Raw genomic sequence first — 72,089 nt, 5'->3', positions numbered from 1 at the left:
GAAGCTTTGGAAAGGTCCTGATGGCGGAAGATACTTTAACCCGCCAAGAATTTGCTGTTAAGATCATCAGCAAAAGAGCCCTGCTAGCCGGAGGTGATAAGCTGGATGTCATGGTGGAGAGGCGAGTTCTTCAGCTGGCATCTGGAAGTCCCTTCCTCGTCCACGCAGACTTCGCATTCCAGACCAAGGTAGAATTTTGACTACTTGGTGCTAAAAGGTTTTGCCACTTCTTTGATGTTGATGACCTGTTGTTTGAATAGGAGCTGTCCTGCAGTACCAGGAGAAACCACTAAACCTAGTCTGCTCAGTACACTGTTTACATCCTGTTTTTGGCGGAGATGGTAACAGCTGAACAGACCCTCACCAATCTGATATTAATGACCTATTCTAAGGATAGGTACATCATAAGAGTGGAAAACCCCTTTAACAAATGTCACAGCATGCAACCAAGCTTCACTGCTCAATGGACAATACCTCTGCCAGGGACAAACTCTACAGAGGAGATATAGAGGGTACAGAGGAGATATAGAGGGTACAGAGGAGATATAGAGGTATTAATGTACAGAACAAAATGGCTCTATATAGCCTTGAATGTGGTTGAGCTGAAATACAGGCTCATCTCATGGGCTGCAGCACCTTTTTTCTGGAAGAAAAGCAAGTCTTTTTCCTAAACTGAACAACCCCTTTAACCCCATAAAGAAGCAGCATAGGTTGTAAGATGGCAGAAATTTTAATTTTGTTCTTTCTTCTCCGCAATCTAAAAGCTGTAACTTTTGTATTCTTCTGTCACTAGAGCTGGTGGAAGGTCTATATTCAATTTTGCATGGAGTGTTGTATTTTTAAATTGCACCATTTTAGAGTGCACATATTGCATTGGATAACATTTATTCATTTTTTTGAGGCTGGATTGAAAAATATAGCAAGTTTACTAGTATTTTGGGGGGTTTATGGCACTGACATAATATGTTATCTTTATTATCGGGGTCTTTATGATTATGGAAAAGCCAGATTTATATGATTTATATGTTTTGATACATTAGCATACTAAAAAAAAAACAAAAAAAAAATTTTTGTATTGCTGTTTTACAAAACTCATTGCTTTTGTTGTTATTATTAACATAGCTGTTTTTTTCTGCATAGCCTGCACTTTACGTTGATATTATTTCTTATGAGCTCACCGGCTTTTTTTTTTTTTTACTTTGTGGGCAGAGTTTAGTGATTTCAGATGTTTTCACCTGATTCATCAATTGTGATTTTTTTTTAAAAACAGTACACATATGACGCAATCTTGATTCCAATCCCCTGTGGTGTATATTTTGAGTATGCCTGCCAGTTGTTCGGCCAAATGTTTGGGCCAATTTGCAATATGTGTGATTTTTGGGGCCAAAAAGTTGTAAAAACAGTTCACGGCTGAAAAGAGACCATTTTTGACTTAGCACCAAATTCTTGAATTGTGTGTGCCATTGTACCAAAAACCGCAACAAATACCACAAGACCAAAAAGAAAAGTAATTAAAAAAATCCAAATAATGAATCAGGTGATGAATCTGGTGATGAAATGATGAAACCTATGTCTATAATTAAAAGAATAATTACCAAACATCGTCTGAAACAAGATTTTCTAAATTCATTAATATATTATAAATCATTGTTTAGAATTTTAGGGATCACAGCAGTTAAGCCACTTTTTTTTGTTGAGTGCCTACATATCCTAGCAATATGCTTTAACTTTCTTGGATGGTAAACCCCTTTAAGTACTATAATAGTTTGTTTATACTGTATAATAAATGCAAATGTTCCTTGTTACAGATGAATGTTTTTCTTGGTATGGAATACATGAGCTGCGGGGACTTTTACCAACTTCTACACAGGAAGGGCCTGCTTGACATCACCAGTGCCAGGTAATGTGTTAAAGGAGTTGTCCGGTCTCAGAAGAAAAGGCAGCAGTCACTCTACATGACTGCAGACGGCCAAATCGTGAAAGTGTGCATATGGTCACGATTTCCCTGTATTCTCAGTTCAGGTGGGCGATCACGTGTACAATTTCCATACTTGTGGTCACGTGCCGATTAGTCTCACCGGCTTCTCTCAATAGCAGAGAATTGAGAGACGTGCAGGAGTACAGTTGGCATATAATAGCAAGTATGTAATTTGCATACATGCATTTTCGAGACTGCAATATTGACAGTGTGCGATTTTTACACTGTCACGATTCAGCAGTCACATAGAGTGACTGCAGACTTTTCTTCTGAGACCGGATAAAACCCCTTTAAAAAATCTCTAAGCTACATTGTATATAAAATGTAGTTACTGTAGATACTCTAGGTCACAGTGTTACTTCCACTGACATGTCAGGTCCTGAGATTCTCTCTCTTTCTGAATTTATTTTATTTATTTTACTCAGTTATATAGCGCCATTAATTCCACAGCGCTTTACAGACATTACCGGCACTGTCCCCATCAGGGCTCACAATCTACATTCCCTATCAGTATGTCTTTGGAGTGTGGGAGACAACCAGAGAACCGGGAGGAAACCTACGCAAGAATATGGGAAGAACATACAAACTCCTTGCAGATGTTTTACTTGGTGGGATTTGAATCCAGGACCCCAGCGCTGCAAGGCTGCAGTTCTAATCATTGAGCCACCTGAATGTGGAAATACTTTATAAAGCTGGTTTCATACGTCCGGAAATTTCTGGTACCGGAAAAACCCGTACCGGAGATATCAGTGTCTGTGAGTCCGTGTGCACTCTGTGTGCTATTGATGCGGCACATGGGTGGCACACAGGTGCACACGTACTGTCGTTTGGGAATCAGCGGTGCAGTTAGCTCTGTTCCCAAGCGCTGGGAGCTGAACGCTGCCCTCATCATTGTCCTTTGCTCACAATGTGATCAGCTCCAGCAAGGGACAATGCTGGGAGTAGTATTCTGCTCCCGCAGTGTCCACCTGTAAAAATGAGAATAAAATAATGAAACCCTTATACTCACCTGTCCGGAGATGTCCCCCGCTGTAATCCATGTGACCGCTGATGCCGAGGAGTTGGGGAGAATGAGCAGCTCCAGCAAGCAAGTCCTGGAGCTGTGCTGAGCCCATTTTTTCACATGGACACTGCTGGAGCAGACTACTACTCCCAACATTGTCTTTTGCTCGTGCTGATCACAGCGCGAGCAAGGGACAATGATGAGGGCAGCGTTCAGCTTGCTAACAGCTGTAACTGTACACTGATTCCCAGGCCCCAGTACGTGTCACACTGATGACACACGGATGTAATCTGTGTGTGTTCAGCATGAGACATTTTGCGGACCGCGCAGCATGTAAAAAAACGGACATGTCAGCGTGTGGAACACACAGACACATGGTCCGTGGAAACACACTGACATGTGCGCAGACCCATAGATTTGAATGGGTATACGTGGGTCAATGTATCCAGTACATGTGGAAACTGGCACATCATGTACCGGACACACTGAAGTGTGAAAGAGCCCTAGCAGTCTCTTCAGGAGCTCACATTTATTCTGTTGCTTAAAGTACCTGAAATGAAAATGCTTAGAGTAATGATAGAAAAGTGTCCTATGAGCGGAATAATATAGAATAATGCTTCTATTGACCCATACGAATTCCCACTTTTACTATCTATGGGATCTGATACTTACTCATTTTCTCTTTGCCAGATTTTATGCCGCCGAACTGGTGTGCGGGATCCAGTTCCTCCATTCTAAGGGCGTCATCCACAGGTAATTTAGTCAGTGTGAGGCTGGGTCACACCAGTGTATATTCTCTCATCAACAGAATCCGGCTGATTAGGCAAATCACACTTTGATTAAACTCTGAACAGAATTTGATCAGAGTGTGATCCAATTTTTTCAGATAAGGAGATGATGGAAAAGAAATTTCTCCATCTTCTCCATTCTGTCAGTCCATGGAAATTGGACTGCACTCTGGTATCATCCGAGTGCAGTCCGATGTTTTCCATGGACTCATTGACTTGCATGGCCGAGTGTGATCCGATAGCATGCCCAAGTTGGATGCAACTGCGATCGGTCAGAGGAAAAAATCGGACACGTACACGGCCCCATAGAATAACATTGGTCCGATTGCTATCCAATGTTTTGTCAGTTCACATTTTTACCGAAAATATGGTCATGTGCACGAGCCCTTAAAGCTTAGCTGTACTCAGTCCCTCCACCCTGGTGACCCGCAGATTGATGCCCTGTAACTAGTGTCTAGTCATCCTGTCTGGCATCACTGTCAGGAAGCTGCATATGAGTGGCTGTCACATGTAATACAGTGATCCATACAGTGGGACAGTTAGGGCATACAGTAAAGGAGTTCTCAAATAAGGAAAGTACAGCAGTAAGAGAAAATATGTTTATTCACGTATATCATCATTTGACCACAGATATAAGTAGAACACTTACTTTATACTCAAGTTACTTTTATTTTTCTTACAGAGACCTAAAGCCCGAGAACATCCTGGTGACTGATACGGGCCACGTTAAGATCACGGATTACGGTCTTGCACTTGAGAACATGCACGGAGACCGAACAGTCACCGGCTTCGCTGGGACCATGGGTTACATGGCTCCTGAGATGAGAATAGAATGTTTTTATTTTTTGTACATAAAGGGTTTTTCAAGTACCTTCACATTGATTAGCTTTATTTAGGCTAGTTCATCATTATAAAATCATTGGGGATCCAATCACACAGATTAGCTGTTCTTACCTCTGGCGGCAACCTGATGTAAACAGAGCAGAACATCGCACCTCTGTACTGTTTAGTGGTCAGTATGGAGATCTGCAGATCAGCCCCTGTTCATTTCAATAGGTGCTAATCTGTAGTACCAGCAGCCACCCCTAACCAATGAATGGAGCTGTGAAGTCTGTTTATTGGTTATATCCAACCACTTGCGGAGTTGATAACAGCTAATCAGTGGGACTGCCGGGTGTTGACCCCCACCAATCTTATATTGATGATCTGTTCTGGTCATCAGTATGAAAGTACTGGAAACACCCTTTAAAGGATTTTCAATCTATCACCCATCCACAGAACAGGTGATAAATGTGTGACCTCTGGGATCTACACTGCTGTGTACCCCACAATCACCAAATGGGAGGACCAACGTCTCCTATTCCTCCTAGCCCGCATTTCTACATGGATGGTGAACTATGACCGACCAGGTGTAATGTAGAGTTATCCAGACCATAGATGTCCTAAAGTGGCAATAAAATGTGTAATAATGATACAGGAAAATGTAATATTTTATGTTTAATGTCACAGACAGCTCCTTAGCCCCTTCATGACATATGACGTATATGTTGGTCATATGTAGTGTCCCTGCCTTTGATGCGGGGTCACACGCCGAGCCTGCAGCTTTTCCAGCTGATGATGGATGATTTAATCAGCCATCATGGGCTTTAATAGCTGCGAGTGTAACACTGCTCCGCCTGTGGCTGTCAACCTGTTAAGTCTCACTGTCAATCTCTGACAGCGGCATTTAATAAGCGCCAGCGGGGGGGGGGGCATTTTTCCACACGCCCAACGGCACACATATGACATGATCACGGGGCACTGATGGCTTACCATGACAGTCGGGGGGGTGCTGAAGACAGTCGGAGGTCTGCTGAAGACCTCCGTGCTTGTCATGACAGTACTCCTGTGAAAGCCAGAGTTTAGCTGCCATTCATAGGAGATGTGATTTTAGCTATACATAGCAGTGCATCAGCGATCAGACAGTCACAGCTTCAATTCCCGTAAGGGGCCTAATAAATACAATAAAAAGTAAAAAAAAATTGTATAAAAATATGAGGAAAAAAAACAGAAAAAATCAAATCACTCACATTTTGCCCTATTAAAAATAAAACAATAAAAAAATTAAAATACACATGTGTGGTATCGCTGTGTTCGTAAAAGTCAGATCACTACAAATCTAAAATAAATAAATATGATCAGTAAATGGTGTAAAGAGAAAAAAATCAAAACACTAGAATTACGTTTTTTTTGGGCCACCGCAACATTGTAATAAAATGCAATAAGGGGTGATCAAAACATTGTGTCTACTCCAAAAAGTACCAGTAAAAACATGATCTCTGGGCACAAAAAATAAGCCATCATACAGACAGCACAAAACCCTGAAAACTGAAAAAGGTCTCAGAAAATGGTGACACAAGCAAACGTTTTCTTTTCTTTTACAATGTTCCGAATTTTTATTCACCATTTATATAAAAAAAACTATATATGTTTGATATCTGCGTACTTGCACTGACCTGGATAATCATATTCCCAAGTTATAGCGAACATGGCATATAAAAAAAACTAATTGTGAAATTGCACTTTTTTGCAATTTCAACGCGTTTGGATTTCTTTTACCACTTTCCTTTGCATCTCATGATAAAATGAATGATGTCATTCAAAAGTACAACTCGTCCTGCAAAAAACAAGCCCTTCTACGGTTATGTGGATGGAAAAGTAAAAAAGTTAAGGCTCTAGGAAGAAGGGGAGGAAAAAAGAAAACAAAAAAAATGAAAATTGCCAGGGGGTGAAGGGGTTAAAGTCTGAGCTGGTAACACTCTGAGCTGAGTGTTGAGTGCGCAGTCACAATCATATATACTACATTCATTCAGATTTTTAATATCCTTTATTAATTTCATTTATAGAACATAATTATGAAAGACCCTTTTTATCTCTTGATTACGCAGTAAGACTTACTGTCATTTACTATAGTATCACATAACAATATGAGTGACATATAAGTACAGTGACATACAAGAGGGAGCACTTTTAATAATGCTTCTCTATGGCAGATCCTGGACATGGAGGAGTATAACGCCGGAGTAGACTGGTACTCGTTTGGAGTCATCTTAAACGAAATGCTGACCAGTGAGTGTAACTACCATCCCACACTCTTTGATGATTCTTCCTCCGGCGCCAAGGACATCATTGAACAGGTCAGTATGTTCCTGATATAAGATTCTAGTATTAGGGTCATAAAATGTTAAAAGTCGCTGACATGGAGGTTGTAATTGTACTGAACACAGCTTCACATAGACATTTTCTCCCCATCTACAACCTTCTTAGCAACATTTACAATGTCCTGTTTTGGATAAGTGAAGTAGAAATCCATTGCTTGCACCTCCTGATCACGAAATATTGCTAACATATACCATCACAGTAGACAACGCGTTATAAAGAGCAACAATCACAAAAAAGTGATCACTGTGTTATTATCTTTACCGGTCAGATCACAGGGTTCACTTACTAAATTCTGAATACATTTCTCCTTTTCAGCTCCTCCGGGAAGATCCTGTCCAGCGATTAGGAGTCAATGGCAACATTCGTGAACACCCCTTCTTCCAGCGAATTGATTGGGTCTCAGTGGAAGCCCTTAGGATGGCCCCACCATACATCCCTGTAGTAAGTAAATGTACAGAAATGTACATGGATCTGAATAAGATACTCTCCCACAATCTTCTACTCTTTTGGCTTTGTGATACATTATGTTTAATGTTAGGGTTGGAAAATAATTTGGATGGCGTTAATCTTTACATTACTATTATAGACGATCAGGCTGGTTGGACAATTTATTAACAGTGCATGTCTAGTCTATAGTATTGTACTTCTTTCAGACCCTTTTGCAGGGTTGTGATGACACAGCTTCTAATCTTAATCAGCCAGACATCTAGATTTGGTAATCCAAGAGAAATGCACGATGGTGTTTGTGTTGACTTGTAAATATATGTGTATTTCTGTGGCTGGTCAAGCAGGACATATGATTATTTGTATAATCCTGATTGTTGTTTTCTATTGGTCTGTGAAGAATGATGCTTGTTACTATGCTAATTGCATATTATACTAAGCTAGCTAGTTTATTTACAAGAGCCCTCTGCTATAGCAACTATGTAAATTGATTAAATGCACAAACAATGAAACCTGAGCCCTGTGGAATAATATCATCCCTAACCCTTGAGCTGTGGATGTGTACTTAAAAGGACATAAGCTTCTGTAGCAGTCAGATTTGAAACAGAGAACTGAAATAGACTTTACAAGGAGAATCAAACATCAAACTCTCTCAGACCATCAGCTTGGTAGCATGGCTTTACCCAAAGAAACACAGATTTGGATTCTACATGATTCCAGCCTAAGGGTATATGGCCCTGACTGGAAGGATACGGATATGCTCCATTGACCATCAGAATGCAAATTGGATACATTTGAGAAGACCAGGTTGGGACGATGAAGTCATGTGGCCCCATGGATATGTTGTTTGGGGTTGCCAAGAAGGGACCCTCCGGTCGCCTGGAACCCATGGAGACATTCAGAGAAGCCAGATTGGGACCAGCCGGTCATCTGGCCCCATGGAAACTCTCAGAGAGGCCAGGGTGGGACCCTCGGGTCTCCTGGCCTTGTACCTCGATGGACTGTCAGCTTCCTAAGCTTGCCGCTATCTTTTCTCTGTGGGGGCCCGCCAGAAGCAGGGGACCACTGGTTGAGGTAGTTGGCCCTGGAAGTCCCAAAGTCGCAGCTGTTCAATCACAGATGGGCCAGTGGAAGGGTGAAACTGTAAGCTTTATGGTTCAATAAAGTTTGTTTTACCCTCACCCTGTGTTGCTGTGATGTAGTATTATGCCCACGGAAGACCCCATGTCTTCACAACTGTATATGCAAATAATTAACTAGTTATATGTTCTGTCAGGTGCAAGCCATTTAATCTGGCAAAGCATTGCCCAAGCATCTGTAGCTGTAGCTAGAGAAGATGACCCTTGGCTAAAAAAAAATGAAATGAGATCTGCATAAGGACCAGTTTACAACATTTTCATAATTTTTCAGGCAGACCTGGAAGTGAATCTAAAGAACATTAGTTTACAATTTTCAATAATAATTCTCCTTTGTATAGTCTCCACAGCTGATTTTGACCCAAAATAAAATAAAACAAAAAATATGAACCAATTTTGTCATAAAACAGAACTGATGGAACTAGCCCAATTAGAAAAGAGTCTGTTAAAAGGTCAAAGTACAGATTGTACTTCTTTCAAAACAAACTTCTCGTTCTAACCATACTTGAGCTATTGCATGTTACCTGCACATAATTCTGCATCCTATGCATGATGAGACAGAAGTATGATTGGCCATAGAGATGATTAGTGGCACTGCAGCTCATTGAAGTGACCAGACTTTAGCTACAATGTTTGTGGTGCTGGTTTTGTCTCTAAGATATATTTACATTTGAAAATGTTCCTTTAATATTGAGCAATTTTTTTTTTCAATACTTAAAGTCAAGACTGTTTTTATTAGGCACCAAGTTCACCATGACTTTTTTTTTTGCATCTTTTTCTATAGCCAACTAAGCCTAAACCCAGGTTCCGTGCTTTTAAGCTTGACAAGATCCAAGCGGCAGAGGCTTCGTTATTTATAACACCAAAGGACCAGGCCGTGTTCAGAGGGTTTTCATTTGTCAACTAGAAAACCCTCAACAAGACACCAGCTGAATAATATCAGAGCAAGCTGTGTACCTGAGCTTCCAGAAGACCATGCAGGGAAGACCAGAAGATCGGATGTCCAACATCATCAGGGACCTCCACATGCATAACTATAAGTGATAAGTATAGGTAAATGTTGGTAAGAAAGGATAAGTATATTTAACATTCAAGAAAAAAATTAAAAAAAGGATAAGTATTGGTAAGAAAGAATAAGTATACAGTATGTAAGTATAGATAAGAAGGGATGAATATAGTTAAAAAGGATAAATATAGGTAAAAAAGTACAAGTATTGGTAATTATAAGTAAGAAAAGATAAGTACAGGTAAGTAAGGATAAGTGTAGGTACCAGAGGATAAGTATAGGAAGAAATGACAAGTATAGGTAATTATAAGTAAGAAAGGATAAGTATAGGTAAGGATAAGTGTAGGTACAAGAGGATAAGTGTAGGAAAAAAATATAAGTATAGGTAAAAAAGAATAACTATAGGTATGTATTGCTAAGAAAGTATAGGTAAATAAAGATGACAAAGGATAAGTATAGGTATATAAGGATAAGTCGAGGTAAAAGAGGATAAGTATAGGTAAGAAAGAATAAGTATAAGTAAGAAAGTATAAGAATAGGTAAAAATAAAGGATAAGTATAGGTAACAAAGAATAAGTATAGGTTAGAAAGGAAAGGTAAATATGGGTAAGAAAAGATAAGTTTAGGTAAGAAAGGATAAGTATAGGTAAAAAAGGATAAGTATAGGTATAGTATAGGTAAATATAGGTAAGAAAGGATAAGTACAGATAAAAAAGAATAAGTGTAGGTAAGATAAGAATAGGTAAGAAAGAATAAGTATATTTAAAATTCAACAAAATAAAAAAAGATACGATTAGATAAAAAAAGATAAGTATAGGGTGGGAAGGATAAGTATACGTAAGAACATATAAGAATAGGTAAAAAAAAAGAATAAGCACTGGTAAAAAAGGATTAGTATATTTCACATTCAATCAATAAAAAAAGATAAGAAATGGTAAATAAGAAAAGTATAAGTAAAAAAAGGATAAGTATAAGTCAAAAATTATACTTATAGGTAAGCTGTGTATATATACACACAGTGCTCTGCATAAATGAGTACACCCCCTTAAAAAGTTAGATTTTATTCAATGTCTCACTGAATACAAGAATAATTTCAAAAAATTTGACAAGACTGAGGAATATTTTTAACCCATAGCATGAAAGTAAGATTAATAATATAACTGTAATTACAAAATCTTCAGTTTTACTCAAATTAGTTGTTGCAAAAATGAATACATCCCACATCAAAACCTACAACATCTAGTAGTTTGTATGACCTCCATGATTTTTAAGAATCGCACCGACTCTTCTAGACATGGAATGAACAAGATGGTGACATATTCCAACATGTATCTTTTTTCATTCTTCAACGACTTCTTTTAGGGTCTGGATGCTGGTTGGAGAGTGATGCTCAACTTATCTCTTCAGAATTCCCAATAGGTCTTTGGTTAGGTTCAGATCAGTAGATATACTTGGCCACTGAATCATTTTCACACAGTCATCTTCAGAAATGCAACAATGCAGATATGTATTTTGGATCATTATCATGTTGGAAAAGTGCATGCCTACCAAGGGCACGGGGTGATGGTAGCATCTTCTCTATCAATACAGAGCAGTACATCTGTAAATGTATAATACCCTCAATGAAATGTAGCTCCCCGACACCAGCAGCACTCATGTAGCCCCACATAAGGACACTGCTACCACTAGGTTTCACTGTAGGTGCCATGCATTTAGAAAAATGAATTTAGAAAAATGCATGGAGCCTACAGTGAAACATGGTGATGGCACTGACCTTATGTGAGGTAACATGAGTCCTGCTGGTGTAGAGGAATTACAGTTCATGGAGGGTATTATAAATTCACAGATGTACTGCCACTATACACTATAGATGTACTGCTCTATATTGATAGAAATATGCTACCATTACTCCGTGTCCTTGTAGACGTGGACTTTTCCAACATGAAAATGATCCAAAACACTCATATGTTGCATTTCTGAAGAACAGAGTGAACGTGAATCGGTGGCCAATTATGTCTCCTGATCTGAACCCAATCAAACACTTATGGGGAATTCTGAAGAGACAAGTTGAACATCACTCTGCATCCAGCATCTGGACTGTAAAAGAGGTCATTTTTGAAGAATGGAAAAAGAAAGATGTTGCAATATGTCGCCAGCTTGTTATTTTCATTCCATGAAGACTTGGTGTTCTTCTTAAAAATCATAGAAGTCATACAAAATAATAGATGTAGTATTTTGTGATATGGGGTGTATTTATTTTTGCATCAACTAATTTGAATAAAACTGAAGATTGCATAATGAAAGTTATATTATTTACTTTACTTTCATGTTATGGGTTAATAAAATGTTCTATGAAACTCAGTCTTGTCAAATTTGGAGATTTGTTCTTGTATTCAGTGAGACATTGATTAAAATATTACTATTCAAAGGGGGTGTACTCATTTATACTGAGCATTGTGTGTATATAAATATATACACCTATATGTTTCATATTCATGTAAATATATATATGTCTGTTTGTATCAATCTATGTTAATTTGTGTAAATGAGTCATGTGTGTATATGTGCTACACAGTCCACATGTATGTATATTTTGTGGGTGTGATTAAATGTATATGTTTGTATGAATTTTTATTATGTATGTGGTTCAGTGTGTATAGTAAGTGAATGTATGTTTATGAGTGTCGCCATGTATATCTGCAAATGTATGTATTTATACGTGTATGTGTCACAGCGTGCATATGTGTGTGAATGTATGTGTAACTGTGTGTCACATTGTATAAATGTATACATATACGTGTATGTGTCACAGCATGCATATGTTTGTGAATATATGTGTAAATTAGTGTCACATTGTATAAAGGTATGCACTTATGTGAGTGCAAATATATGTATATTCAGTATATGTGTGTATGGATGTGAGTGTATATATGTGTGAATATTAGTTAGTTTGTGCTTGTGTATATATGCATGTACATGTCAATGTGTATTCACAGGTTCTTAGCTACTCTATACGCCCTCTCCCTGCACCTTTCCAAATACAGACACATAATTAGAGCATATAGATGGGATAACAAAAACGGTGTCGTTACACATCAGATATTTTTACCATTTCTACCGAATCAGACTGATATCAGTCTCAGGGTACGGTCCCACGGTGCAGCTGCAGACCACATACACAAGAGGAGCAGAATGAATGCGTAATTATTAAGCAACCGACCTTTTGTTTGTTCATTGGGTGATCGCCTGCCTGTTTATACTGCACAATTATCGGAAAATGACGGTTCCTAAGAACGTCCATTCCTAATAATCAACCAGTGTAAGTCCCCCTTAGTTAGACATAAGCTTTATATAGTCTGGATATAAAGATAAGATAGAAATATATATATATATATATATATATATATATATATATATATATATAAATATTCCATCTAAAGGTGTGACAGGGCCCATCCAGTGCTGACGCTGCAGTGAACCAGGGATTAGCCAATCGCCAGTACTTGGGGTCAGGAAGAAATTTTTCCCCACACATGGGGTTGTTTTGCCTTCCTCTGGTTCACATCCATTTAATGCAGTAAATCCTATAAATGGCACTGGATGATTGATTAAGTGAAACTAATATGATAATAAATAAGAATAAAAATGAATAAACTCTATTCATTGTGTCTGTGTCTTCCTTATATTCTGTTCATTCTGCTGTGATTAATATTTTAATTTTGAACTGCTGTAGTGAATATTACAAATGGCAAGGAATTAAGAGTTAATCCCTTTTTTGCGGGAAGTTGGGTCGTGTGATCTTGTTGCCCATTCTTTCTGATGTTATGGCCATCTGTCATATGGCTTTCCGAGACTAATGTCACCGCCCCAGTATGCACCACATCATCAATCACATGTTGTTACATCATCAGCTACTACTCTGTAACCCGAGTGTAGTCTCCTCCACTAAAGTCCCTGCATGCCACAGATCATGTAAAGGACGGTGATGTTTCATAGTCACTGTACTTACCCTACAGTAGCTCCAAACTGTGCACCATTTCAGTGGCCTCCAACTCATCACATGGAAAGGAGGACCTGGTGCAAGGGGATGTAATGGGAATAGAATATATTAGTGCAGCAAAAGATGTATTCAGTGGATATAGATGGAAAAGGAGGTGTCGTTGGCCTTACAGAACAAGGAGGTGGCAGAATAAAGATGGTGGGAACAGGATGCCACAATGTAGAGTTATAATTGTAGTAAGCTGAACTGGCAACATGGCGACAAGCCTGAAAGCAAATGAGTGGCATGCACCCAGGATAATGATTACAGGAAAAAAAACATCAAAGCAAGAGAAAATGCACTGAAATAATTTTCAACACAAAAACTTCTTGACTCATATAAAACCCCATTAAACATTAAACAGTCTAATAAAAGGGTATTTCCACCATAAATAGTTATTGGCTATCCACAGGATATGTCATCACTGTCTGATAGATGCACTCCAATTTCCAATGAACAGAGAGATGCCCGTGCATATTCGTGGTCCTCTTCATTGATTTCCATGGGAGTTGCGGAAAAAGACGTAAAAGTAGGATAGGGAACACCCATTATGAAGAAATGTGTGGAGTACAAATATGAAAACGGCATTTGTCAGACATTTATGGCACTATGGACACAAGTGTCTAAGATGGGAATACACCTTAAAAGTGGATCGATCTGTTAGCAGCTTTCACATAACGCACTGCAAAACCCATTAATTATGTCTCCTAAATCTGAAAAGACAGGTGTACTTACGATGAAAATCAATATCAAAATTATCGTCTAATTCTCAAATTGAAAAGAGCATTTTATGAGTTCAGCTAAACCTAGACTCATAAAAAAATAATTTTCAAATTAGGCAAGAAAACTTTCATATAGGATCATATAGCCTTTCTTAAAGGGATTTTCAGAGTTTAAGATAATGTATCTTGAAATTTGGTGACAGATCCACCTAAAATTCTTTTATTTACTCCATTTCCAAATATATACTACTCAAAAAAATAAAGGGAACGCTTAAACACAATGTAACTCCAAGTCATTCACAGTTCTGTGACATCAACCTGTTCAGTTATGAAGCAACACTGATTGTGAATCCATTTCTCATGCTGTTGTGCAAATGGGACAGACAACCGGTAGAAATGATAGGCAATTAGTAAGACACCCCCTATGAAGGAGTGGTTCTGCAGGTGGTGACCACAGACCATTTCTCTATTCTCATCTTTTTTGGCTGTTGTTTTGGTCACTTTTGCATTTTGTCATTGCTCTCACCCCTAGAGGTACAGTAGCATGAGGCGGTATCTACTGTACAACCCACAGAAGTTGCTCATGTATTGCAGCTCATCCGGGTTAGCACATCAATGCGAGCTGTAGCACGAAGGGTAGCTGTGTCTGTCAGCAGAGTGTCCTGAGCATAGAGCAGATACCAGGGGACAGGCCAGTACCCCAGGAGATATGTAGGGGGCCTTAGGAGGGCAACAACCCAGCAGCAGGACCTCTACCTTCTCCTTTGTGCAAGGAGGAACAAGAGCACTGCCAGAGCCCTGCAAAATGACCTCCAACAGGCCACTAACATCCATTTGTCTGCTCAAACTCTCAGAAACAAACTCTATGAGAGTGGTATGAGGGCCCGACATCCACAATTGGGTGTTGGGCTTATAGCCCAACACCGTGCAGGGCGATTGGCATTTGCCAGAGAACATCAAGATTGGCAAATTCCACATTGGTGCCCAGTGCTCTTCACAGATAAGAGCAAGTTGACACTGAACACATGTGACAGAGTCTGGAGACACCATAGAGAACGTTCTGCTGCCTGCAACATCTCCCAGAATGACCGGTTTGGCGGTGGGTCAGTAAGGGCGTGGGGAGTCATTTTTTGGAGGGCCATGCAGCCCTCCATGTGCTAGCCAAGAGGTACCCTGACTGCCATTAGGTACCAGGATGAGATCCTCAGACTCACTGTGAGACCATATACAGGTACAATGGGCCCTGGGTTCATTCTGATACATGATAATGTAAGGCCTCATGTGGCTGAAGTGTGTCAGTAGTTCCTGCATGATGAAGGCATTGATGCTTTGGACTGGCCTGCCCGTTCCCCAAACCCGAATCTAATCGAGAACATTTGGGACATCATGTCTCGTTCCATACACCAGTGCCATGTTGCACCACAGTCTGTCCAGGAGTTTGCTGCTTTAATCCAGGTCTATGAGGAGATCCTTCAGGAGAACATCAGCCACCTCAACAATAGCATGCCCAGGCGTTGTAGGGAGGTCATACAGGCATGTGGAGGCTACACACACTATTGAGCATCATTTCCTTGTCTAGAGGCATTTCCATTGAAGTGGGATCAACCTGTAATTTGATTTTCCACTTTGTTTTTGAGCATCATTCCAAATCCAGACCTTTATGGGATATTAATTTTTATCTACATTGATCATTTTTATGTTTTATTGTTCTCAACGCATTCCACTATGTAATGAATAAAGATTTGCAACTGAACATTTCATTCAGTGATATCTAGAATCTGGAATTTGTTTGTTTGGTCCATGGTGGGTGGTAGATATATGATGGGAACATAGAAGAAATGTTAGAAATGTCTTATGTAAATATGCACAGATCATTTGTAAAATAAAAAAAAAGTTAACAAAATTACACTACTCAACATTGAAATTGCTACACCAATAAGGCAAAGTCATGGAATTTTGGAAATCACGAGATGGATAGAAGCAAAATTTCAAAACATTTTGATTTATTCAGTATCAAGTATGAGCTCCAAGTGCAGAAATCTCCATACTTACACACCTTGGCTGCTTTCAATCAGGTTATTAATGGTTGTCTGAGAAACTTTCTGCCACACTGAATGCATTTGGGCAAATCATCAACATCCACTGCTGGCAGATCCCTGTGCAGTTGTCGACCAATGGCGTTCCAGATGTGCTTGATGGGAGACAAGTCCGGAGGCGCTGCAGAAGGTCTATGTGAGACTGAAACGTCATATCTTTGCTGTGGATTGCAGTTAAATCACTTTTTTTTATTTATCACATGAGTCACAAGTTCTTTTTATATCATATTATGTGTTGGGCCCCTATTTGAGCACCAAACCAATCAGGAGTGCCGTGCTCTTTTTCTACTAGCTCAATAATGTAATCACAGTAAGAAAATACGTACCTGCACCTCCAAAAGACCATGAGAAGATTAGGAGATTAGGTATACAACATCACCGGGAACCAGAACATGGATGAAGACCTTCTACTCTGAAGACACCTGATTGGGATGAAAGCACCAGGAGGAGAACAACAAGAAGAAAACCCAGCAGAGCCATCCAATAACTGGTAATAACTGCTATAACACCTGCGCTACAAGTCATAGACATGTGTAACACATTTTTTACTTAACAGTAAGTGGATTTCCCTGTGCTCATGATTAGAGATGAGCGTTGTTCTACTCGAACTGTTCGCCAATCTCAAATTCGAGCTGTTTTGGGCGGTGTTCGAGCCGTTCGGCGAACACGAACAATTTGAGAAAAATTCGGCTGTTCGAGGTTATGTTCGATAACTGTTCGTGCACCAAAATCATAACTGGATTTTTTCTCAGTAATGATGAAAATTAATGTTAATACGCAGTTTGAGTGTACAGCGGGGTGGGGGGAGGGGCAGGGGATGGATCTCTGCAGGAACAATGAAGATCTCCATTTTTTTTTCTCTTTCCCGCATTTACAGTGGGGAGGTGCAATCTGTCAGCCTATCAGCAGCGCACACACGGAGCGAAGTGCTTTTTTTCACACAAGCAAGGGCATGTGTCATTGGCAGTGTATGTCACATGTCCTTGCCCTATAAGACCAAGCCATTTTCCCCGTCGCCACCATTTTCTCACTGCTGCAGCTGCGTGTTAGACGGCACCGCTGTTGCTGTGTGCGCTATACCTTGTTAATTTCAAGCCAATTTTTGCACAAATATACAGATAGCTTGGGAGTAGGGAATAGTTGTGATTGCAGTCCTTTTAAGGACTAGGTTACAGCATTTCCTACGACTTTTATCAGGGAGGTCTGTGCTCTTAAATAGATAGGTTGTGGGAGTAAAGACTAATTGTAATTGGAGTCCTTTTCAGGACTAGGTTACATGAGTTCCTATCAGTTTTTGCCAGCCAGGTCTGTGCCAGTGCTGTGCAAGTTTTTTTCACAGCATTTGGCTGAATCTAGCAAAGCTAATCCTTTTTGGCCTATTGCAGAGTGTGTTAGTCAGTGGAGTAGCCTATCTGTGTTGCAAGATATACCACCTGTGTATAGAATACCAATTTTTTTACTGCACCTAGTGAAGTAAAATCTTTTGGGCATAGCATCATTCTATTAGTCCATCTATACTGACCTCCCTCAGGTTGCAAATTAAAACTAATTTTTATCTGCATCTACAGTACTTCTGAAAAAATATTTGGGCTTCTAGCAGTGTGTGGGACTTGTTCTATTAGTCCATCTATACTGACCTCCATCAGGTTCAAAACTCAATATATTTTTTTCTGCATCTACCTCTGAAAAAATATTGGGCTTCTAGCTGTGTGTGGGTCTTGTTCTATTAATCCATCTATACTGACCTCCATCAGGTTGCAAACTGAATATAATTTTTTTCTGCATCTAGCTCTGAAAAAATATTTGGCCTTCTAGTAGTGTGTCGGACTTTCTCTATTAGTCCATCTATACTGACCTCCATCAGGTTGCAAATTAAAACTAATTTTTATCTGCATCTACAGTACCTCTGAAAAAATATTTGGGCTTCTAGCTGTGTGTGGGACTTGTTGTATTAGTCCATCTATACTGACCTCCATCAGGTTGCAAACTGAATATATTTTTTTCTGCATCTACCTCTGAAAAAATATTTGGCCTTCTAGTAGTGTGTCGGACTTTCTCTATTAGTCCATCTATACTGACCTCCATCAGGTTGCAAATTAAAAATAATTTTTATCTGCATCTACAGTACCTCTGAAAAAATATTTGGGCTTCTAGCTGTGTGCGGGACTTGTTGTATTAGTCCATCTATACTGACCTCCATCAGGTTGCAAACTGAATATATTTTTTTCTGCATCTACCTCTGAAAAAATATTTGGCCTTCTAGTAGTGTGTCGGACTTTCTCTATTAGTCCATCTATACTGACCTCCATCAGGTTGCAAATTAAAACTAATTTTTCTCTGCATCTACAGTACCTCTGAAAAAATATTTGGGCTTCTAGCAGTGTGTGGGACTTGTTCTATTAGTCCATCTATACTGACCTCCATCAGGTTGCAAACTGAATATATTTTTTTCTGCATCTACCTCTGAAAAAATATTGGGCTTCTAGCTGTGTGTGGGTCTTCTTCTATTAATCCATCTATACTGACCTCCATCAGGTTGCAAACTGAATATATTTTTTTCTGCATCTACCTCTGAAAAAATATTTGGCCTTCTAGTAGTGTGTCGGACTTTCTCTATTAGTCCATCTATACTGACCTCCATCAGGTTGCAAACTGAATATAATTTTTTTCTGCATCTAGCTCTGAAAAAATATTTGGCCTTCTAGTAGTGTGTCGGACTTTCTCTATTAGTCCATCTATACTGACCTCCATCAGGTTGCAAATTAAAAATAATTTTTATCTGCATCTACAGTACCTCTGAAAAAATATTTGGGCTTCTAGCAGTGTGTGGGACTTGTTCTATTAGTCCATCTATACTGACCTCCATCAGGTTGCAAACTGAATATATTTTTTTCTGCATCTACCTCTGAAAAAATATTGGGCTTCTAGCTGTGTGTGGGTCTTGTTCTATTAATCCATCTATACTGACCTCCATCAGGTTGCAAACTGAATATAATTTTTTTCTGCATCTACCTCTGAAAAAATATTTGGCCTTCTAGTAGTGTGTCGGACTTTCTCTATTAGTCCATCTATACTGACCTCCATCAGGTTGCAAATTAAAACTAATTTTTATCTGCATCTACAGTACCTCTGAAAAAATATTTGGGCTTCTAGCTGTGTGTGGGACTTGTTGTATTAGTCCATCTATACTGACCTCCATCAGGTTGCAAACTGAATATATTTTTTTCTGCATCTACCTCTGAAAAAATATTTGGCCTTCTAGTAGTGTGTCGGACTTTCTCTATTAGTCCATCTATACTGACCTCCATCAGGTTGCAAATTAAAAATAATTTTTATCTGCATCTACAGTACCTCTGAAAAAATATTTGGGCTTCTAGCTGTGTGTGGGACTTGTTGTATTAGTCCATCTATACTGACCTCCATCAGGTTGCAAACTGAATATATTTTTTTCTGCATCTACCTCTGAAAAAATATTTGGCCTTCTAGTAGTGTGTCGGACTTTCTCTATTAGTCCATCTATACTGACCTCCATCAGGTTGCAAATTCAAAATAATTTTTTTCTGCATCTAACCCAGCCAATAGTTTTGGCCTAATACCACAGTTTGGCCACTCAGCTCTGCTCGGTTACCATCCATTGTTTTTTTGTGCAAACAACTCCAGAGTTGTGAATTAGTTAACCACCAAAATGAGTGGAAAAAGGCCTGCTGCTGGTGGAAAGGGGAATAGGCGTGTTGGGAAGGGGAAAAAAGGTTGTGTCCGTGGGGTAGGTGTTAAAGCAACAGTAACATCTGCAGAAGAAAGACCATCTTCCAGCCAAACTAAAATGTCTACTTCTTTTAGCGGACAATGTGATAAGATCCCTTTCTTACGGCCACGCCAATCGCTACAAATTCCAGATGAGGCACAAAAACAGCAGGTGCTTCAACGGATATCAAGTGCTCCTTTAAGTGGGCTCTCCTCCACATCAACTTCAACATCACAAATACTCCAGTCCTCAAAGGTGTCACCCAAATCGCACTTGCTTCCTCACAGCTCCCAAATCTCCAGCTGCCCGTCTGAGTATGAGGTAGAACAGATGGTTGAGTCTGCAGAGCTGTTTACTCATACTATAGCCTGGGAATCAGAGGTCGACTCCAGCGCTTCTGTGAATCCAGACGAGGAAATGATCTGCACTGATGCCCAGAATCTTTATGAGTCGGATCCAGGACCAGACGCAGAAGGTTCTGACCATAATGTAGACCCTCATTCCCAAACTGTAACTCCTGTTGGTGGAGACAATGAGGAAGACGATGATAAGACTCAAATACCTGATTGGAGCGACAACTTTAGTTTTTTGTCAGGGTAGGAACAGGTTGGCTCTGAGGACGACGGGTGTGATAACGCACAGGGTGATGATGATGAGGTCGGAGATCCCACTTACTGTCAACCCACAGTCAGCCAAGAGATGAGGTCAGCAGAGGAGGTGGAGGAAGATGCTAGTGACGACGAGGTCAGGTTGCGCCTTCCTGGACAGAGACGTAGTACTGGAAGCACGTCAACAACTGCATCCTCAAACACAACTCTGCCTCTCACCACAAGTCATGGTGGCTCTTCAGGTCGCATGGGTGCTAAGCCTTGCATAGCCTGGGCATTTTTTCAGATCGATAAAGATGACCCAACTCGTGTTATCTGTAACATTTGTCAGCAAAAGCTAAGTAGAGGCCAAAAAATACATAGTTTGAGTACTTCATGCATGAACCGGCACATGGACATGAAGCATAAGTTGCAGTGGGAAGCTCAGTGTGCTACAATGCGGCCTAGCCGGCCGGGCCAACCACCGTCTGCCATATCTTGTGCATCCGCGGCCTCTTCATCCTCTGTGACTGGGGGGACAGCAGTCACACCTGTTTTGGGGCGCAGACCTGCCACCTCTTTACCCGCAACAGCCAGCGTGATTGGCAGGTCATCATTTTCTTTGGAGGTGGTAACACCAGCTGGTGTTGAGCGCTGTCCGACATCGATAGCACCACCTTTGGATGAAGGCAACCTAACATGTCCGCCTGCATCTTCCTCACAGACCGGCAGTTTGCCGGGGACCCCCTTATCAACCCCGTCTAAGCACAATAGCCAGCCCTCGGTCCCTCAGATGTGGACAAGTAAAAGACCATTTCCTCCTAGCCATGAGAAAGCTAAGAGGTTGAATTTCACCATCTGCAAGCTCTTGGCTACAGAAATGCTGCCTTTCCGCCTGGTGGACACAGAGGATTTTCGAGACCTTATGTCCGTCGCAGTGCCCCAGTACCAGATGCCCAGTCGGCACTACTTCTCAAAGAAAGGTGTGCCTGCGCTCCACCAGCATGTCGCACACAACATCACCGCTTCTTTGAGAAACTCTGTGTGTGACAGGGTGCATTTCACCACAGACACTTGGACGAGTAGGCATGGACAGGGGCGTTACATGTCGCTGACTGGGCACTGGGTAACTATGGTGACAGCAGGACAAGGGGCTGCTGTCCAAGTCTTGCCGTCCCCACGAGTTGTGCGTCAATCCTCTTTATGTCAAAGTTCCTCCACTGCTTCTGCCTCCTCAACCTCCTCTCGGTCTTCCACCTGCACCCAAAGCCTGTCTGGTCATGCCACAAGCTTTCTAACTGCGCAGAAGGGATCCTGCACACCTCCTTACTATGCTGGCAGTAGGGCTCAACGTCATCAGGCGGTTTTTACATTGAAATGTCTGGGAAATGTGAGTCACACAGCTGAGGAGTTGTGGTCAGCTCTGGAGAACCAATTTCATGAATGGTTGTCTCCACTGGACCTGAAACCAGGGAAGGCCGTGTGCGACAATGCTGCAAACCTGGGAGCGGCCCTTCGCCGGGGCAATGTCACACACGTGCCTTGTATGGCTCACGTGTTGAACCTGGTTGTCCAGCAATTTTTAGCCCACTATCCCAGACTAGATGGCCTTCTGCAGAGGGCACGGTCGCTGTGTGCTCACTTCCGCCGTTCGCATCCCGCAGCTCAGCGACTTACATCTCTACAGAAGTCGTTGGGCCTGCCACTTCACCGGCTAAAATGCGATGTGCCTACCTGGTGGAATTCAACTCTGCACATGTTGCAGCGACTGTGGCAGCACCGACAAGCCCTGGTGCAATACGTTCTGACGTATAGCCTGGGCCAACGAGATTCAGAGGTGGGGCAAATCACGCTGGAGGAGTGGTCTCAGATCAGGGACCTATGCACCCTTCTGCACAGTTTTGAAATGGCGACGAAGATGTTTAGTGCTGACGATGCCATTATCAGCATGACTATTCCGGTGATTTACATGCTGGAGCACATGTTAAACAGAATTCGGAGTCAGGTGGTGGCACAAGAGGAGGTGGAGGAAGTAGAGGAGGAGGAGTTGTATGCGGAAGGGCTAACATCTGCAAGGTCCAGAAGGTCGGCAGCACCAAGGCGGCAGGCATGTGAGGGTGGGGGAGATGGTTTTACCAGGGCGCATGGTAGCAGCCAAACTAGTGAGGAAGGTGCAGGAGCCCAGGAAGAAGTGGAGGACGAACTGATGGAAGACTCATCAGATGAGGGAGACCTTGATCACATTTCTGTTGTGCGAGGTTGGGGGGAGAGGACAGAGGAAGGAAGCATGATTGTTACCTCGCCACCAACACAACAGGGACTTGGTGCTCCTGGATGCGCAACACACATGAGTGCCTTCTTGCTGCACTACCTGCAACATGACCCTCGAATTGTGAGAATTAGAAATAATCCTGACTACTGGGTTGCCACACTGTTAGATCCCCGGTACAAAAGTAAATTTGCAGAAATTATTCCTGCCATAGAAAGGGATGCACGCATGCAGGAGTATCAGCAGAGACTGTTGCAGAATCTTACATGTGCTTTTCCACAAAATACCAGTGGTGCACGTAGTGAATCTCACAGTTCCAACTTGCCAACCGTGGGACCGTCAAGTGTTCAGCACTCAAACCGTAACAGAACCACAGTATCTGCTGGTAACATCAATTTTGCGGAATCATTTCACCACTTTTTTAGCCCATCCTTTGCAAGGCCACAGGAGACAAGAAGTCTGACACATAGTCAACGCCTAGAGACGATGGTACAGGAGTATCTCCAAGTAAACATTGAAGCCACGACTGTGTCACTGGACCCTTGCTCTTTTTGGGCTTCCAATCTGGATAAATGGCCGGAGCTAGCCACTTACGCCTTGGAGATCTTGTCATGCCCCGCAGCCAGCGTTCTGTCTGAACGTGTGTTCAGCGCTGCTGGTGGTGTGCTGACAGATAAGCGCACGCGGCTCTCCACTGATAATGTAGACAGACTCACGTTCATAAAGATGAACAAATCATGGATCTGAAACGACTTTTCTACCCCTGTGTCATCCTGGGGAGAGTAAAAGCTTGATGATTGGTTAAAATCACCCTACCAAACGTTTTAAGCTTTCAAATTACTAATCATGTTTATCTGTATCTTGACTGGAAAATAATTTGGGCTTTGTAGCAGTGTGCAGCACTGATCCTATTAGGCCATCTATAATAAGCTCCACCAGATTTAAAATTAAAAATAATTTTTAGCTGCATCTAGCCCGGAAAATAATTTTGGGGCTCCGAGATGCGCAAGACACATAAGTGCCTTCTTGCTGCACTACCTGCAGCATGACCCTCATATTGTCAGAATTCGAAGTAATCATGACTACTGGGTTGCCACACTCTTAGATCCCCCAAACTTTTCGATCAACCTTTTCATTTTAATAAAGACCAAAAAAATGGTCATTTTTGAAATTATAAGCATTAGCAGGTTGTTAGAAACTGAAATCAAACAGTTTTCAACTCAAAACTTTATTCTAGGTGATGTTACATTTTCACATAGGACCCCTTGTTCGAAAGGAGCTTCTGAACTCTCTCGTCCATTGAATTTGTCAGGTTTTGGATGGTTTCTGCTTCAATTGTTTTGCATGAGGACAGAATACCCTCCCAGAGCTGTTGCTTAGATGTGAACTGCCTCCCGCCATCATAGACACTCCTTTTAATGATGCTCCAAAGGTTCTGAATGGGGTAGAGGTCAGGGGAGCATGGGGGTCACACCATAAGTTTGTCCCCTTTTATGCCCATATCAGCCAGAGATGCAGATGTTTTATGTGCAGCATGAGATGGTGCATTATCATGCAGAAAAATGATCTTGCTGTGAAATACACCGTTCTTCTTCTTGAACCATGGCAGGAAGTGCTGTTTGAGAAAATCCACATACATTATGGAGTTCATCTTTAGCGCCTTCAGGGATCCTAAAGGGGCCGACAATCTCTCTCCCCATGATTCCAGCCCAAAACATTACTCCACCTCCTCCTTGTTGGCGCTGTAGCCGTGTTTGCGTGGGGTGTCCATCAACCAGCCATCCTCCACTCCATCCATCTGGACCATCGAGCGCTGCACGGCACTCATCCGTGAACAAAACAGTTTTGAAATCAGTCTTCATGTAATGTTTGGCCCACTGGAGCCGTTTCTGCTTGTGTGAAGTGGATAGAGGAGGTTGACAGGATGGCGTATGCACAGCTGCAAACCTCTGAAGGACCCTGCATCTTGTTGTTCGGGGGACGTTGGAGGCACAAGCAGCTTCAAAAACTTGTCTGCTGCTATGACAAGGCTTTTTTGCCGCTGCTCTTTCAACCTGACGTAATTGCCTGTAGGAAAGAGTCCTCAATTTGCCCTTATCAGCACGCACACGTGTGTACTGTGAATCAGCTACATACTTCTTGATTGCCAAGACACTTCATCCTGATCATCGCACAATGTTGATTGTAGTCATGCCTTGACCTAAACACTCCACAATTTGTTGCTTCTCAGCAGCCGACACATCCTTTTTCTTTCCCATTTTGGCAGAAAATGTAGGCTGCTTAATAATGTGAGAGAGCCTTCTTAAGTAGTCTTGCCTTTCATTGGACACACCTGCCAAACTAATTAGCACAGGTGTCTGCAATTGCTTACAGTGATATAAAGAGCCCTGACACACATCACCATCAATGAGTTTAACTGACAAACAAACAAATTCTTCCCTTATCACTCCTAAACACTTTTTGCATAATAATTTGGAACGCGGTGTACATGTGCTTTTCCACAAAACACCAGCGGTTCACGTAGTGAATCTTACAGTTCTAACTTGCCAACCGTGGTCTGTATGGAATTGTTCAATAAAGGGCCCAAAATTAAGATAATATAGATGGGAGAGGTCTATATGAATAGGAATTCCTAAGTATTTGATACCCTGTGAGGGCCAGGCAAAGGGAAAGTTGGACTGGATGGAAACCTATATGGATTTAGGGAGGGAGACATCGAGGGCCTCAGACTTCGCTGCATTGATTTTAAAATTTTACCATGTAACAAAGTGATCTATTTCAGCCATAACAGCATGGATGGATATATGTGATTGAGTGATATATACTAGGACATCATCAGCAAATAGAGAGCACTTGTACTCGGTGCCTCCCACCTCAATCCACCTAATATTGGGGTTATGGCGAATTGATGAGAGCAGGTGCTCCGTCACTAGGATGTATAAGAGAGGGGACAGAGGACATCCCTGCCTTGTCCCATTGGTGATTGTGAAAGGTGATGAAAATGTTCTGACGCACCCCCTGGGCCTTGGGACACCCGGAGCCGGACCCTTTTTGGTGGATGCTGGTGGTTGTAGTCTTCGTGGCAGCGACCCGGTTCCGTGGCTCAGGGCGGTCAAACCAGTGGCGGAACTATTTATGTGGTTTTGATGTTTAAATGTCCGACTACGCCACCCGTGGATTGCGGTCAGAGTGAACCGCCGCTACAGGGCAGACCGCTGAGGCTGGTGTTGTGGGTGCAGCAGAGCGTAGCATAACTCCCCACGGGAGGAGTATAGCCTCAGGGCAGTGTATGCGGAGGATGGGGGTGATGGTGCAGGGCAGCAGCAGTAACGACACGGAGTCAGTGATGCAGTCCAGGGCCTTTACTCACAGTTCTTATTATCCAGACCACGTCTGCAGGTAACGGCTGCCCACGTCGTACTGTGCTCACCAGGTGAGGGGCTCAGACAACTCCCAGATAACTTTGGAGCACTTCACAGGACCCCCTTTGTGTGTCCTTTGTCTGGCCTTTCTTACCAACACTTCTGTCCGGCTGCCTCGGGCCTCCTCTTGGTAAACTTGGCGCCAGTTTCCCTGACCCTATGTGGTGCCTTCCTAGCGGGTGTAGCGAGGGGCTGTGCCACATAAAATGTCAGAGCCTCCGGTTTCTAGCTGAGGGTCGTTTCCTGCCTCCACTAGTTCGGGGACCGGTCTCCCCCTTTGGCCTGACCCCTCCACGCAGGTGGATTCGGGCGTGCGGTGGCGACTCGCCCGTCCGCACCCCTGGGATCCCTTCATTCCTCGTTCCTGGAGCCTTCTCCGCTCCTCTTCCTTCCTTCTCCCTCTTCCAGGCCTGGGCCTCTGTTACTAGGCCCGCCTCCGGAGCAGAGCTCATGCAGAGCCCCTGCTCCCTGCCACTTCTGCTCAGACTTCTCTGCACTGAACTAAGATGGTGCCCACCTTTTATACTCCCTTCTCAATGCACCCAGGAACTGCTTCCTCCCTGCTCCTGCACTACAGGGTTCCCCTTCCTCAGTGTTCCCTCCCCCCACTCCAGCCAGGGACAGGGACTGTCGTGCCCATCTCAGGGGCATATTGGTCGCCCTGCCCCACGGCAATGTGGTGTAATGCATGCAGGTGTCGGGTCCTGATCCACACTCCATCCTTACCTGAGAGTGAGATATCACACCTCTGGGTGAGGTGCAATACGTCTGTAGCAACCGAGCCCTCAGGGTGCTACAGTTCCATTTATCTTCAGCCTAGGTGACGTATTGCGATACAGGGCCGTGATTTTGGCTATAAAAGGGTCCCCTAGACCCCTACCCCAAGCTTTTTAAGAGAATCATATATGGCGTGCCAGGAGACTCTATGGAATGCTTTCTCAGCATCCAACGAGAGTATCTAATTACAAATTTTTAACTGCATCTAGCCCAGGAAATACTTTGTGCCTAGTAGCAGTGTCTGCTAGTCAGCGGATTATCCCGGCTGTTAAGCAAGCTACACCACCTGTAGTTTAGACACTTAATTTTTTCAAAGGAAATGCTTCGGGACCATGGGATACTCAGTGAAGAGCATCAGCAGGCACCCCAAGGCATAGGGGCTGGGACTGGCAGTAGGATGCCTTGCGGTGGACAGCCGAGTTCGATCCTTATAAAAGCTTTTTAACTGCAGCAGCTTTAGTGGACGCTACTGGAGCTGGAATTACGCGGCTGCTGGCATGAGACTTGCCCTCCAATAGATCCTTGTAAATGGATTTAAAGTGTATTCATTCAAATTAGAGAGACAATTTAAATTAAAAAGCTTAGAGCTGCCTCCACCACAGGGGGGCTCGCTCGACCCACCAGCGGACAGGCACCAGTATTGGGAGAGGGGGGCTGGCCATCAGGGTTCACCGCGGCTCTGGCACAAACCCGGCGACACGGAGGTGGCACGGGCAGGAGCGGACTGGCCGTGTCGGCTTCTCACTTTTTGGATTTTAGAAGGGCATGACATGCCTATATCTGTGTCTCCCCCTCCTTTTACTCCTCCACCTCTTTTATTTTCGCATGACTATATGTACTTGTCACTTTTCCATGTGTTAGTTGAGTCTTCTGAGCAGTTTGTCAGCTTTTGGACACCTTTGAAGGTGTTTTCTATGTGTTTCTATGTGTTTTTGTTTGCCTGCCATTGGTTTTAACGGTGTTCGAAGGTGTTCGACGAACAGTTCGGCGAACACACGGGTGTTCGACGAACCGAACCGAACTCGAACACTACGGGGGTGGCTCAACACTACTCATGATAGCACCAGCTTCTAGTGTTGTCTTGGGCAAAGGGTAAATACGAAGATGTGTGGTAGCCTGCTATTAAGGGGAGAGGAAGCTGGCCTTTTTTTTAATATTAACATCTAAACACATGCATATGATAGTTTTACATTTACTGGTAATTTAATTTCCTTATCCCTATGACAGATTTATCAAGGGTGATAAGGCAAGAGGTGTGTGATGGCCGGCTATTAAGGAGTGGAGAAAGACAGATTTTTTTTTAATCCGTTCTGGACCAGTCCTTTTTTTCCTATTCCTGACCAACCAACAGTGGTGTTGCTAGCATCAAAGCTCTGAGGCTCCGGCCCCGATCTTCTTGGCCAGAGCCCCGGATCTCCTGTGCTTGCCACATTGAACTGAGTCGTTTTCAACATGACACCGAAATAGTTTCATTCTGTGATAGAGCAGCAAGCCATAAGTTCCCTTCTCTATCACTATCCGTCTCCTAAGCCGCAGACCGCTATATATCTGCAGTTTATGAGACATCAGCATGCCAACGCAGGCATCACAATGATGTCATTGCATTGAGCCCCCTCTGCAACTCAGCTATAAAAGAGGAGATGGAGGCTGTGGTGTCGGGACTTAGGATAAGGTGAGAATAATCTTTATTGGGTTTTTTTATTTTCCAGTCATGGAGTCCATCGTATTATAAATAAGTAAAAGTGGGGGCCATAATAATATAAGTAGCTGTGGGGGCCATAATAAAGTATATAGGAGGCTGTGGGAGACATAATACAGGATATAGGGAGCTGTGGGGGTCATCATACTAATGGGCTGTGAGGGTTATAATACAGGATATAGGGAGCTTGTGGGGTCAACATACAGTATATAATGGGCTGTGGGTGCCATCATACAGGATATAGGGAGCGTGTGGGGTCATCACATTGTATATAATGGGCTGTGGGTGCCATCATACAGGATACAGGGAGCTGTATGGTCATCATACTGTATATAATAGGCTGTGGGGGATATAATACAGGATATAGGGAGCTGTGGGGTGTCGAGCATTTTTATTGGTACATTGTTAATTTTATTAACGTATTTAGCTGAAAACTATTTTTTTAATGGGATCGGAGTGTGGGCATGCACAGTGCTATGTTAATTTTTTAGTACAATACTTCAATGAATTGCCACCTGAGTCAGCGCGTGCACATACCACGCTATCCGGCACCTTTTTTTTTTTTTAAGAGACACGGTCTGCAAATTCACATATCCAGGGTCTTCAATGAAATGGCGCCGGAGATCTCAGTATGTGCACACACTGACTCAGGCGCTATTTTATTGACGCAATGTAGTACAACGTCAACATTGCAGTGCGCACACGTCGGGCATGGGGTTAATGGCGATGGACGTCGCATGCGCATTGCTATGTTGACGATGTAGTAGAATTCTTCAATAAAATGTTGCCGGAGTCACCATGTGTACATCCTGCAATATCTGTCGCCAGTTTGTTGAAGACAGTGTGTCTGCGAATTTGCATACACAGTGCCATCAATAAAATGGCGCCGTAGTGCAGCATGCACACGCGCGGACCCCGGTGCCACACTGCGCAGACGCTGCCCATCTCGGCTTCGGACAGAAGGACACATCCTGCATTACATATAAGATTGGCTGTGGGTGACATCATACAGGATATAGGGAGCTGTGGGGGTCATCATACTATATATAATGAGCTGTGGGGCCCATAATACAGAACATAGGGAGCTGTGGGAGCCGCCATACTATATAATGAGATGTGGGGACCAAAATAAAGGGTATAATGAGCTGTTAGGGTCATCATACTATATATAAGGAGTTATGGGTACCATCATACTACATATAGGGGGCCATAACATAGTACAAGGGTCAGTCAATAAGTAATGCCTCCTATTTTTTTTCTCCTTTTAATTGGCAAGAAATTCAAATGCAATTACATAGGTTGAAAACCACAACATTAACGATTAATTTGTCACTTTTCAATATAATCTCCATCCATCTCTACAGTCTTGGTCCACCGTTTAACAAGGGCATGTATTCCAGCATGGTAAAAAGCATTCTTGGGACCCACCGTGCACAAACTTTTCTGTATCCCAGTTGTCCAATAATTTTCATCACACTGCCTTTACTGAGGCAGATAATGCCACACAATTCATCTGCAGTCACCCGACGGTCACCACGAATGATGTCATCGACTCACTGAATGTTGCTTGGAGTCACTGCGGTTACTGGCCTGCCACTCCGCATTTTGTCAGCCAACGGTGATGGCCCTTCAGCTGTGTTACAGCGACGAACCCATCGTCTAACAGTACTGACATCCACTGTTGCATCACCGTACACATTTTTCAGTCTTTCATGAATTCGAATGGGCGTTTCACCTTCTGCATGCAAGAATTCAATCACAGAACGTTATCTAATACGAACATTGATGTCAGCCATTTTGAAAACGGATAAAGTCCTGCCACCTGTTGGTGCAGGAAGTTGCAATTGCTGTGGATTGGAAAAGAAGGATTGAGGAATTGTGCCAAATTCGAATATTTAACATAACTACCTTAATTTTTTATTTTAATATCTATTTTCTTTCTATTATTCATTTGAGTCCTTATATTTATTCTTATGTTTCTTCATTTATTTATATTTTTTCTTCTCTTATTTTTGCTATCTATATGTAGTTGTTTCGCCAGCTGATTTGTCCGCCTCCCAGCCATTTTCTTCAGACAGCTGATGACATCAGGATTCCATGATACTCCTTCCATATCACTGCCCTGCACTTACGAATACGCCATGGTGTTTGACCTTCATCCATATATTTCTGTATATATATCTGTTTCTATATGTGTTTTCCCTGATATTGTGGTATTTTGCTATACATGTAAGCCGGGTTATTTCATTGATCTCCATATATTCATGTAGCAGATGGACTTAACCTTTAATTTATTTATTTTCCTACATTTTATGGTGTCTGTTGTTTTAATTCAGGATGGTAATGTATTTGCCAACTGTAATTTATTTCACTATGGGATTAAATATTCTTGTGGCACTTATATGTATTTTCACATTCTTCCACACCAAATCTTCATGACTATTTCTCTTCACCTTCTCACATTACGTCTTGTTCAAATCTCACATGCACTCACTTGTATCATTACACACCCCTTTATATCCTCTTTCACTTCCCCCCTCCGTTCCACCGCTCAATATGATCTTCCATCTGCTTCTCCCTGCGTCTCACACGGTGGAACGCACACCTCAGCATACTTCCTGTGCCTCCGGCACCACGTCACTTCCGGTTTGTGCGTTCCACCGGTTCAATGACACGCACGCCGGCACCCGATTTCCCCAGCTGATCTGCGCTCCTGTGAGTCGCACATCGGCAGGGGGAAAGGCTATACGGCCATACGATATGGCGCCATATCAGTAACGCAGCACATGTGTAAACAGTACTTCTTCATCATTTCCTGTTCCCCCATTGGCTGGACTTTTTATAAATACCCTTCTATCCTTCATCTCACTATATCCTTGTGAAAGCTCCGGTGAAACGCGCGTTGGATCCAGGTCTCACGGGTCAGTACCAGCCTAAATATGTAACACATGCCCGATCCTTGCACACCATTCTCACCTTGTTCTGTTACTTTTATATACATCCAATATTGTGGGAAGTATACTAGCACATTGCACTTTACCACTGTTTCACTTTATTATCTGCACATATAACATTTTAACACTTCATGTGGAGAATTGGTTGATATATTCATTTCGTGCATGTTTATCCTAGTATTGCTGATACTTACCTCTGTGGCCTTTCTTTTTTGTGACTCCTTTCCCCATCTTTTATTTTTATTATGTACTTTTAAATTATCATTAATAAATGTTATATTTTATACTGCATTTAGTTTATGTGTCATACATATAGGTTCTAAGTTGCAATTGCTGTGGATTGGAAAAGAAGGATTGAGGAATTGTGCCAAATTCGAATATTTAACATAACTACCTTATTTAAGGAGAAAAAAAATAGGAGGCATTACTTATTGACTGACCCTCGTATATACAGTGGCATGTAAAGTTTGTGCACCCCTGGTCAAAATTACTGTTATTTTGAACAGTTAAGCAAGTTGAAGATGAAACGATCTCTAAAAGCCCTAAAGTTAAAGGTGACACATTCCCTTTCTATTTTAGGCAAAAAAAAAAAATATATAAATATATACATATATATATATATATATATATATATATATATATATATATATATATATATATATATATTTTAACCCCTTTACAACCCAAGGTGGTTTGCATGTTAATTACCAGGCCAATTTTTACAATTCTGACCACTGTCACTTTATGAGGTAATTACTCTGGAACGCTTCAACGGATCCCCCTGATTCTGAGATTGTTATTTTGTGACATATTGTACTTCATGATAGTGGTAAAATTTCTTCGATATCACTTGCGTTTATTTGTGAAAAAAATGGAAATTTGGCAAAAATTTAGAAAATTTTGCAGTTTTCAAAATTTGAATTTTTATGCCCTTAAATCAGAGAGATATGTCACACAAAAGAGTTAATAAATAACATTTCCCACATATCTACTTTACATCAGCACAATTTTGGAACCAAAATTTTTTTTTATTGGGGAGCTATAAGGGTTAAAAGTTGACCAGCGATTTCTCATTTTTCCAACAAAATTTACAAAAACATTTTTTTAGGGACCACATCATATTTAAAGTCACTTTGAGGGGTCTTAATGACAGAAAATACCCAAAAGTGACACCATTCTAAAAACTGCACCCCTCAAGGTACTCAAAACCACATTCAAGAACTTTATTAACCCTTCAGGTGCTTCACAGGAATTTTTGGAACGTGGAAGAAAAAAATTTACATTTAACTTTTTTCACAAAAATGTTACTTTAGACCCAATTTTTTTTATTTTCGCAGAGGTAACAGGAAAAATTGGACCCCAAAATTTGTTGTGCAGTTTCTCCTGAGTAAGCAGATACCCCATATGTGGGGGAAAACCACTGTTTGGGCGCACGGCAGGGTTCGGAAGGGAAGGAGCGCCATTTGACTTTTTGAATGTAAAATTAGCTTGAATAATTAGCGGACGCCATGTTGCATTTGGGGAGCCCCTGATGTGCCTAAACAGTGGAAACCCCACACAATTGACACCATTTAGGAAACTAGACCCCTCAGGGAACTTATCTAGATGTGTGGTGAGCACCTTGAACCGCCAGGTGCTTCACAGAAGTTTATAACATGGAGCCGCAAAAATAAAATTTTCACATTTTTCCCACAAAAATGTTTTTCAGCCCCCACTTTTGCATTTTCATAAGGGTAACAGGAGAAATTGCACCATGCAGTTTGTTGTGCAATTTCTCCTGAGTTAGAAGATACCTCATATGTGGGGGAAAACCACTGTTTGGGCACGCGGCAGGATTCGGAAGGGAAGGAGCGCCATTTGACTTTTTGATTGTAAAATTTGCTTGAATAATTAGAGGATGTGCCCCTGATGTGCCTAAACATTGAAAACCCCCACAAGTGACACCATTTTGGAAACTAGACGCCTCAGGGAACCTATCTAGATGTGTGGTGAGCACCTTGAACCCCCAAGTCCTTTACAGAAGTTTAAAACATTGGAGCCGTGAAAATAAAAAAATCAAGCTTTTTCCACAAACATGATGTTTTAGCCCCAATTTTTTTATTTTCACAAGGGTAAGAGGAGAAAATGGACCCCAACAACTTTTGTGCAATTTCTCCTGAGTACACCAATATCCCATATGTGGGGAAAATACAGTGTTTGGGCGCACGGCAGAGTTCAGAAGGGAAGGAGCACTGTGTGACTTTTTGAACGCAAAATCGGCTGGAATCGAGAGCTGACCCAATGTCACGTTTGGAGAGCCCTTGATGTGCCTAAATAGTTGAAACCCCCCACAAGTGACCCCATTTTGGAAACTACACCCCTCAAGGAATTTATCAAGGGGTATAGTGAACATTTTGATCCCAGAGGTATGACACAGAATTTGATGACATTAGGTCATCATATTGTATAAGTTGTCATTAGTCTTGAGCGCAAGTGCTCGCTACTTGAGTTTGCATCGGGTACTCAGGTATGCACCATGTATCATGGGTGCTCAAGTGACATGCTCGAGTCCCTGTCCGCATGTTTCACGGTTATTAGACACCCCAAAAAAAACATGCGGGGATCGCTCGTGTATGGCAGGCAATCCCTGCGAGTTTTTTTTGGCCGCGAAGCATATGGGGTGGAGACTCGAGCACCCGCGATACTCAATGCATACCCGAGCATCCGATGCAAACTCAAGTAGCGAGCACTTGCTTTCAACACTAGTTGCCATATCGTTATCTTGAGAAAAAAAAAAAAAACCTAACCCCAACCCTAACATTAGCACAACCCTAACCCCAACCCCAGCGTTTAATTTTTATGCCGTTCCTCGTGTGGTATAAGTGATTAGACTACCTTATTCTTCGGGTCGGTGTGACTACAGAGATACCAGAATCATATTGAGTTTTTATGATTGACAGCTGTCACACACTAAAAGACACATATTTTGTAAAATCTAGTTTTTGCATCGCCATATTTTGAGAGCTATAATTTTTCCATATTTTGGCCGAAAGAGTCATGTGACGGCTTGTTTTTTGCAGGATGAGTTGACGTTTTTATTGGTGCCATTTTCAGGCACGTGACATTTTTTGATCGCTTTCTATTCCAGCTTTTGGGAGGCAGAATAAACAAAAACCAACAATTCAGGAATTTTTTTTTTCAAACAATTTTTATTCTACTCCGCGTGTGGTAAAATTGATAAGGTAGCTTTATTCTTCGCGTTAGTACGTTTACAGCTGTACCACATTTATATAGTTTTTCTATGTTTTGGCGCTTTTACACAATAAAAGCTATTTTATAGAAAAAAAATGTTTGCATCACTTTATTCTGAGAGCTATAACTTTTTGATTTTTCGGATGATGGAGCTCTATGGCGACTTGTTTTTTGCGGGACAAGATGACGTTTTCAGCGGTACCATTTTTATTTATATTCGTCTTTTCAATCGCGTATTATTCCATTTATTGTTTGGCGGTATGATGATAAAGCATTGTTTTTTGCTTCGTTTTTTATTTTATTTTTTTACCGAGTTCACTGAAGGTGTTAACTAGTGGGACAGTTTTATAGGTCAGGTCGTTACGGACGCGGCGATACCAAATATGTGTACTTTTATTGTTTGTTTTTTTTCATAATAATATTTATTGATGGGTACATTATATTTTTATTTTTGGTGGATTATTTTTTTTATTTTTATTTTAAATATTTTTACAATTTTTTTTTTATTTATTTTTTTTACTTTCTGAAAGTTTTTTTACTTTTTTACTTTGTCCCACTCTGGGACTTTCACTTTTTTTTTTCTGATCGCCTGCATAGCATAGGGATGGAGCACCATCCCTGTGCCATGCAGGCAGTCAGCGCTGCACAGTGAGAAGATTGTTTGGTCATGCACTGCACATGACCAAACAATCTTCCTGCTGTCTGGTGACCCGGATGTTGTCATGACGACATCGGGTCATCATGGCAACACCCGGTAAGCCGCGGCAGACAGCGCAGGAGGCCAGAAGAGGAGGTGAGTATTGCGATCACCTCCCCTTAGCCACGGCAATGCTGCGATCGACTTCGATCGCAGCATTGCAGAGGTTAATGTGCTGGGAGTGGTGCGGGACCGCTCCCTGCACATAGTACCGGGTGTCAGCTGTGACAATCAGCCTGTGTGCGCGCGCGATAGCATCGCGATGACATACTAATATGGGTCAGGCTCTTAAGTCCCAGGGCACAGACGCGTATTAGTAAGTCATGGGCTTTAAAGGGGTTAATCTTTTAGATTTTAAATGGGCAGATGCAAAAGTTTGGGCACCAGCATGGTTAGTACCTAGTAGCACCCAATTTTTAAAATATCACAGCTTGTAAACGCTTTTTGTAGCCACTCAAGAGTCTTTCAATTCTTGTTTGAGGAATTTTCATTGATTCTCCATTGGAAAATTCTTACAGTTCTGAGATTCCTGGGTCGTCTTGCATGCACTGCTATTTTGAAGTCTAGCCACAGATTTTCAATGATGTTCAAATCAGGGGATCGAGGACCACTGTAAAACCTTCAGCTTGCGCCTTTTGAGGTTGTCTATTGTGGATTTTGCCGTGTGTTTAGGATCATTATCCAATTGTAGAAGCCATCCTCTTTTCAACTTGAGCTTTTTTTACAGATGGTGTTATCTTTACATCAAAAATTTGTTGAAATTTCATTGAATCCATTTTTCCCTCTATCCGTGAAATGTTCCCCGTGCCATTGGCTGCAACACAACCCCAAAGCATGATTAATCCACCCCATGCTTAACCCCTTTCCGACGTCAGTAATAGTACGTAGCTGTGCCCTGGGACTTATGGACTAGCTACGTACTATTACGCGTGCGGCGATCGCGCCCGCACACAAGCGGTGCAGAGCGATCGCCGCCGGGTGTCAGCTGATTGTCACAGCTGACACCCGGTGCTATGTGCAGGGCGCGGTCCCGCAACGCTCCCTGCACATTAACCCCCACAATGCTGCAATTGAAGTCGATTGCAGCATTGTGGTGGTAAGGGGGGAGGTGATCGTTATACTCACCTCTCCTGCCGGCATCCAGCGGTGTCTGCGGCTGCTTCCGGATGTTGTCATGACGACCCGTTGTCATCATGACAACATCCGGGTCATTAGGAGGCAGGACATTACTTTGGTCATGCGCAGTGCATGACCAAAGTAATGTCTCCCCTGTGTGCAGCGCAGACAGGCTGCATTACATAGGGAGCTGCTGCTCTCTATGCCATGCAGCTGATCAGGCTGCAAACAGTGAAAGTCCCATAGTGGGACATAGTGTAAAAGTTAAAAAAAAAAAAAGTAGAAAAGTGAAAAAAAAAATTAAAAAAATAATCCCCAAAAAATAAAAATATATTGAACCCATATTTATTTATTATGAAAAAAAAAAAAATCGAAGCAAAAAACAATGCTTTATGATCATACCGCCAAACAATAAAAGGAATAACACGCGATCAAAAAGACGAACGTAAATAAAAATGGTACTGCTGAAAACGTCATCTTGTCCCACAAAAAACAAGCTGCCATACAGCTCCATCATCCGAAAAATAAAAAAGTTATAGCTCTCAGAATAAAGCGATACAAAAAATTATTTTTTTCTAGAAAATAGTTTTCATTGTGTAAAAGCTCCAAAACATAAAAAAACTATATAAATGCGGTACCGCTGTAAATGTACTGACCCAAAGCATAATACTGCCTTATCAATTTTACCACACGCGGAGCGGCATAAAAAATAACATAAAAACAATTCCGGAATTGCTGTTTTTTTGTTTATTCTGCCTCCCAAAAATCGGAATAGAAAGATAAAAAAAAGTCACATGCCCGAAAATGGTACCAATAAAACATCAATTTGTTCCACAAAAAAAAAACCGTCACATGACTCTGTCGGCCAAAATATGGAAAAATTATACCTCTCAAAACATGGTGATGCAAAAACTAGTCTTTGCAAAAAAAGCACCTTTTAGTGTGTGACAGCTGTCAATCATAAAAACCCGATATGAATCTGGCATCGCTGTAATCGCACCGACCCAAAGAATGAAGTTGTCTGATCACTTATACCACATGAGGAACGGTGTAAAAAAATAAACTTTTGGGTTAGGGTTGTATTAGGGTTGGGGTTAGGGTTGTGCTAGGGTTAGGGTTGGGGTTGGGCTAGGGTTGGGATTAGGGTAGGGTTAAGGTTGGGGATGGGGTTAGGGTACGGATGAGGATGGGGTTAGGGTTGGGCTAGGGTTAGGGTTGGGATTTTTTCAAAAGTAAAGAAGAAAAAATGATGACGATATGGCGACCAGCGTTGAGTGCAAGTGCTCGCTACTTGAGTTAGCATCGGGTGCTCGTGTATGCACTGAGTATCGTGGGTGTTCGAGTGACATGCTCGAGTCTCTGCCCCATATGCTTCACGGCCAAAAAAAACGTTGCTGGGATTGCCTGCCATGCACGAGCAATCCCCGCATGGTTTTTTTTGGGTGTCTAACAACCGTGAAACATGCGGGGTAGGGACTCGAGCTCCCGTGATACATGGTGCATACCCGAGTACCCGATGCAAACTTAAGTAGAGAGCACTTGCGCTCAAGATTAATGACAACTTATTCAATATGATGACCTAATGTTATCAAATTATGTCGTACTGGGTTCAAAATGTACACTATACCCCTTGATAAAATCCTTGAGGGGTCTAGTTTCCAAAATGGTGTCAATTGTGGGGGGTTTCCACTGTTTAGGCACAAACAAGTTGCATGGTGCAATTTCTCCTGTTACCCTTATGAAAATGCAAAACTGGGGGCTGAAAAACGTTTTTGTGGGAAAAATGTGAAAATGTTATTTTCACGGCTCCATGTTATAAACTTCTGTGAAGCAGCTGGGGGTTCAAGGGGCTCACCATACATCTAGATAAGTTCCCTGAGGGGTCTAGTTTCCAAAATGGTGTCACTTGTGCGGGGTTTCCACTATTTAGGCACATCAGGGGCTCTCCAAATGCAACATGGCGTCCGCTAATTATTCAAGAAAATTTTACATTCAAAAAGTCAAATGGCACTCCTTCCCTTCCAAACCCTGCCGTGCGCCGAAGCAATGGTTTTCCCCCACATATGGGGTATCGGCTTACTCAGGAGAGATTGCACAACAAGTTGCATGGTGCAATTTCTCCTGTTACCCTTATGAACATGCAAAACTGGGGGCTGAAGAACATGTTATAAACTTCTGTAAAGGGCTTGGGGGTTCAAGGTGCTCACCACACATCTAGATAAGTTCCCTGAGGGGTCTAGTTTCCAAAATGGTGCCACTTGTGGGGGGTTTCCACTGTTTAGGCACATCAGGGGCACATCCGCTAATTATTCAAGCAAATTTTACATTCAAAAAGTCAAAAGGCGCTCCTTCCCTTCTGAGCCCTGCCGTGCACCCAAACAATGTTTTTTCTCAACATATGGGGTATCTGCGTGCTCAAGAGAATTTGCACAACAAATTTTGGGGTCCATTTTTTCCTGTTACCCCTGCAAAAATAAAAAAATTGGGATCTAAAGTAACATTTTTGTGAAAAAAGTTAAATGTTCATTTTTTTCTTCCCCATTCCAAAAATTCCTGTGAAGCACGTGAAGGGTTAATAAGCTTCTTGAATGTGGTTTTGAGCACCTTAAGGGGTGCAGTTTTTAGAATGGTGTCACTTTTGGGTATTTTCTGTCATAAAGGCCCCTCAAAGTCACTTCAAATGTGATGTGGTCCCTAAAAAAATGGTTTTGCAAATTTTGTTGTAAAAATGAGAAATCGCTGGTCGACTTTTAACCCTTATAGCTCCCTAATAAAAAAAAATGTTGGTTCCAAAATTGTGCCGATGTAAAATAGACATGTGGGAAATGTTATTTACTTATTAACTATTTTGTGTGATATATCTCTCTGATTTAAGGGCATAAAAATTAAAATTTTGAAAATTACAAAACTTTCAAAATTTTTGCCAAATTTCCAATTTTTTCACAAATAAACGCAAGTGATATCGAAGAAATCTTATCACTATCATGAAGTACAATATGTCACGAAAAAACAATCTCAGAATTAGCGGGATCTGTTGAAGCGTTCCAGAGGTATTACCTCATAAAGTGACAGTGGTCAGATTTGTAAAAGTTGGCCCGGTCATTAACGTGCAAACCACCCACGGCGGTAAAGGGGTTAATGGTTGGCGAGATGTTCTGTTCCTGAAATTCTGTGCCCTATTTTCTCCACACATACCTTTAAACATTGCGGCCAAAGAGTTCTATTTTTAACCTCATCAGTCTACAGGACTTGTTTCTGAAATGGGTCAGCTGGTTTAGATGTTCATTTGCATACTATGCTGAATTTTATGATGATGATGATGATGATGCAGGTTTTCTTCTGAGGACTCTTCCATGAAGGCCATATTTGTGCAGGTGTCTCTGAACAGTATAACAGATGTACCACAACTCCAGAGTTTAAATCTTTTGCAGTCAAGCAGGGGTTCTGATTAGCTTCCCTAGCAATCCTACGAGCAGCTCTCTCTGAAATGTTGCTTGGTATTCCAGACCTTTTCTTGACCTCCACTATTAACTGCCATTTCTTAATTATTTCGAACATAGGAAAGGGCAACTTGAAAACGCTTTGCTATCTTCTTATAGCCTTCTCCTGTTTTGTGAGCCTCCACCATTTTCAGAGTGCTAGGCATCTGCTCGGAAGAACCCATGGCTGCTGTTTTTTGGCACAAGGTTAGAGGAGGCTGGGTTTTTATAAAGCTAGGAAAATTACATTATCTGCATTATCTGGCCATTACTAACGATGATAGTGAACAAGCCATAACCCTAACAGGCTAATTAAGGTCTGGAACCTTGGTCAAAGTTGTCTGAGTACACAAATCTCCAAGGGTGCCCAAACTTTAGCATCAGCCTATTCTCCTTTTTATTTTTAAAATGTAAAAAAATGACATTTTTTTTGCCTAAAATACAAAGGAAATGTGTCATCTTTAACTTTAGGCCTTTTCGAGATCATGTAATCTTCAACTTGCTTAACTACTCACAATAACAGTAATTTTGACCAGGGGTGCCAAAACTTTTATATGTACATTTGTAATGCATTACAGACTTGACGTTTTAGCTTCAGATGATATGGCATTGGGTAAGCAAGACCTCTACTATGGGGCACACAGTTATGTATATATTTACTTTTCTATACCCTGTATGCCCATAGTAGAGGTCTGATATCGCCCAGGGGGTGACAGATTCCCTTTAATTGAGTTCTCTTCCAATGAAAGTCTTCAAACAGAGGCAAGACAGACATCTGTCTGAGAAGGTTTAGTGAATCCTGCATTGAGCAGGAGGTTTGACACGATGACTCTGGAAGTCCCTTCCAAGACTAACATGCTATCATTCTAATGTTATAGACCTGAGCTAATCATTTTTTTCTTGCTCGTTGTTAAAGTGTGCTGTCATGGTGTGCTAGAGAAGACTGGTGAAAGGAGGCATTAGGTTAAATTCCCACAAAGAGTATTTACAGATTTTTTGATGTCGCAAAATTACTTGCGAATTGTCAGCATGTAATGCAATTTTATGAGGAAAATCCACACATAAAACTCTGCGTACTCGCAAGAGAAATTTATATTTCGTGATTTTTAAAACACACACCGCAGATCAGTTTACGCTGAGTAAAATAAAATTACAGTGGACATAAGATTTCTATGAATCCCATCCACTTTTCTAGAACTGTATGACGCATAAAAATGCAGTGCCAAAAACTCATTGTGGGAACGTAGCCTTAGACTCACAAGTAATCCAGTTCCCTGACAGTCTCCATAACAGCACAGATATATTCCATCTTATTTTTTATTGTCCGATATTTATGGACTTATTTAGATTGGCCTTCCGATGTTGTGTTATAACCCACTGGAGTGGAAGAATGAGTGGGCTTTAACTCACTCAGCAGGGGGAAAAAAATAACAAAATCAATCAATCTCAGGTATGCTGTCATGGAGACTTCCAGGAACCCAGGTTACTGGCGAGACCAATACTTCTTCTTTTTTATATTTAAATAAGCACTCCCATTAAGATTTTTTTTTTTTTCTTTTTTAAAAACCGTATTGTACAGTGTATCTGTTAATACTCACTTACCTTCATTTTACCTGCCATCCAGCGTGTGTGTGACCCACAAGTGGCTTTTACAATATAAGGCTATTGAGCCTCAAAACAAGAGTTCAAAAAATCTTTTTTTTCCATTTTGGAAAGAAAATGTTTTAAGTAGTGGAAATGTCCTATGTCAGATGTCAATATGTGATTGCTGCAGTTTCCGTTCCACAGATTGTTCATTTGCATTAATGCATATGTAAGTGTACCCTCCTTGCTGTTAAAAATTAAAAACATCAATAATATTGGATTATACGTCCGCCACGCTGACACGATACATCCATCAGAACACAGATTCTGAATTTAATCACTCAAAAGCAAATGATGCGGGATAGAGCAGGTTATATTATACTTCCGAATCGATAAGTGTCCAAGTCAGCAGAGGACAAGTATATGGATTTACCTGTTCTGAATCGTGCTGTATGGAAATAATATGAGCGACAGAGGGCATGATCCCTAGACAACCAATGCTTATAACTACAGAATACTGCTGAAGTACACCCTTGTCTCTCTGCTAATCTATGCACGCGGACTAATATTTAGTGTTACATTTTCATTACCGTATTACCTGCATATTATTTTTCATTATTATTGTATTAAAAAATATATTACACTACGCTGGTAGAGTTTATTTGAAACAGATTAACCAGAATAAGTAGAGAGGAAATGAAGATTTACAACAACACTGAGTGGTCAGGAGCGCTAGTTATCAGGGAAAGCCTTAGGTGTATCATCAATAAGGGTCTTGTCCAAAGTCTCAAACTGATACCATGGACCATCTCCGATCTGTCTCATAGAGCGGCGTGCTGCAGTTTCATATAGTCTACAAAAAAAATCAAATCAGAATTGGGTTATGGTTATTAAAAGATTACAAACAGTCAGACATCACACGATCAGTGGACACTGCAGGCACCACAACACTATGTGAGAAACTAAACCCAGAGGATTGCAACAGATACACAGAGATGGCCGGACACGGAGCGCTGTGATCACAGCCAAAACTCAGATCCCATCATGTGTAAAGAGGAAAGCCTCTCAACCCAAACAGAGACCAAGTCCAAAGATGTAATTGTCATCTCTAAATCCTCTTTCATTTCCCCCCAGTAAGTTGGCAAATGGCCCCTGCTTTGCATTGTAATGCATTCCCAAAATCTTAAAGGGAAACTATCACTAAGAAAAAACAAATGATATTTATCTACAGGTAAATACATTCTAAACATGTTCATAGGTCTGCTGTGCGCACTCTGATCACTCTCCTAACGCTCTAAGATCCTGCACTGCACACACACTGCGAGCAAATGTCATATAGTCAGCAGGGGGAGTGAGCGATTACAGCGTGCCCCCTGTATAGAGAGTAGGGACTGCTCACTGCTGCCAGTGCCCGACTGCTCGCCGCCGCCGCCCACTTGACTTGAAGCAAGCGGCTGTAGGGAAAATGTAACTTCATTTTCTGATGCAGTCGGACAGACAAATGTATAGAATGTATTTCCCTGCAGATTACGACTATGGCTACTGTTAAATACTGTTTGGATTTTTTTTTAATCACAGCTTCCATTTTTACCCTTCTGATAAATGTGTATGTACAAACAGAAACAATACTGAAAACATTGCAAGCAACAAACCTGAGCATACGTTTCTCGCTTTCAACATGAAGGACACACATATGTTGTTCATATTTTGGTTGATAATCTGGATATACATGGTGGGCAAGAAAACGGGTGATTGGATGCTGAAAGAGAAACGTGACAAGTCTCATGAGCTGTTCTCAAAGCAACAGATAATGGCTCACACAGGTAATTACACTTCTGGCATGTGTTGTTGATCTGCCTTAGAACTGTGACCTAACCACAGTGAAACCAGTAACAGTAGCGGCCAGTGCTTGTTCCTATGGAAGGAACGCAAATAGCTGAAAGAGTGCCCTTAAATGCTAGCACTATTATGATCGTTCTAGTAACCTATAAGTGGACTATCCCCTAAGGAAAAATATCAGTTCTAAAGAAATAACCATTACCGTTTCCCATAGAAGTAGTGTTTTGTTATCTCTAAACCTTAACGCACACTGCCTCCATGCACATAGCATATACAGTTATATGAAAAAGTTTGGGCACCTCTATTAATCTTAAGCTTAATGTTTTATAAAAAATTGGTGTTTTTGCAACAGCTATTTCAGTTTGATATATGTAATAACTGTTGGACACAGTAATGTTTCTGCCTTGAAATGAGGTTTATTGTACTAACAGAAAATGTGCAATCTGCATTCAAACAAAATTTGACAGGTGCATAAGTATGGGCACCCTTATTTTCTTGTTTTAAATACTCCTACCTACTTTTTACTGACTTACTAAAGCTCTTTTTTTGGTTTTGTAACCTCATTGAGCTTTGAACTTCATAGCCAGGTGTATGCAATCATGAGAAAAGCTACTTAAAGTGGCCACTTGCAAGTTGTTCTCCTGTTTGAATCTCCTCTGAAGAGTGGCATCATGGGCTCCTCAAAACAACTGTCAAATGATCTGAAAACAAAGATTATTCAACATAGTTGTTCAGGGGAAGGATTCAAAAAGCTGTCTCAGAGATTTAACCTGTCAGTTTCCACTGTGAGGAACATAGTAAGGAAATGGAAGAACACAGGGACAGTTCTTGTTAAGGCCAGAAGTGGCAGGCCAAGAAAAACATCAGAAAGGCAGAGAAGAAGAATGGTGAGATCAGTCAAGGACAATCCTCAGACCACCTCCAGAGAGCTGCAGCATCAACTTGCTGCAGATGGAGTCACTGTGCATCGGTCAACTATACAACGCACTTTGCACAAGGAGAAGCTGTATGGGAGAGTGATGCGAAAGAGGCCGTTTCTGCAAGCACGCCACAAACAGAGTCGGCTGAGGTATGCAAAAGCACATTTGGAGAAGCCAATTTCTTTTTGGAAGAAGGTCCTGTGGACTGATGAAACCAAGATTGAGTTGTTTGGTCATACAAAAAGGCGTTATGCATGGCGGCAAAAAAACACAGCATGCCAAGAAAAACACTTGCTACCCACAGTAAAATTTGGTGGAGGTTCCATCATGCTTTGGGGCTGTGTGGCCAATGCCGGCACCGGGAATCTTGTTAAAGTTGAGGGACACATGGATTCCACTCAGTATCAGCAGATTCTTGACAATAATGTTCAAGAATCAGTGACAAAGTTGAAGTTACGCAGGGGATGGATCTTTCAGCAAGACAATGATCCAAAACACCACTCCAAATCTACTCAGGCATTCATGCAGAGGAACAATTACAATGTTCTGGAATGGCCAACCCAGTCCCCAGACCTGAATATCATTGAACATCTGTGGGATCATTTGAAGAGGGCTGTCCATGCTCGGCGACCATCAAACTTAACTGAACTGGAATTGTTTTGTAAAGAGCAATGGTCAAAAATACCTTCATCCAGGATCCAGGAACTCATTAAAAGCTACAGGAAGCGACTAGAGGCTGTTATTTTTGCAAAAGGAGGATCTACTAAATATTAATGTCACTTTTCTGGTGAGGTGCCCATACTTATGCACCTGTCAAATTTTGTTTGAATGCAGATTGCACATTTTCTGTTAGTACAATAAATCTCATTTCAAGGCAGAAACATCACTGTGTCCAACAGTTATTACATATATCAAACTGAAATAGCTGTTGAAAAAAACACCAATTTTTATAAAACATTAAGCTTAAAATTAATAGGGGTGCCCAAACTTTTTCATATAACTGTAGGCCAAGAGAAATACACTATAGTGTTTGTGTTGACTTCTGAATGTATGTGTTTCTTTGGCTGGTCAAGAAGGGCAGCAACTCAGTGTTGGGGAACAATGATGTTTGTTACTATGCTAATTGCATATTGTACTAAGCCAGCTAGTTGTTGATGTACAAGAGCTGATGGAGATCAACTATGTAAATTGATTAAATGCTCAAACAATGAGACATGATCCCTGCACCTTTCCTCCTAACCTGTGACTGATATATTTACATATATGTAAATATAAAAAGGGTTTTCTATCCTGCTGCAAGGAGAATCAAAGTTCAGACAGACTCTTAAGGACAGCAGTTGGCAGCATGGCTCCATCCAGAGAGACACAGTTTTAGATTATACAGGATTCCAGCCGAAGAGTACACAGCCAGAGGTGGATTAAGAGTAGCAAGGGCCCCGGGCAGTTTAGAAGGCACGGGCCCCCCACCCCACACACAAACACCTGATGTATCACGTGACATGTCACATGATCCCCTGTGATAGATCATGTGATAGTTCACGTGAAATTAATTTGGCACAATATTAATTCTAATAATTTTTTTTAGGCTGTGTGCCCACTACGTGTTTTTTAAGTGTTTCCGCAGTGGCAATTCCGCTGCAGAAACGCTTAAAAAACGCTTGGTAGAAGGTCTGCCATGTTCCCCAATGATAATCCGCATGTGCTGTGCACATGCTGCGGAAATTTCCGCTGCGGATTATCATTGCGGAGAAATCCGCAGCACTAACAATTATTTTGCGGAAGCGCGGCGTTTTCGCCGCCATTGACTTGCATTGGAACGCATGTAATCCGCATCACTGCATCTGTACATGCAGAATCCATGCGTTTCAATGTGCGGATGGTACCCGGGTTTGGAGAAGAGGAGACTCTCCTCCGGACCCGGGTACCATAGAACCTGTAAAAAAAAGAATTAAATAAATATTATACTTACCTTCTGATGGCCCCCAGTGTCTTTATCCGATGCGTCCTGGCTTGCAGGCAGCTCACGATGGTCTAAAAAGGACCTGCCATGACGTCATTTAGTCATGTGACGGGTCACGCAACCGCTGACGTCGGCAGGCCATCAGAAGGTGGTTGCATGGATTTATATAGTGTGACTAAGTTGTCAAGCACTTTCCAAGTGATGCTAAAATCGCTTGGAAAGCGCTTGTCAACCCGCATGCGGAAACGCATGTGAAGAACGCTTCACATCCGCATGTCCCTGGCAGGAAAAACGCATGTAAAATCCGCATGCGTTTTTTCTGCCAGGGAGATGCAGAAACTCTCAAAAAAAATCCAGAGCATTTCTGCATCGTGGGCACATAGCCTTACATTAATTGTATGACTCAATATTGAGCACACGTAGCCATCTATACACAGCAGGGAGCCGCACGGAGCCATCTAGACACAGCAGGGAGGCCGCACGGAGCCATCTAGACACAGCGGGAGGCCGCACGGAGCCATCTAGACACAGCGGGAGGCCGCACGGAGCCATCTAGACACAGCGGGAGGCCGCACGGAGCCATCTAGACACAGCGGGAGGCCGCACGGAGCCATCTAGACACAGCGGGAGGCTGCACGGCCCCCCCTCCAGAGACAGCAGGAGGTCGCACGGCGCCATCTATACTCAGCAGGAAGCCGCACGCAGTCAGGCACACAAACATATACATACACGCATAAACACATTTGAAACACAAAAATACATATAAAACAGACATCACACAATGATATCTGCCTATACATACATACACATACACACACACACACTCACCATCCCCCGGCTCCAGTCCTCCTGGCTCCTGCTAGTCTCCGGTGGTAAGTAGCAGTGCAGGCCGGGCGCGCACGGCGTGACGTCACAGCTAGGAGACACGGCCGCGCACAGGGCCGTGTCTCCTAGCAGTGACGCGGCCGGGCCAGCACAGAGAAGTTAACTGCTGCAGTGCTGGCCCGGCCGAAGAAGAAGTAGCGGCCGTGCACCGCTGCTGGGGGAGCGGTCCGGGTCCCCCCCCCCCGCCACTGTGTGCCGGAATGTGCCGCGCGGCCACACATATAATGAGGGCAATCCAGCCATAGCCCCCCCGGAGCCCCGGGCCCCCTGGAGACCCGAGGCTCCGGGCGGTAGCCCGGATTGCCCTCATTATAATCCGCCTATGTACACAGCGCTAACTGGAAGGATACAGATCTGCTCCATTGACCATCAGGGAACTAATGGATACATTTTGGGAAACCAGGTTGGGACAATGAGGTCACCTGGTCCCATGCATTTGTTGTTTGGGGTTGCCAGGTGGGACACTCCGGTAGCCGGGAACCCATGAAGACATTCGGAGAAGCCAGTTTGGGACCAGCCAGTCATCTGGCCCCATGGAAACTCTCGGAGAAGCCAGGGTGAGACCCTCGTGTCTCTTGGTCTTGTACCTCAATGGACTGTCAGGTTCCAAAGCTTGCCGCTACCTCCTCTCTGTGGGGGTCTGCCAAAAGCAGGGGGCCAATGGTTGAGGTAGTTGGCCCTGGAAGTCACAAAGTCGCAGCGGATCTATTCCCAGCGGAAGGGTGAAATTCTGTAATTTTGCACCATCTTGGGTATTTCTTGTGACTGTTCTATATGTTTATTGTCATTTGGTGGTTCAAAAAAACATTGCCACACTGTTTTACCCTCACCCTGTGTTGTCTGAGTAGTATTATGCCCACAGAAGACCCCGGGTCTTCACAGTCTGCATACAGTTTATTTACCGGTGTAGGAAAAAGCAGACTGTGCTTACCTGTACAGACAGCCATCATAAAAAAGTTAATTTTTGTTGCAATGGGCCCTATTGCTGGATAGATGACTGTTTGCTGTTTAATGTATGGTTCAAGGGCAAGTATGATCCACAGCAGCACGAAACACAGTATGCATTCATCCTTAGTGACCATTTTGGACAGTCCATTCATTTTCCAGAACATACCTGGTAGTATTCCCATGGCTCAGGAACATAATCCTCTGGAATTTCTACTAATTCTCCAGGTCCTAATAATAATAAATAATAATCATCATTACTACTTATTTTTTAGCAGCAATGATCATGCGGGCGGTACATATTACAGAATATAGGTTTTCAATAAAAATGATTTAAGATATCTAATTCAATAGATATCCTGAGTATATAGTGTTTCTATACACATGACAACTCCATGGAAAAGGCTGTTTTTTATAGCCACCAATTTCTCGCGGCTGGGTTAACCCCATGCTTGTACACACACAGCATGATGTTACATCAGTCACATATACGGTTTATCAGATATCTCCAAGGGAGTTCTCATTTTCATTAACCCCTTTATCCCCGAGGATGGTTTCCACGTTAAAGACCAGGCCAATTTTTACAATTCTGACCACTGTCACTTTATGAGGTAATTACTCTGGAACGCTTCAACGGATCCCCCCCGATTCTGAGCATTGTTTTTTCGTGACATATTGTACTTCATGATAGTGGTAACATTTCTGCGATATCACTTGCGTTTATTTGTGAGAAAAAAAATGGAAATTTGGCGAAAATTTTGAAAATTTAAAAATGTTATGCCCTTAAATCAGAGAGATATGTCACACAAAATAGTTAATAAATAACATTTCCCACATGTCTACTTTACATCAGCACAATTTTGGAACCAAAATTTTTTTTTTGTTAGGAAGCTATAAGGGTTAAAAGTTGACCAGCGATTTCTCATTTTTCCAAAAAAACTTACAAAACCATTTTTTTTAGGGACCACATCACATTTGAAGTCACTTTGAGGGGCCTTTATGACAGAAAATACCCAAAAGTGACACCATTCTAAAAACTGCACCCCTCAAGGTGCTCAAAACCACATTCAAGAAGTTTATTAACCCTTCAGGTGAGTCACAGGAATTTTTGGAATGTGGAAGAAATAAAATGAACATTTAACTTTTTCACAAAAATGTTACTTTAGATGCCAATTTTTCTATTTTCACAAGGGTAACAGGAAAAAATGGACCCCAAAATTTGTTGCGCAATTCATCCTGAGCAAACCGATACCCCATATGTGGGGGAAAACCACTGTTTGCGTGCACGACAGGGTTAAGAAAGGAAGGAGCGCCATTTGACTTTTTGAATGTAAAGTTTGCCTGAATAATTAGCGGACGCCATGTTGCGTTTGGGGAGCCCCTGATGTGCCTAAATAGTGGAAACCCCCCACAAGTGACCCCATTCTGGAAACTAGACCCCTCAAGGATTTTATCAAGGGGTATAGTGAACATTTTGAACCCAGAGGTACGACACAGAATTTGCTAACATTAGGTCATCATATTGAATAAGTTCTCATTAGTCTTGAGTGCAAGTGCTCGCTACTTGAGTTTGCATCGGGTACTCAGGTATGCACCAAGTATCGCAGGTGCTCGAGTGACATGCTCGACTCCTCGCCTGCATGTTTCACCGTTATTAGACACCCAAAAAAAAATGCAGGCATTGCTCGTGCATGGCATGCAATCCCTGCGAGGTTTTTTTGGCTGTATAACAGCTGCAAAACATTTGGGGCGGAGACTTGAGCATGTCCCTTGAGCCCCCGCTATACTCTGTGCATACCCGAGCACCCGATGCAAACTTAAGTAGCGAGCACTTGAGCTCAACATTAGTTGCCATTTTTTTTTCTTTACTTTTGAAAAAATCCCAACCCCAACACAACCCTAACCCTAGAGTTTATTTTTTACACCATTCCTCGAGCGGTATAATTGATTAGACAACTTTATTCTTCGGGTCGGTGCAATTACAGCAATACCAGATTCATATCGTTTTTTATGATTGACAGCTGTCACACACTAAAAGACGCTTTTTTTTTTTGCAAAGACTAGTCTTTGCATCACCATATTTTTAGAGCTATAATTTTTCCATATTTCGGCTGACAGTCATGTGACGGCTTGTTTTTTTGCGAGACAAGCTGACGTTTTTATTGGTACCATTTTTGGGCAAATGACATTTTTTGATTGCTTTCTATTCCGATTTTTGGGAGGCAGAATAAACAAAAAGCAACAATTCCAGAATTGTTTTTTTTATGCTGTTCCGCGTGTGGTAAAATTGATAAGGCAGCGTTATTCTTCGGGTCAGTATGTTTATAGCAGTACCACATTTATATAGTTTTATGTTTTGGCGCTTTTCCATAAATACTATTTTATAGAAAAAATTATTTTTTTGTATCGCTTTATTCTGAGAGCTATAACTTCTTTTTTGGCTGATGGAGCTGTATGGAGGCTTGTTTTTTTGCGGGAGAAGATGACGTTTTCAGTGGTGCTATTTTTATTTGCATTCGTCTTTTTGATCACGTTTTATTGCAATTTTTTTGTTTGGCAGTATGATAAAGCATCGTTTTTTGCTTTTTTTTTTTTTACCATGTTCACTAAAGCGGTTAACTAGTGGAACAGTTTTATAGGTCAGGTCGTTCCGGACGCGGCGATACCACATATGTATACTTCTATTGTTTTTTTTAATAATATTTATTTATGGGCACAGTATATTTTTGGATTTTTTTTTTTTTTTTTTATATATTTTTACAATTTTTTTTTTTTTTTTTTTTACTTTGAGACTTTTGGTACTTTTACACATTGTCTCATCATTGTCGCATCGCTAGTAGCCTCTTTGTTTTAGAGTCTGCAAGCGGTGCTCTGCAGCTGGCCCCCTCGCTGAATCCAGCCAACTTCAGTGCCCCTGCCCCGGTAAAAACAAAAATAAACAAAGAACACATTTGTTATCTCCACATCTGAAATGACCAGACTTATAAAATTGTCACATTAAGCAACCCCTTAAAAAAATAAAAAAAAAAATAAAAAAAAAAGTGGCAAAAATAAAATAGTCATCTTGTCCAGCAAAAATCAAGCCACCACAGAGCTCCATCAGTGGAAAAATAATATGTATAGCTCTCAGAATAAAGCGATGCAAAAAATATATTTTCTTTTTTATAAAATTGTTTTTAGTGCGTTAAAGCGCCAAAACATAAAAAAAAAAAACAATTCCTGAATTGCTGGTTTTTGTTTATTCTGCCTTCCAAAAATCAGAATAGAAAGCGATCAAAAATGTCATGTGCCCAAAAATGGTACCAATAAAAACCATCAACTCGTGCCGCAAAAAAAAAAAAGCCCCAACATGGCAGAAATATAGAAAAATTATAGCTCAAAATATGGCGATCCAAAAACTTTATTTGGCAATAAAAAGCGTCTTTTAAAGTGTGACAGCAGCCAAACATAAAAACCAATATAATTTTGGTATCGCTGTAATCGCAACGACCCGAAGAATAAACTTGTCCAATCAATTATATCACACGAGGAATGGTGTAAAAAAATAAATAAAACCAGTTCATCTGCTGTTGATTTGTTCATTTGAATCCCAAAAAAAACATTAAGGCTCGGTACACATTTATCCTGCACTCTGCTCTGAGCTCTTACACCGGGGTTTCCGTGTAAATCTCAAATACGCGATTCAGACAGAACCCCCGGCAGAAGATTCCCTATAATGAGGCAGATGGAGACACTATGGACACTGTCTGACCTGTGATTCGGCGGTGTCTGTCTTTTTAGGTGTGCCTAAAAACGTGGTCAACCACAGTTTTGTGCACCTCTGAAAAAAAGGACACCGCTGAACAGAGGCCAGATGGAGACCAGAGTAACTCTGCTGCCTCATTATAGTAAATGGATCCCTCAGTGGTTTCATCTGAATCACCTCATTCAGAGATTTAGATGGAAACCCTGAAGTAAATGCTCAGTGTAGAGCGCCGGATAAATGTGATACAAAACATTATGTAAAATGTTCCCAAAAGTCCAGGAAGAGACCAGCACTCGCTTCATCCATAAAAAAGGTTTATTTCAGGAAAGATAAAATCAGCAACAGTTCACACAGCAGTACTCCATGAGGCATAGAGATAAATTATGAAATGATAAGGCAACATGTTTCTGACCTTTCTGGTCCTTAATCACTGCCTAAATGTTCACCCGAGTTCACGTGACTATATGTAACCTCAGTTTAGCTGATTGATTAGCCTGCACATGTGTATGAATAGTAATGTTCCCAAAAGAAACCAACTCTATCCACAAAAAAAGCAAGTCCCCACTCAGGTCCGTCATCTGTTATAGGAAATATAGGGGGGCTTCCTCATTACTGGTAGTACAAAGGCTCTGGAAAAGCTAAATGGCTCCTCACCCCCCAAAAGAAATTTAGTGAATTCTATGCTCCCAAATACAAATACACCCTCCCTTCTGAGACCCACAGTGTGCCTAAACCACATTTAGTGTCCTCATGACATAATCCACTTAATTTACAGGGTGTGTCTCCCCAGAAGCACAAGCTGGGCACTACAAATGTACGGCCACTACAAATGTACGGCCACTACAATGGCAGATTTGCCAATTTCACTCTGCAAAAATCACTGCTGCTTGTTTCTGGAAAACACCCATGGAGTCAAAATTGTCACTACACCTGTAGATACATTCCCAGAGTGGTGTAATTTCCAAAATGGGGTCAGTTGAGGGGAGATTCTGCTCTTCTAGCCCTTGAGGCTATGTATATGTAATCCGCAATCTATTTTATGATCGTTTATTCTCCAAATAACGCTCCTTCCCTCCTGAGTCTCGCCGTGTGGCTAAGCAGTACAGTACAACCACATATGAGGTATTGCTATATTGAGCAGAAACTGTGTGACAAATTTTGGTGCCATTTTTTACTCATTTCCCCATGTGAAAATGTAAACTCCGTGGCTCAATCTAACTTTTTGTGTTAATAATGTAATTATTCTCTCTTCACCGCCCAATGGTATAAAATTCTATGACACACATGGTCTCAAGTTCTCTGGACCCCTAGATGAATTCATTGAAAGGTGTAGTTTGTAAAATGGGGCCATTAAAGGGGGTTTCTGCTGTTATGTCACATTGGCAGAGCCGCTGAGGTGCCAGGTCACCCTCAAACCATTCAGCAAAATCTGAACTCAAATATAGCGCTTCTTCCCTTCTGAGCTTTCCACTGTGCCTCACAACTAATTTTTGACCACATATGGGACATTGGAGCACTGAAGAGAAATTGAGCAACAAATTGTTCATTTTCTCCCATTAACCCTTTTGAAAATTAAACTTGGGGTTACAGCAACATTTTACTGGGAAAAAAATGGTAATTTTCCATTACCTCAGCCTAATGTTATACAATTCAGTGAACTGCCTGAGGGTTAAAATGCTCACTACACACCTAGATTAATTCCTCAAGAGGTGTAGTTTCCAAAATGGGGTCACTTATGGGGTTTCTGCTGTTTTGGCATGTCAGGGGCTCTTCAAATTTAATATGGCATCCACAATCTATTCCAGACAAATCAGCACTCGAGAATTAAATTTGCTCTCTTTCCCTTCCGAGCCCTGCCGTGAACCAAACAATAGTTTTCCACCACATATGGGGTATTGGTGTACTCAGCAGAAATTGCACAACAAACTGTATGGTCCAATTTCTCCTGTTACCCTTGTGAAAATTCAAAGTTTGAGGCTGAAGCAACATTTTTGAGGGAAAAATTTATTTTTTCATTTTCACAGCTCAATGTTATAAAATTCTGAGAAGCACTTGTGGGTTTAATGTGCTCCCAACACCTCTAGATAAGTTCTTTGAGAGGCTGTAGTTTCCAAACTGGGGTGTCACTTGTGGGGCAGTTTCCACTGTTTAGGCACATCAGGGGCTCTGCAAAAGGGACACTGCGTCCGCTATTTATTTCAGCCAATTTTGCGCTCCAATGGCGCTCCTTCCCTGCCAAGCCCTGCGCCTAAACAGTAGTTTTCACCACAAATAGGGTATAGGCGTGCTCAGGAGAAATTGCACAACAAATTATATGGTCCAGGGTCTCCTATTATCCTTATGAAAATTAAAAATTTGTGGCTAAAGGAACATTTTTGTGTGAAAAATTAAAATGTTCATTTTTTTTTCCTTCCACAATGCTTTAAAATTCATGTGAAGCACCTAAAGGGTTAATAAACTTCTTGAATGTTGTTTTGAACACTTTAAGGGTTACAGTTTTTAAAATGGTGTTACTTTTGGGTATTTCCTGTCATAAAGGTCCCTCAAAGTCACTTCAAATATGATCTGATCCCTAAAAAAATAGGTTTTGTAAATGTTGATGGAAAATGAGAAAAACTGCTGATAAACTTTTAACCTAACAAAAAAAAATAAGATGGTTCAACACGATGATGATGTAAAGTAGACGTGGTAAATGTTAAATTCACCACCAACATGAAGTACAACATGTCAGAAAAAACCTACATCTCAGAAGCACTGGGATCCGTTGAAGCATTCCAGGGTTATTACAACAAAGTGACAGTGGTCAGAATTGTACAATTTGGCATGGTCAGGAAGGTGAAAAAAAGGCTTCAGGGTTAATGCATATGACAAATCTGCATCCCATAATATATTAGTGTCTTACCAACAAAAATGTTGATGAGCGCAATGGCTATTCCAGCAGGTATGGCTGTCAGCAACGTATAAAATTTCTGTTAATAAAAGATAAATTAGCTTAGTTCTTGTTGGCCATCAGTTGGTATATTGCACATTTACAGAGCACATAACTATACAGCAATAGAGCCATTGTGGTGTGGAGATTCTGAAAACATTCTACTTTAGAGTTGAGCAAAAAAAAAAAGAAATAGAGCTGCTTTGTCCAGCATCCAATCATCAGTGGCAGCTGATTATATTATATAATATTTATCTGCAAAGGTTACAGACATCTGTGGAAAAATGCTGCTAAGTAATTTTATCAAAATGCAAACTGAAGGAACAGAAGAAAAATCTAAATATTTGGTGCGATCTCCCTTTACCTACAAAACGGCATCATTTCTTCTAGGTACACTTGCACATAGTTTTTGAAGGAGCAGGGCATGTAGGCTGTTATCTAGGGAGAACCAGCCACATCTTGGGAGAACTTGCGTAAATCCTTTTGTCTCTTCATGTAACCCCAGACAGACTTGATGTTGTGATCAGGGCTCTGTGGGGTCATATCATCGCTTTCATGTTCTTCTTTATGCTTAAGATAGTTTGTGATGACATTGCCTGTATGTCTGGGGCCATTGTCCTGCTGTAGAATAAATTTGGAGCCAGACACCTCCTAGATGGTATTTCATGATGGATAATTATCTGCCTGCTTTTCTCAGCAATGAGGACACAAATAATCTTGACCAAATCTCAACTCCATTTGCGGAAATGCAGCCCCAAACTTGCAAAGTTCTCAGTGCTTCACTGCTGCCTGCAGACACTCATTAATGTATTGCTCTCCAGCCCTTAGGAGAACAAGCAGTCTTCTGTTACACCCAAATATTTCACATTTTTTGTCTCAACAGTCCAGAGCACCTGCTGCCATTTTTCTGTACCCCAGTTCTTGTGTTTAGTCGCTTGTTCTTGTTTCCATGTGAAAGATCTAGCTTTTTTGCCGCAATTCTTCAATGAAGACCAATTCTGGACAAACGACTACGAACAGTAGATAGGTGTAGTTTGGTCCCACTGGTTGCTGTCAGTTCTGAGCTGATGGCACTGCTGGACATCTTCGGACTTCAACGTTATTAAGAATTATGTGTCTGTTCTGCTGCAGTAAGTTTCTTTAGGCGACCACTGTCTTTAGGGTCATCAACGTTGCCCCTTTCTTCGTGCTTCTTATAGGAGCTTGAACAGCAAATCTTTGCCTGGGAGAGAACTTGCTGATGCAGTGCAACTACCTTGTGTCTGCTGCTGTACTCATAATTTATGACTAGTGACATGCCAATGCCTTCCACAAGCTCACCTTTGTAGTACAGATTGGCTGTTCCTCACCCAGTTTTAAGTTTCCTAAACAGCAGTTTCTGTTTTAGTTAATGACTATGTTTCAACCTACATATGAAAATGATGATCATAATCACCTGGCAGGTGTATGAGTAACCAATTATGCCAAACTATAATCCTACAAAATACTCGACTTTTTGCAAGTGTGCCTAGAAGTATTGATGCTTTCATGCTGTTGTGAAGGCAAAGGGTGGTCACACCAAATATTAATTTTAATTACCGTATTTTTTGGACTATAAGACTTACTTTTTTTTCCTCCCCAAATACTGGAGGAAAATAGGGGTGAGTCTCATAGTCCTAATGTAGCTTATCAGGGGAGGAGGGTGTGGCGGCAATGGTGACAGGAGGCAGGGTCGCTGAAGCAGGAAGCCGGGGAAGGAGTGGGGTGATGCTGTGGGCACTGGGCTGAGAGGAGGGGGTGTCTCGGGGGTGTTCGGCTGTGGGCCCTAGATTTCAAGAAAATGTCGGCAGTGAGGTAGGAGCGGAGTCCCAGCTCTGTACATAGATTTTCCGGCAGTGGGCTTCACTGAAATGGCAGCTGGAAGTGGCGCATGCGCAGATTTAGATTAAAAAAAATATTTTCCTCCCCAAAATTTAGGGTGTATCTTCTAGTCTGGAAATTCTGGTAGATTTTTTCTCTTTTGTTCATTCACTTTGCATTTGTTAATTGAGAAAAATAAACTATTAACACTTTTGTTTTTGAAAGCATCTTGCTATGAAACATTTTCTCCAGTGTACTGTACTGTGAGGCAGTGACCGGGATCGTATACGAGGGACGTTATATATCCCCCAGAATGTGTAGAGACCTATTAAATCCACTGGAGTGCATTGCAGTCACAAACTCACCTGGGGCTTCAATGCAGGAATGAAGGTGAGCATTGACCTGGTCAGGCTATCTGGCCAAGGCAGATTAGTAAAACACGGCAGGGCCTTCATTTCTTGGAGGAGTCTACAGGAAGGTAGTGGGGCGGCCTCCTCCCTCCAACCCGGGTTTTCCAGTGGCTCTTGCCACAGGTCCTTTAAAAACCCTGCACTAAGAATTAGTGTTGTTCAGTGTTGGGACCTGCTAGAAACATAGCAGGAAAGCTCGGTGGACCTGTGTGTAGCTGAACCTATCCCTGGGAAGGCTCTGCACCCATCAGGCTGCAACCGTTGTTTAAGGACTCATGTTAACCCGGCTGCGAACCAGAGGACTTTTCTGTTTACCCGTGAGTTGCTGAATAAAGCAGTTTATGTTGGACTTGCTTGGGTCACTGCCTCAGTTACTTCACGGTGTGAACACCGCCGCCTTATTTGTTCTTTTTATAAGCGTACATAATGTGAAGGATATCTAGCGGAGAATGGCAGCTGGAGTAGACTTACCCATAACTTTAGAAATCTTTTGTCATAGTACGTCGATGGTGTGACTACAAATAACTTCTTCCCATGGCTTTCAAATCGTACAGGTACTACTGGAAGAAATAACATTTTTAGTATACGAGGTGGTAAGTTTCAATTTAATATTCAACAAAATATTACAAAGGGGAAATACAAAAACCTGGAACTTTAGGAAAGCTAAATTCACTTGATTAAGGGAAGAGATTAGTCTTGTAGACTGGGATCATGTCCTGCTTAATGGGGATACAGAACATAAATGGGGAGTGTTTAACGATATACTACTAAAACCCAGTAAAAGTTTATACCCTCTGGTAACAAAACGTCCAGGAATAAAAAGAAACCATTATGGATAAATAGGGCAGCACCAAGCAGAAGACAAAAACAAAGGGCATTTAAAACCTTGAAAGCCGAGAAGTCAGAAATAGTATTCCAGGAGTATAAAGATCTCAATAGGAAATGTAAAAAAGAAATCAAGAGAAACAAATCACCAATGACAGTAAATTAAATCCAAACAGTTTTATAAATATATAAAAAGACAAAAAGAAAAAATGTGATGCCAAAATATGTTTAGAGCAATGTAATTATAAAAAAAGAGAAGGCTGAGATATTAAAAAGGCACTTTTCATCCATGTTTACCAGTGAGCTGCCTGTGCCAGATGTCATAAGGCAAGGCAGAAATTAATATTCACCACCCAATATAACTAATTTAACACAAGAAGAAGTACAGCTGTGTTTGAGAAAATGAAACATTGACAAATCCCCCGGCCCAGATTGCATTCATCCACGGATATTGAGGGAGTTGAGCTCAGTAATTGACAGACCGCTGTATCTAATCTTCTTAGATTCTCTTGTAACAGGGTCGGTGCCACAAGACTGGAGAATGGCTGACATGGTACCGATATTTAAGAAAGGTAACTACTGTGAAGTACATTTTTGAGGACATCATAAGAGATGACTTACAAACACAAGGCAGATGAGGCTTAATGTCAATAAATATACAGTAATGCACAGTGAACGGAGTAATCGGATTGCTGCATATACATTGAATAGAAATATACTGGGGACTACAGAACAGGAGAAGGACTTGGGTATTCTGGTTCCAACTAATCTGAGCAGCAGTACTCAATGCAAGCAGCAGCTGCAAAAGCAAACAAGATTTTAGGATATATAATATAAAAAAAAAATAATAATAATTGTGTCTAAACAGGAAAGGGTTCTTTAGAGTTAGAGCAGTCAGACTGAGGAATGCCCTACCACAAGAGGTAGTAATAGCTGACACCGACAGTATTTAAAAAAAGGGCTGGATGTTATTCTGACAATAAACAGCATTGTAGGTTATAGATAATTTAGTTAGTGAATGGATAACTAGTGGAGAAAGGCTGAACTTGATGGAACTATGGGCCCAATACACCTCTTCATGAATTAGGAGAACCAGGCGAGTAGCATCCACTTTTATGCACCGCACCTCAAATCCTACTTCAGTCCCTGCTGGAGTAAAATTTGTGGCGTAGCGAATGCTGCAGTTCATCATAAATTTGAAGAGCAGAAGTCACCATGCCCCCGTCTTACCCACTTTGTTGGAACTGTACAAAAATGTCATGAGAACGGCAAAAGTCGAATGATTTTAGCACAGCACAAGTTGTGCCAAAATTATACAAAATATTTACCCAAATGCATAAAAGATTTGATGAATAGTGCCCTGGGTCTTTTTTCAACCTATGTAATGATATTATCACTTCAATGTATAAAATGCTCTGACTCCATATTATGATCGTCTAGATATTATCCTGTGTCTTCGTCTCCCTCACTCCTTTTGGTATCTGAGTTATGTGTTATTCCGTAATGTCTTCACTGTGTGTACAAGTCTCCATTAAAATGTAAAGTGCTGCGGAATATGTTGGTGCCATAGAGATAAAAATTATTTCCTCTGTAGAAAGCAGATCATAACCAGAGTGTCTGCTGTGACATTTAGATTTGGTTAAGGCGGCTATTCTGGGCCACCTATATTGGCTGTAATTTATGGGGTAACCCAGCCACCATATAGGAAGCAGAGCAGTACACTGTATGAAATGCATGGGACAGCCAGTCCTCTAGAGCAAGAAAGGCTCCTTGTAGCAGCATTGTAAAGAGAGCTTTAAATCCAGAGAACCCGCCAGAGACATCATAAATATGGTTAGATGGCATCTCTAGCACCGTAACGTACAGTTTCATCAGGTCGACCTTGCAGATGTCAGTGTACCGAGATCAGGAGCAGAAGAAATGACTCCTTCATTACTATTATTAATATGGCTACTGTTGGCCTACAATGCGTGGCACGGCCATGGCGGGAGACCCACTGCCCAGCGCGCGGCACGGCCATGGCGGGAGACCCACTGCCCAGTGCGTGGCACGGCCATGGCAGGAGACCCACTGCCCAGCGCGCGGCACGGCCGTTGCCGGAGACCCGAGTATGTCACAGCAGTGGCCGGTGACCTGTCATACTCAACCCTATAGAGAAGTTTTCCATCCCTGATGTAAGGACTCTGCCTTCCTGAATCCTTCATGTAATCCTGCCCCCTCCTGTCACCCCGCCATTGCTGCCTGTATCCCCGCACTAGCCCCTGCAGTACACAGGGGCCCCTCCATGACCTGCACACACATCCCCTCAATGTCAGCTACCAAGGTCACCCCGGGGCTGGCTCCCGCCTGGCCGGACACACGGAGCTCCTCACCCGCCGGCAACACTCTCCTCCCCGGGCCGCTCCTCCCCAGCACTCCGCGCTGTGCCGGCTGCACACGGCTGACCAGCGAAGACGCCACCGAGCGCAGGAGGCTCATGGCCGCCATGTTTACTGAGGGCAGACGCGGGGGGGTTGTGGGTAGCGCTGTCATGACGTATGACTCCTGCGACAGGTGGCGTGTACGGTGTCCTCTGGGGGACAGATAAGGGCATGCTATCACTTCCCACTGCGCCTCAGTTACAATAAGGTTTCGTTTATTTTGGCATCACGGGGTAACGCTGCACTTGCACGTCCTGCGACATTTCTGGCGGCTTGTTACATCTTCCCGTTAGTACACGCTTCTGACTTCCGGCCCCGGAGCAGTGTGGGAGATGAGCCGCTGATATGATGGCGGCAGCCGCTGTCAGGGGGCTGCTGATCGGAGTTCTGGGGTCTGCCCGTGTCCTCTCCAGGTAGGTGGGGTCCTGTGGGTGCGAGGACAGGTCACACAGACACGGCTGACTCCTGCAGGGAGCCATGGACTACACAGACGAGTCATCAGCAGTGCTACAGACGTGTCCATGTAAGAACTACAACTCCCAGCATGCAGTCAGTGACGGGGGCTCTTGTATTGCAGGCTCCTCCATGGTCTGGCTGTGAGGCCCAGTGTGGCGGCTTGTCGGCTGCAGGGCTCCTCTCTCCACACATCGGCGGGGCGCAGGGGACTGGACGAATTCTTCGATGACCCTAAAAATTGGGGAGAAAATACAGTGAACTCTGGTGAGCAGAGAAATCTGATTTCCTTCTTAGCTACCCACAAATAAGAGAAAAAAAATCCTAACTCTTGGCTTAAAGGGGCTCTCCACTCCTGGCCAACCTGCCATTAATGGGCCAGAGGTGCTGCATATGTGAAAAAGTCTACCATTCCCTCCACTCAACCTTGTGTCCACACGGGACTCCTAACATAACGTCTCGTGACCGCTGCAGACAGTCAGTGGCCTCTGATCGCCTACAGACTTCACAATTGAGTCTGAGTAGAAGTGCAGTGAAAAGGAGCTCTGTAGCTCCATCGTTCTCAGGATCAGAGGGCAGACCCTCACTTATATACCAGAAATCTGCCACAACTTTATAACTTGGGAAAACCCTTTTAATACAACATATTGTGAGTGTGAACACTGCTTGTATGTCCCCAGTAGCTGTACGGGGCTCACTCATGGGGCGTTTGTGTGTCGGTGCTGTAATCATCTTGTATATCTGTGAAGTGAGCAACCAACGCAGAAGCACAAGAGCTGAGCTTTCGGTCTCACCTTTATGACAATGTCTTTGTTTTCAGGTGATTTATGGACCATTAACCAACTGAGATGCAAAAGCAGTGAAGACTTACACAAACTTTGGTTAGTAACTCCAAGTAATGTTAGCAAATAATCATACCGACTTTATACCGGGTTTATTCTCAAGCAGCAGACTTTTTGCAGGAATTTTTGTGACCACCCCAAAAAATCTAAGTGGATCATGGTAAAATCATGTGTTTGTTGCCAAAACAGCCCCATTCAGGTGATTGGAACAAAAGTCCGAGAAATATCCCCCACATGAAAATAAGCATTACAGAGAAAACTGTGGCCATCGGGTCATTAGTTTTTGGCACTATATTTTAATAGTAAATTGCTGGTAATACTGAACTGTTTCAGTGCACTATTTTTTGCCTCATATTTCCACATTTGTATATTTATTCCTGACCTCACTGCGGTGTAGATACAGGGGTGCATAGGGAAGTCACACCAGTTCACTGGTTGCCTGGTCATACCTATAAGAAGACTCCAGTATTGTAAATGACACATTATAGGTAGAGGGTCTTGTCACACATTTTACATTGAGCAAAAGGAGCTTCAAATTGCCACTCTATGACCTGGTCAAGAGAAGGGAATGTAACTCCACGTCAGCCATTCTGCATACCTTGTATGTGGCTCCTTGCCCTGCCTGTGATCCCATTAAAGTGCTCCTCAAATTTCAGAGAGGCAGATAATGGGTTTGAAGGACTAGCCTGACAAAATGCCAATTCTTTTTCAGGATTGCACATAGATTTTTCTGGTAAAGCTTGTAGCACCCATTGTGCTGTAGATGTTAAGGGGAGGCTTTATTATAAGTGATGTGTTTGTTGAAGATGGAGTAATATATTTCTCTACTCTCAGGTATGTGTTATTAAAAGAAAAGAACATGCTGATGACTTTAGAACAAGAGTCCAAGCGACAAAGAGTAGCCATGCCAAGTCCCGAGCGTCTCTACAAGGTATCACAAAGAAAGGGACCGATACATATAATGTTTTTTTTCACATGGGTTATGAGAATTTGTCTTTAATGTAATTGTAGATGTATGGGATATTAGTAAATCCGACTAAAAGTTCTCTTCTCAGTCTGATTAATTGTGTTTGTTCTCTTTATTGCAGGTAACGAAGTCTATGGAGAATCTTCACACGGTGGTTACAGAAAGGGAAGATGCCCTCCGACTCTTACAAACTGGTCAGGAAAAGGCAAGACCAGGAGAATGGAGAAAGGACTGCTTTGGAGATACGACATGGTACAACATTTTAGTAATGTTATCTTGCAGATAAAGATGAAGTGTCCAACATGAGTCTCGGGGTGCCCCATGTGACGCGCCTTCATCCTGCAGCAGAGTCTTGGGGTACCCTGTGTGATGCGCCTTCGTCCTGCAGAGTCTCGGGGTGCCCCGTGTGACGCGCCTTCGTCCTGCAGAGTCTTGGGGTGTCCTGTGCAGGAGGGATATGATAGGTGACAATAACGTCCTGTAGTTCCCAGGAAGTGACATCTTGTCTATACATAAGAACCATGTACTTGACTACTTCTTATACTGGAGATCATATGATCCAATTGTCTCCAATGAAGGGGGAAATGTATAGATGTAACTGAGCTGGGAGGAATCAAACTGCTGGAATATTACTGGGGGAGTTAGGACTCATTCCGATGTCAGTACAGTTCGGTCCTCGCACGGACTGGCTGCAGTTGTCCCAGCTGGATTATAGAGATTCATATATTTCTATGAGGCTATCCCATTCAGGTTGGGAGAGCAGCGGCCCGTCTGTGCATTGCAGTTTGTGCTCGGATCGATACGTACCGATGTCTGAATAAGCCCTTGGATATTTCTGTACCTGTAGGATAAATAATCATTCACGGCTTCAGTGTGCGTTTTTTTTTCCTATTTTTACAGGCATAGATTCAGGGAATGGGCCATACCTTGGTACATGAACACGCGTTACAAGGCACAGAAGTTTTATGCCTTGCCGTATGTCGATCATTATGATAGGTAAGATTAATATAATGTTTAATGAATATTTCTAAAGTCTTTATATGCATAATACTAAATAATTTATTGGTAAATTGTGCATCTGATTGATGTGGTCTGGTACTCACAGCGGCTGTATAATTGAGCGTCAGTAATGCATACTAGATAGATTTTCCCTTTGGCAGCAGTGTATCGAAGATTTCAGTCTTCCGGATGGCGGACGTAACTTTGATCTGCATGTCATGAATTTGTTTAAAGATTCAACTTGTTTTGTCCTTTCAGATTAAAAATAGAGAAGCAGCTGCGAACAGAGGCAAGACAGAGAAGTGCTGCAAGAGACAAGCAACGCAAACTAGAGCAAAGGTTCCCACACATAGCTAAAAAATCTTAAAATAAAATGGTAATTTGTACAATAAATCGTCCTGCATTTCTAGTTGCTTATGTATCTGTTATTTATAATATCGCACACGCTTGTCACCTAACAAATCCCATTACTGTCTGTAACTGATATGCATTTTAATAGTTAACAGGCATTGAGAACTGTTCATATGTAGGTCCACTATGTAAATGTACTGGTATAACTGCTAGAAACATCAAGTCATCTGACACACACAGAACCAGGTTTGGACTGGCCCACAGGAGAATCCTCCGGTGAGCGCACACCCTCTTATATGAGCAGTACTTCGCACGATATACTTATCACTATGTACAGACAAAGGCAGCATCATGTTCATTACCAATCTACCCAGTTCATGATTATATAAATTTGTGATTGAGGATAATGTCACATTTCCATGTAGCTGAAAAGTGGGGCCCTGGAGTTGGTTACTGGTGGGCCCTTGGCACCCAAGTCAGACACTGCACGGGAGGCTTATTCTTTCTAATTATTCAGAGGTAGGGAAAAAAAAGAACTGTCAGAAGGCTGGATGCCTAAAGCCTCATTCAGATGACACTTTTTTTCATATATAATCTATGGAGCATATGATAAAAAACAGTTGCCACCTAGATGGGAAAAATGACTGACAATCTGATCCAGCGCACTGATGATAAATGGTCTGCTTTGTCTTATGCAAAGGGAAAAATAAAAAAGACATCTAAATGAGGTCTAATTTGGAGTCCCTGATATTTTTATATGTGTGGGCACAGAAGTTCAGGACCACATGGAGAGCCCAAGAGGCCTTCTGTTGAATAGAATGGAAATGGTTCATACTATTAGCCCAAACGGCACAAAAAAGTTTTTGATTGTTTGGCAAATTGAAATGTTAAAAAAATATTAAAAAAAAAACAATGCAGGTGCGCACCACTTGTATATTATAACAAATAGTTATGTAACAAACACAAAAACCTTGACAAGACAAAAAAAAGCATAAAAATATGCACAATGCCCCAGAACCGGTCTCCAAGACCACAAATTGGCACTGGAATAAAACCCATATGACCGGCATGTTAACCAATAGAGCCTTGTAAATACAATGGATATCTGAGAGATTTATACAGATACTACCCCTAAAGTAACATAGTAACATAGTTTTTAAGGTTGAAGGAAGACTAAGTCCATCTAGTTCAACCCATAGCCTAACATGTTGATCCAGAGGAAGGCAAAAAAAAAAACATGTGGCAAACACTAAGCTCAACATTGGGGGAAAAAATTCCTTCCCGACTCCATACGACAATCAGACTAGTTCCCTGGATCAACGCCCTATCAAGGAATCTAGTATATATAACCTGTAATATTATACTTTTCAAGAAAGGCATCCATGCCCTTCTTAAATTTTAATAGTGAATCACTCATTACAACATCATGCGGCAGAGAGTTCCATAGTCTCACTGCTCTTACAGTAAAGAATCCTCGTCTGTGATTATGATTAAACCTTCTTTCCTCCAGACGTAGAAGATGCCCCCTTGTCCCCGTCTCAGGCCTCAGAGTAAAAAGATCAGTAGAAAGGTCTTTGTACTGTCCCCTCATATACTTGTACATAGTAATAAGATCACCCCTAAGCCTTCTTTTTTCCACAGTAAATAACCCCAAGTGTAATAACCTGTCTTGGTATTGCAGACCCCCCCAGTCCTCTAATAACCTTGATCGCTCTTCTCTGCACCCGCTCTAGTTCAGCTATGTCTTTCTTATACACCGGAGACCAGAACTGTACACAGTATTCTAAGTGTGGTCGCACTAATGACTTGTATAGAGGTAAAATTATGTTCTCCTCATGAGCATCTACAGTCATGGCCAAAAGTTTTGAGAATGACACCAAAATGATATTTTCACATGATCTGCTGGCCTCTGGTTTTTATTAGTGTTTGTCTGATGTTTATATCACATACAGAAATATAATTGCAATCATATTATTAGTACCAATAGGTTATATTGACAGTTAGAATGAGTTAATGCAGCAAGTCAATATTTGCAGCGTTGCCCCTTCTTCTTCAAGACCTCTGTAATTCTCCCTGGCATGCTCTCAATCAACTTTTGGACCAAATCCTGACTGATAGCAGTCCATTCTTGCATAATCAATGCTTGCATTTTGCCAGAATTTGTTGGTTTTTGTTTGTCCACCCGTCTCTTGATGATTGACCACAAGTTCTCAATGGGATTAAGATCTGGGGAGTTTCCAGGCCATGGACCCAAAATCTCTATGTTTTGTTCCATGAGCCATTTAGTTATCACCTTTGCTTTATGGCAAGGTGCTCCATCATGCTGCAAAAGGCATTGTTGGGCGCCAAACTGCTCTTGGACGGTTGGGAGAAGTTGCTCTTGGAGGACATTCTGGTACCATTCTTTATTCATGGCTGTGTTTTTAGGCAAGACTGTGAGTGAGCCGATTCCCTTGGCTGAGAAGCAACCCCACACATGAATGGTTTCAGGATGCTTTACAGTTGGCATGAGACAAGACTGGTGGTAGTGCTCACCTCTTCTTCTCCGAATAAGCTGTTTTCCAGATGTCCCAAACAATCGAAAAGGGGATTCATCAGAGAAAATGACTTTGCCCCAGTCCTCAGCAGTCCACTCCCTGTACCTTTTGCAGAATATCAGTCCGTCCCTGATGTTTTTTCTGGAGAGAAGTGGCTTCTTTGCTGCCCTCCTTGAAACCAGCCCTTGCTCAAAGAGTCTCCGCCTCACAGTGCGTGCAGAAGCACTCACACCAGCCTTCTGCCATTCCTGAGCAAGCTCGGCACTGCTGGTAGTCCGATCCCGCAGTTGAAACAGTTTTAAGATACGGTCATGGCGTTTGCTGGTCTTTCTTGGGCGCCCTGGAGCCTTTTTGACAACAATGGAAGCTCTCTCCTTGAAGTTCTTGATGATGCGATAGATTGTTGACTGAGGTGCAATCTTTGTAGCTGCGATACTCTTCCCTATTAGGCCATTTTTGTGCAGTGCAATGATGGCTGCACGTGTTTCTTTAGAGATAACCATGGTTAACTGAAGAGAAACAATGATACCAAGAACCAGCCTCCTTTTAAAGTGTCCAGTGATGTCATTCTTATTTAATCATGACGGATTGATCGCCAGCCCTGTCCTCATCAACACCCACACCTGTGTTAATGGATCAATCACTAAAACGATGTTAGCTGCTCCTTTTAAGGCAGGACTGCAATGATGTTGAAATGTGTTTTGGGGGTTAAAGTTCATTTTCTGGGCAAATATTGACTTTGCAAGTACAGTAATTGCTGTTAAGCTGATCACTCTTTGACATTCAGGAGTATATGCAAATCGACATTACAAAAAATGGAGCAGTAAACTTTGGAAAAATTACTATTTGTCTCATTCTCAATACTTTTGGCCATGACTGTATGCCTTTAATGCATCCCATTATTTTATTTGCCTTTGCAGCAGCTGCCTGACACTGGCCACCAAATGTAAGCTTGTCGTCCACCAATACACCCAGGTCTTTTTTAGTTACACTTTTACCCAGTGTTTTACAATCAAGCATATAATTATACATTTTATTTCCTCTGCCCAAGTGCATTACCTTACATTTATCCCCATTAAAGCTCATTTGCCATTTATCAGCCCAAGCTTCTAGTTTACATAGATCCTCCTGTAATATAAAATTGTCCTTCTCTGTATTGATTACCCTGCAGAGTTTAGTGTCATCTGCAAATATTGAAATATTACTCTGTATGCCCCCTACAAGGTCATTAATAAATATGTTAAAAAGAAGCGGACCCAATACTGACCCCTGTGGTACCCCACTGTTAACTGAGACCCAGTCTGAGCATGTTCCATTAATAACCACCCTTTGTTTCCTATCACTGAGCCAGTTCTTAACCCACATACATATATTTTCCCCTATCCCCATTGTTCTCATTTTATGTATCCACCTTTTGTGTGGAACCGTATCAAAAGCTTTTGAAAAGTCCATATACACAACATCCACTGCATTTCCATTGTCCAGTCCAGAACTTGCCTCCTCATAAAAACTGATCAGATTAGTCTGACAGGAACGGTCCCTCGTAAACCCATGTTGATATTGGGTCATGAGGTTATTCTTCTTCAGATACTCTATCATAGCATCTCTTAGGAAACCCTCCAGGATTTTACCCACAGTAGAGGTTAAGCTTACTGGCCTATAATTTCCAAGTTCAATTTTTGTCCCCTTTTTGAATATTGGCACCACATTTGCTATACGCCAGTCCTGTGGTACAGACCCTGTTATTATGGAATGTTTATAGATTAAAAATAATGGTCTATCTATGACCTTACTTAATTCCTGCAGCACTCGCGGGTGTATCCCATCCGGGCCCGGGGATTAGTCAACTTTAGTGATTTTTAGACGCCGCCGTACTTCCTGCTGGGTTAAGCAAGTGACATTTAATGGAGAATTTTTGTTATCACTGATCATGTTTTCTGTCATGTGATTTTCTTGTGTAAATACTGTTGAAAAAAAATCATTTAGCATATTAGCTTTTTCCTCATCCTCATCCACCATTTCACCCAGACTATTTTTAAGGGGGCCAACGCTATCATTTTTTAGTTTTTTACTATTTATGTAGTTAAAGAATATTTTGGGATTATTTTTACTTTCTCTGGCAATGATTCTCTCTGCCTCAATCTTTGCTGCCTTGATTTGGTTTTTACAGAATTTATTTAATTTTCTGCATTTATTTAATGCCTCATCACTACCTACTTGCTTTAGTTCTCTAAATGCTTTCTTTTTGTCACTTATTGCACCCCTTACAGCTCTATTTAGCCATAGTGGTTTCCTCCTATTTCTAGCATGTTTATTCCCATAGGGTATATATTGTGCACAGGTCCAATTCAGGATGCTAATAAATGTCTCCCATTTGCTTTGTATAGTTTTATGTCTCAGGATATCGTCCCAGTTTATTGCACTAAGATCATCTCTCAACTGTTGGAAATTTGCTTTCCTGAAGTTTAGTGTCCTTGTAACCCCTCTACTACACATCTTATTAAGGGATACATGAAAACTTATTATTTTGTGATCACTGTTACCTAAGTGACCCCCAACTCGTATATTTGATATGTGGTCTGGCCTGTTGGTTAATATTAGGTCTAAGCAGTGCCCCCCTTCTTGCTGGGTCCTGAACCAGTTGTGAAAGGTAATTGTCTCTCATAGTTATCAAAAACCTATTACCTTTGCTTGAACTACAGGTTTCTGTTCCCCAATGTATTTCAGGGTAGTTGAAGTCCCCCATAATAATGACTTCTCCTTGAGTCGCTGCTTCATCTATTTGCTTTATGAGGATATTCTCCGCTGCTTCCATTATTTTTGGAGACTTATAACAAACCCCTATCAGTAATTTATTATTTTTTTCTCTCCTTATCTCCACCCACAAGGACTCTACATTTTTATTAGATTCAGATATATTCTCCCGCAAGACAGGTTTTAAGAATGATTTTACATATAAACACCCCCCCCCCCCCCCTCGCTTGTTTGTACGGTCATTTCTGAACAGACTATAGCCCTGTAAAGGAACTACCCAGTCATGGCTCTCGTCCAGCCACGTCTCGGATATCCCTACCATGTCATAATTATTTTCCAACAAAATTAATTCTAATTCCTCCATTTTGTTGGTGAGGCTTCTGGCACTAGTATAAATGCATTTTATGTATCTCTCAGTACCTCTATTCCTTGATAATGTTAACCCCTTAATAACATCTGACGTACTAATACGCATCTGTGCCCTGGGACTTAAGAGCCAGACCCGTATTAGTACGTCATGGCGATCGCGCGCGCACACAGGCTGTGCGGGCGCGATCGCCGCCGGGTGTCAGCTGATAGTACCAGGTGTCAGCTGTGACAATGTGCAGGGAGCGGTCCTGCACCGCTCCCAGCACATTAACCCCCGCGATGCTGCGATCGAAGTCGATCGCGGCATTGCGGGGGCAATGGGAGGTGATCGGCGATACTCACCTCCTCTTCCGGCTTCCAGCGCAGTCTGCAAAGGCTTCCCGGGTGTTGCCATGACGACCCGATGTCGTCATGACAACATCCGGGTCACCAGAGAGCAGGAAGATTGCTTGGGCATGCGCAGTGCATCTCCAAGCAATCTTCACACTGTGCACTTCTGACAGCCTTCATGGCATAGGGATGGTGCTTCATTCCTGTGCCATGCAGGCGATCAGAAAAAAAAAAAGTGAAAGTCCCAGAGTGGGACAAAGTAATAAAGTGTATAAACTGTGTGAAAGTGGAAAAAAAAAAAAAAATGTGCAAAAATATTATAAAAAAAAAAAATAATAATAATACACCAAAAATAAAAATATAATGTACCCATCAATAAATATTATTATAAAAAAAAAAAAAAACAATAAAAGTACACATATTTGGTATCGCCGCGTCCGGAACAACCTGACCTATAAAACTGTCCCACTAGTTAACCCCTTCAGTGAACACGGTAAAAAAAAAAAAAAAAAAAAACGAAGCAAAAAACAATGCTTTATCACCATACCGCCAAACAAAAAGTGGAATAACACGTGATCAAAAAGACGCATATAAATAAAAATGATACCGCTGAAAACGTCATCTCGTCCCGCAAAAAACAAGCCGCCATACAGCTCAATCAGCCGAAAAATAAAAAAGTTATAGCTCTCAGAATAAAGCGATGCTAAAAAATATTTTTTTCTATAAAATAGCTTTTATTGTGTATAAGCGCCAAAACATAGAAAAATTATAGAAATGTGGTACCGCTGTAAACGTACTGACTCGAAGAATAAAGCTACCTCATCAATTTTACCACACGCGGAACAGAATTAAAAAAAAAAAAAAAAAAAAAAAAAAACAATTCCTGAATTGTTGGTTTTTGTTTATTCTGCCTCCCAAAAATCAGAATAGAAAGCGATCAAAAAATGTCACGTGCCTGAAAATGGCACCAATAACAACGTCAAGTCATCCCACAAAAAACAAGCCGTCACATGACTGTCTGCCAAAATCTGGAAAAATTATAGCTCTCAAAATATGGCGATGCAAAAACTAGATTTTACAAAAAATGCGTCTTTTAGTGTGTGACAGCTGTCAGTCATAAAAACCCCATATGATTCTGGCATTGCTGTAATCACACCGACCCGAAGAATAAAGTCGTCTAATCACTTATACCGCACAAGGAACGGCGTCAAAAATAAACTCTTGGGTTAGGATTGGGCTAGGGTTAGGGCTGGGTTTGGGGCTAGGGTTGTGCTGGGGCTAGGGTTGTGCTAGGGCTAGGGTTGTGCTAGGGCTAGGGCTGGGGTTGGGATTTTTTTCAAAAGTAAGAAAAAAAGATGACGATATGGCGACTAGTGTTGAGAGCAAGTGCTCGCTACTTGAGTTTGCATCGGGTGCTATGGTATGCATTGAGTATCGTGGGTATTTGAGTGACATGCTCGAGTCTCTGCCCCATATGCTTCGCGGCCAAAAAACTTTACGGGGATTGCCTGCCATGCACGAGCGATCCCCCGCATGTTTTTTTTTGGGTGTCTAATAACCGTGAAACATGCGGAGCAGGGACTCTACAGTCATGGCCAAAAGTTTTGAGAATGACGCCAAAATTATATTTTCACATGATCTGCTGGCCTCTGGTTTTTATTAGTGTTTGTCTGATGTTTATATCACATACAGAAATATAATTGCAATAATATTATGAGTACCAATAGGTTATATTGACAGTTAGAATGAGTTAATGCAGCAAGTCAATATTTGCAGTGTTGCCCCTTCTTCTTCAAG

General features: G+C 41.8%; 2 protein-coding genes across 3 annotated transcripts; one reads left to right on the top strand and one right to left on the bottom strand.

Annotated features, from left to right (window-relative positions):
- Positions 1–42,611: 42,611 nt before the first annotated feature.
- Positions 42,612–60,969, bottom strand: NDUFB5 (NADH:ubiquinone oxidoreductase subunit B5). Of its 2 annotated transcripts, none has more exons than XM_073674961.1 (6): positions 60,643–60,969; positions 57,917–58,005; positions 55,170–55,236; positions 48,692–48,753; positions 43,626–43,732; positions 42,612–42,826 (listed from the first exon to the last, which is right to left on the bottom strand). In XM_073674961.1, the coding sequence occupies exons 1-6, from the start codon at positions 60,800–60,802 to the stop codon at positions 42,706–42,708; spliced, it is 606 nt and encodes a 201-aa protein (XP_073531062.1). In that variant the 5' UTR covers positions 60,803–60,969; the 3' UTR covers positions 42,612–42,705. The 2 variants fall into 2 exon arrangements, with proteins under 2 accessions (XP_073531062.1, XP_073531063.1); XM_073674962.1 differs by having other exon boundaries at positions 57,917–58,002; positions 60,643–60,967.
- MRPL47 (mitochondrial ribosomal protein L47) lies at positions 60,797–64,360 on the top strand. Its single transcript, XM_073674960.1, has 7 exons — positions 60,797–61,103; positions 61,268–61,410; positions 61,964–62,024; positions 62,820–62,916; positions 63,074–63,204; positions 63,853–63,948; positions 64,210–64,360. The coding sequence occupies exons 1-7, from the start codon at positions 61,036–61,038 to the stop codon at positions 64,316–64,318; spliced, it is 705 nt and encodes a 234-aa protein (XP_073531061.1). The 5' UTR covers positions 60,797–61,035; the 3' UTR covers positions 64,319–64,360.
- Positions 64,361–72,089: the final 7,729 nt, after the last annotated feature.

This window comes from Phyllobates terribilis, unplaced genomic scaffold (assembly GCF_046119375.1).
Source record: "Phyllobates terribilis strain yellow unplaced genomic scaffold, ASM4611937v1 Scaffold_3__8_contigs__length_932513732, whole genome shotgun sequence".
Taxonomy (NCBI): domain Eukaryota; kingdom Metazoa; phylum Chordata; class Amphibia; order Anura; family Dendrobatidae; genus Phyllobates; species Phyllobates terribilis.
This window is presented reverse-complemented; position numbering and strand designations above follow the sequence as displayed.

What these genes read in the sequence shown, in the direction of transcription:
- NDUFB5 (XM_073674961.1), bottom strand. Translation starts at nt 60,802, where the DNA reads ATGACAGCGCTACCCACAACCCCCCCGCGTCTGCCCTCAGTAAACATG. An exon ending in GAGGAGAGTGTTGCCGGCGG is followed by an intron (nt 58,006 to 60,642) that starts GTGAGGAGCTCC and finishes TATTTCTTCCAG; the next exon opens with TAGTACCTGTACGATTTGAA. An exon ending in AAAGATTTCTAAAGTTATGG is followed by an intron (nt 55,237 to 57,916) that starts GTAAGTCTACTC and finishes TTTTATTAACAG; the next exon opens with AAATTTTATACGTTGCTGAC.
- MRPL47 (XM_073674960.1), top strand. Translation starts at nt 61,036, where the DNA reads ATGATGGCGGCAGCCGCTGTCAGGGGGCTGCTGATCGGAGTTCTGGGG. An exon ending in TGCTTTGGAGATACGACATG is followed by an intron (nt 63,205 to 63,852) that starts GTACAACATTTT and finishes CTATTTTTACAG; the next exon opens with GCATAGATTCAGGGAATGGG. An exon ending in TATGTCGATCATTATGATAG is followed by an intron (nt 63,949 to 64,209) that starts GTAAGATTAATA and finishes TTGTCCTTTCAG; the next exon opens with ATTAAAAATAGAGAAGCAGC.